The following is a 68,556-nucleotide window of genomic DNA, read 5'->3' as shown; positions in this document are numbered from 1 at the left end:
ACTTAAGTGTTTTTTTGTTCACAATTATTCTTATTTTAAACCATATTTGACAAGACTGATAAATTTGTAAGAATTAAGAATATTCATTTTTATTCTGTGTGTTAGGTAGGTACCTATAATAACTGTAATAAATTGTATTATCTCGACTGTCACGATCCGCGATAACATTTATTCGCCTGGCGATCGTAACGACAATAATGTTTTTACCGATCAGTTGTCATTCGTAGTCTCTCGAACGTTGTACTACCGTCCACCAAAATCATTATTGTGTATAGTATAATAAAACACTAACCAATTTAAAATAAAAGTATACAGTCCACTTTAAATATCGAACACTGTGTACATTTAAGATGATGTTATGTTGATGTCTCAGTGTTACTTGTTAGTATGAAGTGTAAGCCAACATATTGTACCTTATTGTAATTTATTTATTTTAGTTCTCTATGCAATAATATACATAATTAACATGTCTAAATATGATATTGATGCAAATTTAGAATGAAAAATGTAATTTTATAATGCAAACAATCTATACTCTGTCCAGCGAGAGAAACGCTGATTCTGCGCATCCCCCGCGTCACTTTGCTATCAAAACAGGTTCTCCTATGGCATGGTGTTGCGTGGGGGAACTAGTTTTGGACGGTGCGCGGCGCGTTCTCTCACTGGACAGACTATATGTATTATCTTTATGAAAATAAATGTGTTTATTTTGAAACTTAATGATTATTGATTAATTTAAGGTACTTATACAGTAAACTTTCGATTAACCGATGGAATATAGAGGCATGGTAGTATAATATAGTATATACAGATAAGCCAAACGTGGGGTTAATCCACAAATTGTATATTTTTATATTATTAAAACAATTATATTATGTAATATTAAATAATAATATTTAATAAAAATTAGATAAGTACACGTTGCATTTTTATTTATTTATTTTTATATGTTTTAGAATATTACATTCTATTACAAGTCTGATTATATTTTTATTTAAAAATGCATTTAATTTTAATATACATATCATTTACATTTATTTTTTCAAAAATTCATATTATATTGTACATTTGTACACAAACACCATGTAGATACTGTAGATAGTTCCACGGAAGACCACAGATAATCGAGAGTTTCCTGCCTTTATAAAGTAATAAATATAGTATATTTTATATTTATTTTAATAACAACAGACATTTTATTTCATTTTAATGTAGTTTAGCGCTGTGAGTTGTGAGTTTGTAACTGTACTGTTGTATCCACAACGCGATACATATGAGATATGACGATCATGGTCATAATCGTTGGTCAGATCATAAAATATATCACTGGTCAGATCGGACTAAATAAAATCATAAGTTTGACCATCCCCCCCCCCCCTTAATAATATACCCGCGGGTATTTTGGATGGTCACCATGTTCGATAAACCGTTAAATAATATTACATTTTGTTATTTGAATAGGTACTTACTGTTTTTAAACACAATGTTGGCCAGTTTGTATCTGTCTCTTAACATTCTTATACATACAATATATTGTGATACTGCTACCATTGTCAACAAACAGATCAAACTCCACAAAAATAATACAATAAAGTAATTGTTTAAAAAAAAACTTATGGCAGATACATGGTAAGTCCCAACAAGTAATACGAATACTAAGTAAAATTCTTGTGCCTTATAATTCGACGGGCAATGCATTTTTAGTGTAAATTTGTCAAATTGATAAAACGAATCAAGTATTTCAAAAAACTGTTTACTCCTACATGCTGAAAGTGTTACGTTAAGAACCGACACGATTGAGTTGACGTATGTCTCAAATAAAATAACCTGAAATTAGAGATTATGGTAGTTAATCTGTAATCATCAATTTGATATAATGTTAAGGTACATTACGAAATTAATAAAATAATTTACATATTTTAAAAGTTTCTGTGTAGATGGTATAGTACTAGTATATTCGTATATTTCAATATTGGTTATAACACAAGTGAAACCTAATAATATCCATACAATTACTGAATAGCAAAACGATAAGTTCTTGTGGTTACCGGCGAATGGAAAGAAACCGATTACTTTTCCAACATAATATGTTAGATTCAGATTACTCCACGCCGAATACGTCATAATAATTCACTGTAACACACCAAGTTCGCAGTCCGCAGGAAACTAAAGTACGTATTGTTTCCATTGTTCGTAAAGTTAACATTAAAATATTTTGACAGCAAATACTCGGCAAGTATAAGTACTCGAGTTCAACAGTTTTTGATATCAAGTATTTTGAAGTACTTTGAAATCAATTAAACTTGCTACCTGTTGTAGTGGATTGGATTAAATTATTTATTTATCTCTATGTCCACTAATAATGTATTGAATTTATAAACAAATAGTATTATATTTTAGAAGCAATTTTTTTGACAGCTCTTCAAACCGGATTTATGTCATGATGAACATTAATATTTAAGTATAATAAATTATATTATATACCGTCAATCCAGATGACTTGAAACGATTTTGACATACTTCTTAGTATTATGAGCTTAAAAGAAATCGCACTAGGCTACAAAAATTATATTTATTTCCACATACGTCTAATGAATAGAATAAAAACTTCAATTTAGTTTTTTGATAAAAACTCGCTTAAAAAAAAAATAAAAAATACGTGTTACAAGTCACCTCAATTTTTGGGTGATTTGTAACAACTATGAAAATTCAATTTAAGAACATTAGAGTTGACTTGTAACAAAATATTTATAAATGTTTACATGCTTAACATTTTAGTAAAATTAGAATTTACATATCTTACTTACTTTTAATGTTAATAAAAAAATTAAAAATAAGCAATTGAAGTTTTTTTACCATAATTTCTAAATGAAGTAAGAGGGACTTTTTTTGAAAATACTATCAAATTAAGCATGAAAAAATACACATTTAGAATAAAAAAAATTTCAAAAAATCGCTTGGAAGCTAAACTGTATTTTATGCATTGTACCTATGCGTTTTTATGATGTTACAAGTCATCCTTAGATTTTTTTTGAAAAATATATCTAAAGCTATACAATTGGGTACAATATAATATTCTTCTTTTAAAATATCCTTTAATGAATAAAAAATATACAAACCCCTAAACTCGACATCTATCACTAAAATCAGAAGCACTTTTGAAAGCAATGATAAAATCGATGTGATCATGAAAAATGTTTGGCTATTTTTTTCGGAGGTAATGATTAGACCAATCGCATGGTTGAAAATAACATTTATGGTCATAAATATGATAAACATATTTTTAATGGAGGTACAATTGAATTATATTAAATACCCTCATAGATATCTTGAAATGTTTAAACAAAAACCAAATTGTTACATCTAACCTCGTAGTTCCAAGTCACCTGGATTGACGGTAGGTAAATAGACTTATTCAATAATAATATGTTAAAATGTATATAGGTTACAATATTTACACAAAACCATAGGTATTCCATATCAGAATTTATTTGAAATAAAAATAATTTTGTGAAGGTTGAGAAGGTTACCAATACTATTGTACACCTGTCACCTATGGTGTATTCCATTTGTGCTGTAATCTTAAATTTGAATGTAACAATATATCTTGGCTTTGGATACATATATACATACATACATTCGATAAAAACAAAAGTAAGGACTACTAAATAAAAAAAATAAATTTTGTGATCATTTTTTATATTTTTTTTTTAAATTTAAATTCCTGTTCCGTAACTATAAACTCTTGGACCCGTGTGCAAGGATTTACTTTGAAGCCACAAATTAATATTATTATTGTTATTTTTAAAATATAATAAGGAAGTTAAAAGTTAAAAGTCTCCATAAGTTATTATCTAGTTTTCATTAACCATTCAAACAAATTAATATCAACGTTACCTACTCTATTAATGTAAAATTAAAATAACTGAAAAAATAGGTCATACGACTTTTTCTAGCAAAACCGTATACCTCTAGTATACCGTGTTGTTGCTATTAAAGTAACTCATTTAACATTTTAGATTCTGAGTGAAACGATGAATGTATTGATTTTACAATGATGTGTGTTTTTTTTTTTATTTTTTTTTTTATTTTATTTTTAATTTTTTTATTTTTGTGTCTGTGTACACGATAAGTAGTCGAAATAATGCTTCGATTTTCGACTTCAGTATCTTGTTCGATGGGAAAGTGAATATCGTTGGTGCATTGGGGAGGTCAAAATTTTAATTTCCCAGTAGTTTTCAAAAGCGATGTGAAAAACAAAAGAAAAATTAAGGAAAAACGGGAATTTTTACGCAAAATCGATTTTTAACAAAATCGATTTTGGTTATTGGTGTAACTCTAAAACAAATGACCGTAGATGCATGAAATTTTCACTGGTTGTTTATATTTGCATTTTCTATACACAATACAATTTTGAAAATAATTTGACTTTTTTTGAACTGTTTACGGACATTGTCAGTTTTCAGTTTTTTTAAATTTTTTTTCTATAAATATCAATAAAATTTTATTTGTTGGGTAAAAAAGCTTGAAAATTTAATAGAAGGCTCCTAGGTTATTGTTTCAAAGGCAGATGAAAAAAATTAAAAATCCTTAGTCATAGTTTTTTTTTATACACGTTTAAAGTTCAAATCTTGAAAAAATACGGAAAAATCACGAAAATTTGCAAATTATTTTGAGTTAGAAATTCATAAAAAATTTTCTTTTTAAATCTAAGATTTTAAAATCTAATACAAGATTCCTCATAAGTTTGTCTAACTTTATCAAAAAAAAAATTTCTACAAGAAAGTCAAATTAAATTTTTATGAGCGTTTTAAATTCATATTTTTACAACATTAGATATTCACTCGATTTCTCATGTACCGATTTCCTTATTTTCTTGTAATTCAAAAACGAATAACTGTAGATACATGAAAATTTCACTGAATGTTTATATTAGCATTTCCTATACACCATACAATTTTGAAAATATTTTGACACTTTTTGAGCTGTTTACGGGCATTTTCAGTTTTCAATTTTTTTAGTTTTTTTTTCTATAAACATCAATAAATTTTTATTTGTTGGGTAAAAAAGCGTGAAAATTTAATACAAGACTCCTGATATATTTTTACAATAGCAGTTGAAAAATATTGAAAATACATAGGCACAGTTTTTTTTTATAAGCATTTAAAGTTCAAATTTTGACAACATTTATCAAATTTATAATTTATTAATTATTTTGTGGTTAAAAATTTATAAAATGTTTAACTTTTATGGCTAAGGATTGAAAATTTAAAACAAGGCTCCACGTTAATAGGTTATATATAAATTACTTTATTCACAATAATATCATCAAATATACTTGGTAATATCATAGGGTGACTGACCGTTTTCGCTCAGAATCGTTTTTCTTATACAATGATATTATATCATTGAATTCAAATTTAACACCATCCATTACAGTGACCCACTTGTAACCTACTGTACAGCAGAGCGACATCCACTTATCCACCTTTTTTAATATTAGTTTTTGGTTACAATTTAAACTACAGACTACTTATGAGAAACATTGTTTTTAACTGTCAATCCATAGTTAAAAAAAAAAACGAGCATTTTATAAATTTTTAACTAGGTACAAAATAATTTGAAAATATTTTTTGATTTTGATAAGCTTTTGTCAAAATTAAACTTTAAACGCTAATAAAAAATCGTGCTTGCATAGGTAGGTATACAGGTATATTTAATACTTTTAAAATAAATTATCACGAACCTTCTATTTCATTATTAAGCTGTTTAACACGGTGAAATATTTGTATTGATATTTATAGAAAATAACAACAACATTTCAAATACATAAATAGCTCAATAAGAGTAAAAATATTTTTAAGATGCCTTAAGCTATTAAGCTTAGTTTTGAAGGTCGCTCGTAAATCCTTCCACCGCAAAATGCGAAACAAGTAAAATATGTACTAGAAAAACCTTCGACAAGTCTCCTGATATATTGTTACAAAAGCAGTTGAAAAATATTAAAAATACATAGGCACAATTGTTTTTATAAGCATTTAAAGTTCGAGTTGACGAAATTTATCAAATTGAGAATTTACGAATTATTTAGTAGTTAAACATTTATAAAATATTCATTCTTTATAGATAAGGATTAAACATTTAAAAAAAGTTTCCACGTAAATTTGTTATTCTGTAACCAAAAAATCTAAAAAATATAAAACACAGTTTTTTTATAGTTATTTTATGTTCAAATTTGGAGGAAATTACATATTAAATAACCAAGAATAACGATTTTAGTTATTTTATTGTAATTTTATAATATTAATTCAACTTACCGGCTACCGTATTAATAATAAGTAATAACAATATTAATATAATATAAAATATCCACACTGACAAAACCGTCACCACTCAGAATCGTTTTTCATCGCACGCGGCCCAGTGGACGTGATAGGTAACGGACTAGACGTCACCGCGGTTACACTAACTGTAGCCAATAGATGGCGATCATTATTAAGCAATCGCCGAGACCGGTCCGGTCTGTCGATTTTATAACAATTTAGATTTAGATTGCCTATTTGCCTACCAATAAAACGATTTTTTGCCAGCTACCTACCTATACAGAATTGGATTTCTGCCCATTCTGTATTCAGTGGCGTTCTCAGGAATTTTCTATGAAGTAGGTTCTAACAATTTACTAGAATTTAATAGTGGGAGGCCCTGCCCCCCCCCACACCCCCTATAGACATAATATTTACAAATTTAGTGTTATTATGTATTTTACCATTTTAGTAGTTAGTACTTAGTGAGCTGTATTTGGTATATCATATGAATATCAAAAGTAAAATAATGCAACCAAAAACTAAGCTTTTCAACATTTATACTTTAATAATCATTATAAAACCATAATAATTTACCAAACATTTCAAAACACAATATTTTCAAGTTTCAGTCCATGATCTCTATCTATTCTCTTTACCGTTTTACACTACTAACTACTTCTGTAACTGGTCAATTTATAGGATATTGTGCATCGCCAACAAGAATAAATCTTTTTCTTTTTAAAATTAATTTTTTATTAACCTGTACATTTTTGATTTGTATACTTGTTATACTTATAATATAAACTTATATGTACATAGGCCCGCGGCCTGCTATCACGGCCCGCGACGATTCTTTAAAATATTTGTTTAAATGACTCCATTTTGAATGAAATGTGTCACTAATAGCTAAGTTAATAGTTATCCATATTTTTATTCAAAATTTCAAACAATAGGTACGATACAATATTGTAAGAAAGTAATATTAACAGTAACCCTTATAACATTTCCATCTATAATATAGTTATATCACAGAATAATATTTTAATTATATAATATTTTCTGTGAATATGCAATATAATAACTATTATTATAAATTATTATTTACTAATTAATATATTTAATATTTCTGGTTCTTTTTTTATAAAATTAATTTTTACAAAATTGAATTTATTTTAAGCCTGTGGCTAAGGAAAAAAATTTACTTAACGTGGCAATAAAATTAATTAAGTCGTAAGTTACTGAGTAACATAAGAAAAAAAGTAACTCGTTAATTAACTTAGTTAAAAGTAACTTAACTTTAACTTATTAACTTGTTAATACCCAGCTTTGCTTTTTGGACTACAAATACAATTTTATTGATTTTTATAGAAAAAAAAACTAAAAATTTGAAATTTGAAATTGTCCGTAAACAGCTCAAAATAAATCAAAATATTTTGAAAATTTTATCATGTAAAAATAAATAAACAAAATTGGAAACCGAAAATGTCCGTAAAAAGTTCAAAATAAATCCAAATAATATTAATAATAAATTTTATCGTGTATAGAAAATGATAATATAAACAACCAATGAAAAATTCAAGTATCTACGGTCATTTGTTTTAGAGTTACACCAAAAACCAAAATCGATTTGGTCGAAAACCGATTTAGTGTAAAAATTCCCGGTTTTCCTTATTATTTTTTTCTCGACGCTTTTAAACACTAATGGGAGTATGGGATTTTGACCTCCCCAATGCACCAACTAGATTCACTTTGCCATCGAACAAGATACTGAAGTTGAAAATCGAAGCATTATTTCGACTACTTATCGTGTACAGAAACAAATAAAAAAATAAATAAATAAAAAAAAAAAAAACACATCATTGTAAATTTAATACATTCATTTATTTTTATTTATTATATTAATTTAATCACTTAATCAATTATTGTGATATTGTTGGTAAAAAAGTATTAAATTGTAATACGCATATGAAATAGTGAGAAAAAAATACGGCCGATGGGGGGGGGTATAACATCCCCCCCCCCCGTGAGTTCGCCACTGTCTGTATTGAACATAATTTCTTTGTGTGATACGCCTAATATGAAGTCCGAACTCTATAATATTAAAGCTATACTGAATCACATAAAAAAATGCCCATTCTATATGATTAATATGTTTTATTTTATAATATAACGGTTAAAATATACTAAGTCATATTATTGTTACAACAATATTCACTTTATTTTGGATCATATTAACGTATTTTAAACCAATGGCAACCAATAATTAATATAATAATAGCTTTAAAACCCATGACAACCATTTTTAAACTAAAATTTCCATCGGACATCTCAAAATCTCTGTTTGAGCACCTCCCAGGGTTGCTCCTCTCCCTTTTCAAATTAGCCTACCTTCTACCCAGTGGTCTAATCTATCTCTGTACCAAATTTGATCAACATCGGTCCAGCCGTTTAGGAATGCATAAAAGACACACAGACACACAGACAGACAGACATTTTTATATATATAAATTATTAACTTAAAGTTAAGAACATTATCGCAGTAATTGTACGATAGTCGATATTTAATTATTTAATTAATTTTGTCAAATTTATATGTAAGTTGTGACTATACAAAATATTATAACAGTTTAAAAATGCTCATGTATCGCAGAGAAATGGAAATAACGTTCAAAATACAGATAATATAATTAAAATTTAAGTTTAAAAATAACTCATTTTAATACAACTTACTAAAGCTAACAACCCAAAATTGAGTTATGCTCAACGTAAATTTGTTATGTCGCGTTATGTCATAATTATTATTAGTTAAGTAATTTTGGCTCTTATTAGTGGTTCATATTATAAGTAATCGTTAGATAAGTGTTGAATAAACAAAATATTTTTGAAATTTGTTCGTATAATATTATATTTGCAAGAATAGGAAGACGTTTTGGAGACGTTACCTATATTGCTTCAATACGTCGTGCACCCGTGCGGTAAAGATCCGGTTTTTTTTTTAATCGTAAACGGTGTTTACTAAAATTGTTTAACGTCTTCACACACAATAATAATATATGTATTTATCACTTCCTGCATTTCTCATATACGCGTAGTGTATTTTATTCATATAATATTACGCAGGCGTTCTCCAGAGCTCAATAGGTATAAATTGATTTTATTGTCCGGCAATCATACGCATATTGTTCGTCTTAATTGATGAATATTAATCTCACACCCGTAGATATAATGTTTTAATCGATTGTTCAACTTCGGTGGCTGAGCTTATAATGTCCCATGTGACGCAATTACATTGTACACACTCACACACATACACACACACTTACACACACAGGTGAAAACACGATGAGTGTCTTAAGCGCACATAATGGAAAATCGTAATTATTAATGTCCCAGAACTTTGATTATATTTTTATGAATCTATTGAATAATTATTTCTATTACTGATTATTAATTATTTCTCTGACATTATTCCGCGACGCAGTGAAAGTATTTTCAATATACTGTTCGTGTTAAATTATCAATTGAGTGTAAAAAAATATACACATGGTATACTATTACATTTGATAGCGCATAACATTATAATATGGTAACGATCGAATGAATTTATTTCAAATTTCAATGTTATAACATTCCATGGTGAATACGATCGCGTACGAGTGCCTATATGCCACGTGACCGTGTTGTATTATTTTGTTTTCTAAGAAGTAATTTGTTTGTTCACTCGATATTATTGAATTTAGACGAAAAGTAAAATCGACAATCATCTTTTATAAGATTACAATCGCAGAAAACTAGATACTCCGATTTTTTCCAAACTATTATATACTAAAATATCTATCAGATTAATAATACAAACTATTTTTTCTAATCAAGAGAACTGGGAGATGACTTAATACTATCATTAAGAAATTTTTAACACATTATGTAAGTATGGTTCCATAAATTGTTAAAAACCGAAGATTTGAGTTTAAAAAAAATATTTTTGGAATACCAAAACCACTTTCGCTATTTTATTTTACGATGCCTACTGTGTATACTCAGTAGTCACATGCCGGAATTAGACTGGAGAACTTTCTGACTAATGAAATGGGCATGGTTATCATTCAAAGAAATCTCGTTTAGGAAACACATTTTATAGATTTTTTAAACAAGTTTCACCACTAAAACATAATATCATTATACTTATACTTAACTACAGTATCTATATACTTCTAGGAATAAGCTATAGAGAAGAGTCTTTAAAAAGACATAGTATCAATCATTTAAATATTAACATTTATCATGTTTATCATTTGTCATTTATTTCAATCATTAATACAAATAATAACATAGGTACTTACTTCTGTAGTTGTATCTTTTTGTAGTAATTTATAGTAGGTAATTTATTTATTTATTTACCTATATACTAAAAAAAATTAATTCGTATTTCTCATATATGACTTCTAACATTTAATTCCACTTGAGAGGATCGTCCGTACAGACCAATATCGTGAATATTGTTTGTAAAATATATTTAAACTAAAGATTCGAAAATAAACCGTGTAGATATATGTAGAATTTCTAAATAATTTTTTGTTGTGATTCAAAAATATTATTCTTGGTTTGAAACTTTTAGTATATTACAATATTTTATTTTTATATACAATGTGACATTTTCAAAACATTTCATCGTTCTACGGCAGTCATAATAATAATAATATATAATATAAATATTAAATATTTAGGTACTATTATGATGATTAATTGTTCATAATATAATATATTTTGTTATAATAATATGTTTTCGGTAAAAATTAATTCAACTACACCGTATTACTAATGGTCATATAAATTAGTTGAATATACAAATATATTATAAAACTACTTAGTATTATAGGCTGACAGTCTTTACTCAAAATCGTTTTTTGAAATGCAATAATTTATCATTGAATTAAAATTGAACTCAAACATTATATACCTACAAAGGTTTATTTAATTACGAGTATACTTGATATCTGCTGTATAGCAGAGTGGTTTTCTATTTTCCCCTTTTTTATATGATCATAAACTAATAGTAAATATAAAAGCTCAATTCAGTTAAAAAAAAAAAATGGTAAAAATATAAAACGAAAAATAATATTGTGGTGTTCAGTGGTATGAAACTTAATACTATAACATGTTGTCACAAAAATTGATATCGCGTGTTCCTATTGGCGTTGCACTGGTCGTATATTTATTATTTTACGCTCTAATGACTTAAAATTTATATTGCATAGTCATTTTTTAATTACTATGATTTTTCTATAATCTTGCTTTCGTTTTATTGAATAATAGTTGCGTTGATCAAACTTTCGGTCAATGCAATTTTTGATTTAAATATATATAATTAAATGTCGATTTTTTATATTAAAAAGTGCGTAAGTACATCATTGTTTCCTGAAGAAGCAATAATTAATATATTATGTTATATACCATTATACAGGAGAAATAATTATGCATGCACAATTAGCTAGTTTCACCAAGAGGATCTGGATGAGTGTAAGGGTCCTTTTAATAAATTATTATGAAGCAATATACGAATATCGGTAGTCCAGTTCAAGACTGCAGCAATAAGGTTGTTATTCTAGGAAATTATAGGTTAGGTACATTCGTTTTTAATGGTGTTCATTGCCTTTCTAAATTACTTTCTGAACTAAAATATTTGTTTTTACTGTAACACTGCTGACGGAAGGAGGAACCGCTTACGCATTACTTCCCCTGAACTAAAAATATTGTGGCTGTGGGTAGTGGGTGGGTTTACTCACCAAGAATTTCCTAATCACAGGTCAATGGTTCATTAGGTTCAATGAAAAACCATTTTATTATACTTCGTACACAAATAATGGTTGTTTAATGGCAAACTAGAAAAAAAAAACTTAAACAACAAACTGAATATTACAATTTAAATATTATATTATAATTATGATTTCACATTAGTTTAATTTTGAGAAAAGTTATAATATGTAAGAACTAAGTAGGTAGGTATTTATATTTTACCAATCATTAATTTGTTCAACTAAAAAAAATATTGTGATATGTTTTTAGATTTAACTGTATTATGATCAAACAGTGAAACTCATGTTTGGACTTTTGATTAAAATATATAGTATTATGTATTTGCACAGTTTTACGATTATAACTTTTAATATTATAATTGAAATAAGGCCAATTATCGCATTCGATAAAAAAAAAAAGAGTTTAATACATTTTTTTGTAAAACATTAGATATTCATATTTTATATAGATATATTAAGATTGGAACATACACAGTACCTACCTATAGTAAAAATTGAGAAATTACTTTAAAAATGATCTCATAAGTACCTAACAAAAGAAAACATTTTTCGAATGACAATATTACTATTATAATAGAGGTGGCTAAACAATCGATAGTGAACAACTGAAACCTGATGAATTAAGAGTAAGTAATAGGTATAAACCTGTAGTTTATTAGAATTCTAGAAATAGGTTTACTAGAAATATGTACCTTCAATGTAAATTATTTAACTGTCAATATATATACTGTATCTACTTTTATTCAGTACTTATTTATTATAATTTGTTTTTAAGTCGATCTTTAAACTATGATTTATAATATCATACTTATTTTTATCATTTATTCCTTATATAGTTATAACTTATAAATAATATAACTACCCATTTTTATGCACTACATTTGAACGTTTTTGACGAGTTTATTTAACATTTTTAAGATTTTTTTCCTGGAGTTGGTCTAAATCGCCTTCATAGTTGGCTTATATCTACCCAACGGAAGAGGAGGGCACACATCATATTTCGTTTTTCCTCTTTTCCGACGAAACTTTTGAATAAATTCACATTTTTTCTCATACAGACATACAGTTGTTCCATATATCTCAACAAGAGACCCCTTTTCCCATTTTTGGTCTGTGTATGGGAGGAATAATGAGCAGAAGCCCAGACATGGTATATTGTTTTCAAACTGTCCTACGAAACTTTTAAATAATTTAACGACTTTTGTACACAGTTATTCCAAAAAGTTTTTGCCCTCCCCATGTTATATCATCAACAATTTTTCGATTTTTGGACATTTGAGGAGCGAGCACACATGTATTTCAATACATCAGTTTATCGGTGGACTATTTTAATAAATTATGTATTGTTTTAAATAATAAGTAATTTTAAACTATTTACACTTACTACACTTACTGTTTACATTTTTACTTTTAAACTAATTACCTAATTATGAGTTCCAAATTAAAAAAAAAATGTGAATGTACATTGTACTTACTTATTTATATTTTTCAACAACATATATTATATTATAATAATATGTATCTTCACTAGTTAGGATTAGTATTGCCTGCAGATTACGGAAAAACATGTTGGTTAAGACGTGTTTCACCATCTTCCCTTTTTCATCATACTCTAAGGTTGATTGTATTGAAATGGACCATATCGGCCATAAACCAAATATTTTGTTACAAAATATTTCATTTTGAACAGATTCGGATGTACTCATAGGATTGCTATACAAATAAAATCTATAACCTGAATTTTTTTCTTGTTGATAATATTAGGTAATTTTATTTATTTAAATACACGTTACTTAATATACAGTATACACTTAAGGTATTTAATATATTATGTTGATTAGTACTATTCCAACCTATCAGTGTTCTTTATAATTTTAAACTAAATTTGAACAACAATATAATATGTAATTTCTCTAAGTATATAGGTATACAGACTTGAAGGAGTATCACTGGTATAGTACCCATGCAGCTGAAGCTTCTATATGACTTCTTGTAATATATTTTTTCCTTGCAAAACATTTGCTTTTTGTTTATAAATGTTATAAAATACAGATTGTAAATTAATTCAATAAAAATAAAATATGTACTGAATAATTGATTAGGAATTGCCTAAAGCCAATTAATTATACCTACTACGTATAACATACACAATTTAATTCACATTTAAAATTAAAGAAGTTTTTACAATGATGTTTCATCCGATGCCACTCCAATAATGGTCTCCAAAAATGTTACCTTGTTCATCAAATTATTAACATTTAATACAACCATCATTTGAAAAAAAATTTAACTTTTTATAACAACAGAAAGCTGAACCATATTATGGTAAAAATATTAAAAGTATAATATGGAAAAAACTGCGTAATCGTTTTTTATGAGAAATTTCAAATGCAACCTACTTGAGAGTTGTGATTTTAATTTTATGAATCATGACTGTCCATTATTTAAGTTAATTTTATCGCAATTTTATTATATTCAACTAAACGTAGGTAATAATAACTACTTTGGACATTTTTAATATACATTTCGTAATACATTTTCTGCGGGGTATAACATTTTTAATTTTCAAATCGCTAAACGACAACCAATACGGCAACTACCGTACAATATGTTCATATAATTTATATTCTTGCACGATTACTTGCTTAATTGGCTTATTATGTTGCATAATAATATACATTTCATACTTTTTAATTAAATTGATTAAAGACAATAAATTGCATTGTACCTACTATTTATTTGTTTCTATCATAGTAAATCTTTCTTTGATATTTTGAATATCACACTTGATTGTGTAACTGAAAAACGGTAACCGTAGTTACTTGGAATTATCTCTAAAAAAGCATTTTATGTTTACGATAGAAATGTTCAAAATATTTTAAGCCTTTTTGAGTTATTTATAGATATCTGACTTCATCATCGATCTTTTTTTGTTTTTTTTTTAAATGTCAATAAAAAGAGGGATTTTTACGCACTGGTTACAAAAAAAAACCGAAAGTATACCTGTATATAGTCACGATTTTCACAAGCCACAAAAATTAATTTTCCACTAGCGTGTTGATATACGTTATTATTAACAATAATCAATAATATAATATCAAATAAAAACCAATTATATAGGTATAACATCATATCAAAATGTTTATTTGTGTACATCGTAACAGGATTTGCAGTATAACAATCATATAATCTAGGTATAACTTTTTTTTCAATTGCCGTTCGAACGGCTGCAAGCCGATTCGGTGATACCCGATCGAGAAGAGTCAATTTTTTTTCGGTTGATACATATATAAACCTAAGCGCAACAAATCAAGCTTTTCCATATTGAGCGGCGCTTGGGTTTAACCGCGGCGGTTACCGGGTCTGTCCCATCACACCGGCGGATTACAGGCTCCCGCAGCAAACTCACGTGCACTGCAGCTGCGTCTGCACTTGAGCTTACTTCGGCCATACTTTCAAACTCGGACGTCTCGATCGAAACTCACGTTTCGGGACGTTCTTGGTTTCAGCCGAAGTAAACCGCACCGCGATGTTCGCGGGTATCGAACTAGAACGGTGCCTCTGCGGATCCGCGAGATCGCGGCTTGACTGCTGCACGTCCCCTTCGACCGGCCGAATACGCAGGCGGCAACGAGACGGACGGCGTCTCGATCTTCGGTAGCGACGGGCGTCATTAATTCCGTGTTAACCATCGAAACGTAATAACTGAACTTTGGACTGGCACAATATTATTCGACACGACCATTTCGGTCGGGTCACTTAACGGCTGGACCGTTTGCATCGAGTCGCCGGCCGACGATGAATTTGATCGGTACCGGCTCCTGCAGCATCGAGTAACTCGAGTAACATCGAGTCACCCGCAGAAGTCGTCTGCACCGCGATGTTTGGCGTCATTGAACTGATGCAGTATCGCCCGGTTACAGGACCGCTGATATCACCTTGCAGACACGATTTTCCGTTGGACCGTTTCTTATAGCTCTGCGAAAACTCGGTTCATCGCTATCGATTCTTCGGACGGTGAGCGAATCTCGACATCAGACGGTGTATTCTGTACTGCATGTGCAGCGATATTCGTAATGATCATAATATTACAATAATATGTTAGTATGTTACCTACACTATATTATAATTAATATATTATTATATATAAGGAATGTGCGTTATAACTTTTATAATGTAATTAATTATTCGTATAGTGTTCGTTGTAACAATAATACAGAAATAATGTTCTACTGTGACACAGAACTGAATAATATATATTTCAAACACTATAATATAGCTGCCCATAAAAACAAGATTTAAAAAATTTTGTCTTGGGAATACACGTATTAGTTTATTAACCATTGTTGTTAAATGTTAATTTTTAATTTAAAAAAAAATTGTGCCTAGGAATAAAACAAATAAAGAAAGTTAACTCTGCGTGTGTAGTAAATTAACGGTTTCTAACCGTATTTTAAATTTTAATACAACCCATTAAGCTATAATTTCATAAACGCACAGTTAAAAAATAATTTGGTAACCTTTATATTTTGGTACTTATTACTAAGTAGGTACATAGGTATACCTTTGTATACAAACTACAAACATTCGTAACTGAGGACAATATATTATATAAATCTTAATATCACAACAATCGTATCTATTTACTGGTAACTAACGGACGAACACAACGATATTATGTTCTCTGGTTGGATCCGATATCTACTATGGAAAACACAGGAATAATGAATCGTTGTTTAAACTTTAGAAAATAATTTCTTTTGACAACGTTTACTGAATTTCATAGAGTAGATAACTAATAAGTAATAAAAATTTAACATTTCAATTAAAATTCACAATTTTGGAAGGGCTAATTTTAATATTAGGCCCTCCTCCCCGCGCATATGCACTTGAATGAAATATATATATAACTCCATTCATATTATTAAATTGTCAACTGTATTAAATTGTTATATAAACTTCTACACAATCACGACCTATGAGCATGATAAATATAAATTTTCACTAATTTTATATAGATCATAATTACTTTTTATACAGTTAAAAATACTTAATTATACATTTTAATATCAAATTAATTGTATACAACATAAGTCATGAGTTCATAACCAATACAAACAACACGTTAACATTCAATACATACCTATATTGTTATATAAGTACAATGTATTTAAAAATTATATTTTGTCAATTATTTTTAAAATTGTAATAATCGAATACAAACTACACGCAATTACATTCACCATTATCTTATGTATTATTATTAATTATTTGTATGTTTATTAATTCAATAATATCTTACAATTATTTGTGTTGTATCCCTTCCAAATGTCTATTTTTTAAAGCGTACTTATAATATTTTAAAACTCTGAAGAAAACATATTAATTAGGTATATTTAAATATTTTCATTAGGGAGTCAAATTTTAAATTATTCATTATTATTTATTACATAACCATTGTAAAAAATCTACAAGATAAACTTATAAGCTATTGAAATTCAAAAAGAGTTTTGTAGTAGGTACCTACATATATTAACTGCAATTCTGTGTACATTGCATTATATTCTGACGGTTATATTACTTATTAATTAATTTTTAGTTTAATAATTTTAAACTTTGAAATGAGGATAATTTAATTTTTACTTTACTGATTGTATAATAGCTTAATGATTATTTAAGGATTAGGTATGCGTATGCCACATATTAACAATTACCTATGTAATATTATGGCGTAGTACATGGGTATAACTCAATTTGTGCTTCATGTGTTTATCCATATTCACAATTCATATTTTATTTTTTCATCATACCGTATAATATCATAATGCATATTACACAACGGTTAAATTGGCGTGCAACAAAATAATAACATATAATCTTTTCGGTTGTATAAACTATAAACTATAAATCGTATAAATGTTAAATCAATTGTTAACCACCAGTTAACGGGAGCTTACACAATTGTCCATCAATAAAAAGTTGATAATTTTCATACAAATCTAAAGAAAACTTGTATTGTTATTTTATTGTAAAGCGTTTGACAATAATTTTACCTAATGAAATATTGTCAAATGCCTTATAATTTCCACTTTTTTCTAATCTATTAGATTATATTTATTTATTTATTTATTTATAATACATAATATATGTATATATATACGTAAAATATTAAATAAATAATTTTGTTTATAATACATATTATTATATTATTAAAATGTTTTGAATTATTACAATATTATTTCTATTTTAATTGATATAAATTTAATAATATTAATATACTTTAAGACTAAAAAAAATACCTAGATAATAGGTAATAAAAGTTAGATGGTAGATGTACATTGTACAATATAGGTATTAGGTGCAGGTTATAATAACCAATATTTGGTTGTTTATATTTAATAGTGATATCGAAATACATCGTCATAATTATTATGTTTTTGTCGTGCCTAAACATGTGATACTTTTTATTTAAGATACTAACTAAATTAAATATTAATAAAGTTAACATTACGCGTTATCAGTTATCACACTTTTAGTCAATAACTTTAGTTAAAATATATTTTTCGTAATATTATTTCGGCTGAATTATTAACTATGTATCTTTGTGATATGAATTTAAAATAAATTAATAATTATTTTTCATGTATAATAAATTACTTACATTTTTATTTCAGAACCATAAAATATACATTTTGAATCACATTATTATGTTACTTATGCATTCACTTTCGTTATTATGTTTTTATATCCATTGTCTGTAAGGTGTAATTATTAATTTTTATACAGATAATATTATTAACTTTCTTCAATACAATCGTATCACTCTATATAGCACATATTATTGTCTCCGTAAATAAATATATAATTTGGTACAAGGATGGACGCGACGTAACTTATAGTCTTAGTAAAACAGAACAAATTATTGTTAATATATAACTTGACTAGGTAGGTACCTATAACTGGTATTACCTATATGATTTTATTCTTCATTAAAATTATTATTTCGTATAGGATCGGTACTATTATTTGAATTATTAAATAATTTATAATCATATTAGTGTATTACTACTAATAACGTGTCCTAGACTAACTCAGTACCCACGTTGGATATTATATGCTCGGCCTAGGATTTAAAATCAGTAGGGAAATTTAATGTACTTCTTCACCACAAGTTACCATTGATTTTTAATAATAATAACACCTATCTACGTATACGTATGATAAATATGTGTGCGAGATTTCAAATCTAGTGGAAAAAATCATTGATTGCCACTGACGCATTCATACTGTCAAGATTTTATATGGTTTACATGTTTTTTTTTTTTTGGCGATAATTTTCCTCCGTACCTCATGGAATAATGGCAACAACAAGATCATAACCGTATCCGTGATTGACATGTCATAACATCCAAACATGTTGTAGGAAATCATCAACGATTCGATACAATATTATAACAATATTATTATACTATTATTACCGTCCTCGCGCCATTAAGGTGGTACATGTGGTAAGTGGTAGTCGTTTGAACGAATGTGATATATTTTAGGTAAGTACTTGAAAATGTGCGGACCATTTCGAGTGAGTTCCTTGGATATTGGTCGATACTCAAATAAAATAAATATTATATAATTTACGGGTTGACCGAGCATACTTTCCAGTGATATGTATTCCGGTACTCGAATTCTTTTCGTCTTCCCTGCCCCGTAAGTAGAACGATTTTTATTTACCCTGTGACTTATTCATAGAGGGGTTTCACGACAAGTTTACTTGTTCAGTTAACACCTATAGTGACCCACTGACCCATGTAAACAAAATAATTCTTACCTAATAATTTGTAACTTTTTTTTTGGCGTGGTCCATTTCATATTATTAAATATTTTCTTACTACATAAATGTGGTAACGTGGGGTGGAAATATGAAGGTGGTATATCATGGTGCAGGGTGTTCAGAAGAGAAAAGTCCAAGATAACGAGGTGAGGAAAAGTTCGCTGCAACGGTCTTCCTCAAAATAAGTATTGATTGTAATGTTAAGCTTTCAAATAACGATTGAAATGGATCACTGGAAAATAAAAATTGAAAAACAAATAATGACAGGAAACATAAGCTAAAGTTTGTTTCCTACGGATATATTTTTATCACATAAATTAATTTAATGTTAAAACTACCTACTTAAAAAACAGTTAAGCTGATCTAATATTACTTAATATTGCTATATGTTATAAGTTATAGGTAACATAATGCAAATTAATAATTATACAATCGCATCATAAAACTTTACATAAGAGTTAATATATGGATTATGGATACCATTTTATGTTAATTTCAGTACCGAAATTTTATCACCCATATACCTACGTTTAAAATGTAAATTCCTTTTTACGTTGCACATTTTATATTTGACTACAGGTTTTTGTATACACTTTAAACGGAAACATCAACTGGTTTAAACATAACATTTTTTTTCAGTGGTCTACCTATATATTCGCTAAAATGGCTTACGTCAGTCGCATTAAAAAAAAAAAGAATTTTTTTGGGAAAAAGCCAAGGCACCGGGATTCAAGGTTGGCCGACAAGGAAGATGTTGACCCCCTTTAAAAAATTGTAGTCATTTTAGTATTTTCGTTTTTCAATTATGTAAAATATTATCTTTTTTTCATTTTTAAAACGGATCTAGTCAATATGTAATAGTCCCCTCCATCAAAGTTCTTGGATCCGCATAATATCGTGGATTCGTGTTTTATTATTTATATACACTGTGCACGGTTGGGTTTGGGTGCCCACTGCCCGGTATGATGATAATAATAATAATAATAATAACAGTAATGTGTGGAGAAAGGACCTCGTGGTCGTTGTGTAAGACAATATTATTACCGTTTTCCGTGGTGGGGTCACTGGGCGGTAAGCGTCCGGGTAAAAGCCTCATGTGATGATACCGAGCGCTGTATGACGTACGGAGCTCGTGAGAGTGCAAGTGCTTCCCGCGCGCGTGATATAGTGAGAGTGCTCATTAATTTATATTATAAATTATTTCTTACCGGTGGAAATATCTTATTTTTTTTACACGGGGCCATCGATTTGGTTGTTATTGTTGTTGTTGTGGTTGTTGTTATTGTTATAAATATAAGTACTGTGCTATTGATGTTCAATTGTTAAAATGAAGGTACGTTTACACGATTTTTTTTCACTCAATATTTTTATTTTCCATACCTAACTATATTATTATGGTGGTTGTTTGGGATTGATGTAATTTAATTTCAAACAGTTACCATATATCATACAATTTGAAACAATACATATAAAATTGTATAGATACACATTAACAATCTTAATTTAGACTAAAAAAAAAAACCTATATACTTATACATACTTATTGTCAGTAGGTATTAGTAATTACTAATTTTGGTTCCTAGAATATTTTTCACAAATATATATTCTCACCAATGTTGATTGGTCATTAACTTCTACTTAAAATTGCAATAATTTATGATTAGTATTTTATTAATTTACTTTGTCTACGTAAATGTCAATATTGTTTTATTACGTATTATGTAGGTGGTACGTATTATGTATGTATAGGTGTATAACAGTATAGGGTGATACGTTGTCATATTGATAGTATATTATAAATTAATAACTATATTGACTAGTTTAACTTAATTAAAGCAATTTTACTTTCTAAGGATATCAGCCTTTTAAATTTAAATTGCCCTTAATGTAGACTTTAACGATATATTTTCAGTCAATATAATAGACCATTCATCTTAATTGTTTTTTAATTTAGCAAAATATAGTTAAGTGAAGTATATCATGTAATCAGGGTTAATTGCTGTTTATTGATGGATTCGGTTAAATTATTAGATTCGAATTAGTAGTATATTAATGCAATTATTATAATATTATCAAAACGGTGTTTAATTTATTCATATAGATATCTTATTTACATTTTTAATAATTTAATTTAATTTATAAAGTTTTTTTTTTAACAAATAATAAATTGTTTTTTTTTTAAATTCATATGTACCTACTAGATACGCATGGAAAAAAAATTTCATTAACACATTTTTAAACGTGTATACTGCATATACATATATTCTAAGGCCTCTGATATGGAATATTGATACCAAAACACGTAAATATTATTTTCATAACGAAACTTTTTTGCCAGTAAAATTTTGTATTTATACTCTAAATTATTCAGTTTTCCCGATGACCACGCGTATTGCTAGGGGTTAGTATAATTAAAAAAAAAAAGTTATTCGGTTTTGTTTCGTTCCAAGTTTTTATAAATATTATCATAGTTAATATTTATTTAAAATTAAAATATTTAATTAAGAAAAATGATATTTACCTACTAATTAGTGTTACATTAGTCTTGTATAATGCTTTCACCATTACAGTAGGTATTACTGAATAATTGATGCGACATCATCTTCATGAAATCATGAACCATTGTATATTTACTTTCGCGAATCGCGGCTATTATTAATTACACGATTTCGTTAAGAAACTTATTGTCATTTTTATTCTTGACACAAGACCTAAACGTTTGACTGTATGTGTCATATTATTATATTATGATAAATGTAATTGCACGGAATTATTTTTAAACAGTACTGCTTTGACTTAATGTCCGAATACGATACGCGTGTTAACATTGGTACTTGTTTTATAAATGTCATTATTGCGTTATGTTTATCGTTAAAATCAGTGGTCTAGTCTTGAAATCGAATCAACTAATATTGGTACGAATGTGCAACGTAATAAGAATCTATTTAAAATTGACCAATAGGTATGAACTTCAATAATATCGTAAATACAAATTAGCCGACATAATAGGTATATAGGTATGTAAAATGTCCATCCTTAATGCATTCATAATTCATACAGCCATATATTTTGCCGCCAAAACATAAACCTGCGGCAGCGTTTACGTCCGAAGGTGAAAGTCAGTTGTAACGGCAATAAACATCTCACGCGCTATATAAAAAAAATAGCATTAAAAAACTGAATACAATAGTAATAATAACGATAGCAGTGATAAAAATAATAGATACAACTGTCGAATGAGTGATTGTCTTTTCTGCATCGGCAACAGCACAAACGACGTGGATAGATACCTACGTACCTATTTAAAGTCGTTTGACGCATGAGACGGTGGTAAACGTTGTGAAAAATGTCCCAATTATTACAAATGTGACCACTTACGTGTTATAGATGAATATTATATGTTACAACTTACAGTCTCATATATCTGCTATTCTGCTCACATGCAGACGAAATAATTTCAACGTATAATAATATAAATCGAAATTTAAAAAAAAAACGTGTGTAGGTACTGCGTTTCTCTGAAATGAATTAGGAATAATATAATTATTATCATTTATCAGGTTTTTATTTTTTATTTCAATCTACTATAGTAGGCAGGTAAACTGACTGTAAACCGGTGTATTTCATTTAACTAAGGCGCTGTATTATTAATAATTACCTAGTCTATGTGAATTTGAAAGTACGATTTCTATGACGAAATTATATAGTTCAATATAATATAGTATTGAATATTTTACAATTAAGAAAAAAATGGTATATTTTTTTATAAGTTAACAGTTTACCTATATATACATACACTAAGTAGTTTGTATTATAGGTATGTAAAATCTAGTCATTTAAAAACGAATAATTATTATTACGGTGCTCTACAATAAATGTCAGATACTAATATAACGAGCGTTATAAGTGGAAATAATAATTTAATTGTCGATTAGCTTATACAGTAGATACCTATTAGGTACTCTAATTGATAATTCCACACTAGAACCACCAGGATCTACGTGCATATTTAATAACTAATGATTACAAATTAGATATGTTACTAAAAGTTACGACCTGACAGACGTATAATATGCTATCTTGACAACCAAACGATTTTGGGTGAACTTAAACAGATTTAGCTACCTACCATGACGTTATTTAAAGTGTCTATACCTACTATACAATATTCACCAAAAGATAAGACGCGTGGGGCTAAATGCAATATGTATTTGGCACAACTACTCTAGCTTAGTATGGTCACAAGTCATAACTATACCACTGTTCGTGCCATGAACATAAAATTATAGTTTGCTAAACAACAAAAATAAGCACCGGGTTTGTGTTCGGGTCAGCGAAAAACGGCCTGCAGTAGTCACTACTCGTCGAGACGGTGACAATAATAAATCATTAACCTAACCCAACCATTCCTTTGATATATACTTATCCGACGGTGGCAGATTTCACCGGGCGCGCGCTGTCATTGAAGCTCGACCGGTAGGCGATTGTTGGGTAGCGTATAATATTATAATATAGTACCATTGATTCAATACTATTATACGTCTTATTGTATCTACGATAGTGCCATACGCGCAGTTCACGCGTTTAGAAAGCATGAACGGCTCACCCGAGATATTGGCCCTACACACCACGCGGTGATAAAACGCACCTGTTGATTTTTTCGATGAGCCCGCAAACAAGTAGTTGTCAACAGTCATCATCATCGGTCTATTTATGCGTCAAAAACAATGATAGTCATTCGTGTTTTTTTACAAGTGTATAATGCCAGTTGGCGATCTTCCGGTGGAATATCGTGGAATACAAAATAAACCGTTATATTCGGCAGTATCATAGAACTTGTCCTATGCAATAGCCCCAGTGACGGCAGAAAGTTTTCTGGGGCAACTGGGCAAATAAAGTTTTCTGAGTCTTAACTATTAAGGCCTCTAACTTTAAAGGCGAGGCCCTAGAAAAATGCCCAGTATGCTCCCCTCTAGCGCCACACCACTGCATAGTCCTATAAATAAATAGACTGATAATAGAGAAAGAGAGAGAGGTCTAGGGGCTAACATTGTGAGAAAAAGGTAGTATACAACTTTGGTAACATTTATACCCATTAGTAGCAAGAGTGTGTGTGTGTGTGTGTGTGTGTGTGTGTGCTAGAGAGAGAGAGAGAGAGAGAGAGAGAGAGAGAAAGAAAGATAATAGTTCAACAACAAAGATAACAACATTTTTAGGAAAAATAGCATACTCCTTAGGCCACATTATATTACAAGGGTATTGACTATCTCTTTCTAATAATGTTGGAAACCTGGACACCTGGTTGGCATTTGATGACCTATAGTATATGGCATTGGGGATCCGCAGACCCACAGTCCATATTATATTAATAAGTCTATGGTCTATGGAACTATGGCAGTATAGTCGTAGTCACGGCCGACAGTCGATCGACTGCGATGTATAGAGATCATCGAACGATTCGACCTACGAAGGTCGTCGTCATCGAATGATTTCACGCGACTACGGCAGACGTATTTGTTACGTCTCGCATTAGATACGATAACATGCATTGTAATGTTGTAAATAATTGCCTAATAATTGTGATTTGTGATTTTAAATCCGTCCGCGCAACTGTATATTATTATCACATCGACAGAGTGTCAGAGTTAATATTTGCAGACTTGAACGCTGTGATATAATGATGTTAATTATCTATCTACTATTATCATGATTCATGACTTATATATTATGAATATTATGCTTTTCAAAAAATAACTCTATATGACTATGCGTATCTTACCTCGGTCCCCAGTGAAATTATATATTTTTATATTATTTTTTGTCTTTGTGTTATTAACCATTGTTAATGTCGGAAGAAGAACGGGAAATGTATTTATGTTTCTGTGGGATAGTACACTATGAAATGGTAGAAAATTGCCGAGTAGGACTCCAGGAAATTGGGTAATATATAGGTCATATATTGAATATTCTAATAATTCTATTACACTTAACGCTTTAAAACATATGCATTTAAATGTAACTTATATTTCACCCACCTAACCAAATCAAACCAGTTTTTGAAAAAAAAAAAAAGGAAATTGTTGGAAAAAAGAGTACTTATAAACTAATATTTTGGTTTATATTAAATCTATTTATTTTTTTTACTGATTGGAACATAATAAGTATGATGTATTAAAAACAAATATGCTAGTGGGGGGACGGAGTGGACGAGCGGACTAAGGCGACGGCTGCGACGCAGTCGACCAGAGTTCGATTCCTCGGCCATGGGCGGAAATTTTCTTCGGACAAGTCACGGTGTCCGGAGAACAAGTGCCGCCATCCCCCACCTGGGGGAAAATAATTGTGATTATAATCACTGAACTGTAAATATGGAACGCGACAAGGACCGAAAACTATCACTATAGTAACTATAGTCACACTATCCTTATTGATTCTGTTTTCATTATTCCGTATTAGACAAATTATATAGATTCATTTTGTTGATATGATTCCATTGAAAATATGTCTAATGGAATTAAGATGGTAACCTCCGATAAAGGGACTTTTCAATGCACAAGTTATATACGATGTATTTTCCATATTTACAGTTCAGTGATTATAATCACAATTATTTTGTAGGTAGCACCTACCTAATATTACTGTAATTTTCTATTATTCAATACATCTTCGAATAGGATGAATAGGTTAGGTTAACCTTTTCAAACCTATTAGTTTAAAATTTGGTTATTTGTTTTGTATATTTGCTAAAGGTAGGTACATAGTTACAACATATCATTTAAAATATAAAAACAATACTTGTCGTCCCTCATTAAAGTTCAACTTTATTTTGAACTGTTACCGATCAATAAACGAGTATATATTTTTGTTAAATATTACAATTTTTATTATTATATATTTATATGTATTAATAAATAATAATATATTATTACATTATTATGTTTAATACTTTATTAAATTTGTTGAGAAAGTGACACATTTATATATCGTTCGGGTTTGTTGAATAACATAAAATAAACTTATTAAACCATGCGATTACGATGTTCACTTAATCTAATCTACGGTAGAGTAGTAAACCAGTAAATCATCTAGGACATTTTATATATAATTCTGTTTATACTTTTTTGTCCTCTTCGTGGGAAGAGGGAACTTACTGTAAAAAATAAAAAAGTATTGTATATGTATTGTACCTTCCTACATCAAGTTAATGACATCACAATAATATGAACATTTTTTTACAATTCAGTTTTATAAATTAATATTATAATATTAAAATATATTTTACATAATAATGTAATTATTATTTTTACATTAGATTACGAGTAGGTATGTAATATTATGTATATACAGTTCACCCATACGATCTCACCTGTTGGAAGTACACAGTTGCTCACATGCTAGCTCACAACTATCGCAAAAGGTTTTTATTTCACTAATTAATAATCACTACAAAATTAATTTAAAATTTAAAATTCGGTAATGTAACTATCTACAACAATATTATTAGAGTGATTGGTCAAAACCTGTAGAATTGGCTATGGCCTGGGGTACTACTAAAAAAGTTAACTTTCTTCGAAACTCTAGAGTTTGCTTCAAGGACACATATAATTATCTAAATATCTGATCCTCCGGCTCTAATTTATAGTTACCCGTTGAGACCACGTGTGTGTATTATTTACAAATCACACTACCGTTAGGTGGTGCTTCAGTTTTTACCTAATATACAACATAAGTCCTTTTTAAGGTGCAGCAAAGGTAATCTGGTTAACTGCCTGTACAAATGTATTCGACATTTCACAATACTTGAAACTAAATAAAGGTTTCAACAATTTTTGTTGCGCAAGAAAATAGCGATGACTATGACGTATAACAATACGTTTTTAATGTGCATTAGGTACTTACAGAAATGTGTTACAATAATGAATAAAGTAATTGGCGATGTCCCAACATACACATCAGCTTATAATTTAAGGAGCTTTACGGTCGAGTAAATAAACAATGACGTAACACAAGATTTTTATGGGTTTTTTTTAAAATACATAATTTGTTTTGTGAATTAATTAGATTATTCACTCATGTTGTATACAGATATAAACATTAAATTCGAACATAATAATCACTGAACATCTGAACGTAACGAATAAATAAATTACGTTGTGTTGAGAAAAATAGAAAAAATTACGTAAAACCAGGATATTCAACTATTAAAATTCAATTCCCTATTTAAGATTTAACTAGATAAAATATTCTAATTTTTAAATCTAGATGACATAATCTCGAAACAAAAATATGTAAATATATTAGATAGTACTGTTCGTCTTATGAGGAATGACTTGAATTTATTTAAAAACATTCACACACATTATATTATAATTTAGGGTCTATATGATTACATATCATCACAGTATTCATTTGTACAATTTGTTTAATTAAAAAATGATATATTAATCCCAAGACAATATTAAATGAATTGTGTTATTTTAAACAATAATTACTATTAAAATAGAAAATCTAGAAACCTGAAAAACGTTATTAATTTCCATTAACCTTTAGAAAATAATATACTATTATTGAACCAATAAAACTATACTGTATTTGACTGGCAAACAAATATTTTACAAATAAAATGTAAAATTGTTTACATCACCGTTATTAATTGTATTAGTATTTAATTTGTGTATAGGGTACACGCCCATGTATATTATTAAATATATTTATTAAATAAATAAAAAGAATCAAACAAGTGTATTACTTTAATCTATTTTAAGAAATATTATCTTTTAGATAATTATACATACTTTATGATATTAGAATCATGATATTAGAAATTCCACGGACTCAACTAAATCAATAGTCGACTTCATAATCCCACCAAAATAATAAATACATTTGAAAACTAGTAATTGTACAAGATTTATAATTTTTTATTGTACATATTATAATATTATTATATTTCGTAAATTCCAATAATCTTTGCTGCCGATGATTTTATTAAATAATAAAAATAAGTATGGTATTAATATATTATTATAAGCAATATATGCGAGAGACCTTATTTTATAAATAAAAATAATAATCTACTACATTTACAACAATAATATCTACAAATACAAATTAAGATAAATAAAATAATTCGATAAACTCTGTCAAACAACATTCATTTAAATCGTAAGGAAGAAATTAGGTACACTAAATAGTCTCAGAAGTGGTCACACGAAGACCTCGCATGGATATCTGTTGGCAAAGACGTTCACTCCATTATGCTTAACATAGAATGTACAAATTACAGTTAAACACTTTGTCATCCTCTGTCCGAATTTCACAGAGGCTAGAAACGAATTCCACATTCCAGAAAATCTATATGAAACAATCAGACCATTTTCTGATGTAAATAAATAAATTACTTCTTTAAAAAAATGTAAATGCTTAAATTAATCTAATGTAAATACTATTTTACAAAAACAAAAACTAATGAAAATATGAATATTATAATTTATAATAAATCATACCTTTTTCAGCAATTTAAACACCTATTTTGTGAGAAAATTATCGAAATCAAGATATTCTAAATTATGTATATTAATTTATTACTACAAAGATAGTGAATATAACATAGATAATGACTGTAAAATAAAATAATTTAAATATAACTTTTCAATCATGTATTTCAATTTTATAATTTATTACATAGTTCTGTAAATTCATACTATTTGGTGCATAGCGTCCATCCTTATATTATTACGATGATGATGGAAATAGTTGATTTTTTTATAACATGACGTAAAATTACATAAGTAACGGTGTATGGATTTTTAACACCATAACTAATTAATATTTTGTTGTACTTACCTAAATAAATAGCGTGTCAAAAAAGTATATAATATATATATAATTATAATTATAATATTATTATAACATATTAAATAAGTTTTAAAGTACAAGTAAACATTTTGAATATAATTCAATGATCGAGTTCAGTGCGAAACCAACAAAAAATAAAGGGTGGTTGGCGATCGTGTTGTGTATATTGTTTTATTGTATTATAAATTGGGTTGTTGAGTAATACCTAATAAGTATTAAAGATGTGTTAGCAAAATATAGACTGTGGCAAAAGTTGTATAGGCTTCATATAGCAATAAATAACGTGTTTAATGTTTACATAACACGATAATATAATAGTTTAAATAACGAAATTTAAAACTAATGAATTTATTTCTATTTAGAAAATAATTTGTTTTATTATACGCTGTACCTCATAATAATATAGGAGCCTACTTAATATGTTGCAATCATATGTATCACCCATTCCGGAATCTGAAATGAAAGCGTTTCCCACTTCAATTCGTGACGTCAACTGCAGGAAGGAAGTATTGAATATTGTGTTATTATTACTCTTTTACTGACATGTCTCGATTACTCGAAACTCCTTATTATTTTTGGTAGTATTCGTGAACATCTTTCTCTGCAAATAAACACACAACATAATCACCCATTATATAACTGTCCATGTAGGCTTACAGCTTTTTACACCCGTGCCATCAACTATTACGGACGATATTTAAATCACAGAAAACGCTCAAACCGAAAACTGACAACTCGGGTATAAAATTCCTTAAATGTATTCTATATTGTAATAGAGATAACTGTATTTACGGTTGATTCGATTTTATTTTATTCATAAATTATAGGCTTGCGTATCTAAATTCTAAAGTACCTAGGTATATTTCGGAAACATTAACTAAATGTTTATGAGTTTTTTTTTATGAATGGCTGATTCAATTTACCACTTACTATGTATAGCAATACTTTTTTATTATATAAATTAATTAAATTCAAAACAATTTATGTCATATTTACTTTCGTTAATACAATTTCACTATAAATGACAAAATAATAAATATTTACAGTGAAACGAAGAAAGCAAGGTCTGGGTCGGTAAGGGTCAACTATATAGTATCTGCGTTACGCAACTAAAATATCAAAGCAGCTTTACTTGGAACCGGTTCCGATCACGGAATAAAAATAAACACAAACTTATATATTACTACTAGGAATCTTACTTCTAGGGAAATCTAAAAAACTACGTATACGACAAAAATCAAATACTAATATACAGCTATATCTAAATATACTTATATTAGGCTTGTATATTTTTACTTCAAGACTACGGAAATAATAAACTTTACGATAAGAACTATTTGAATTATTTAAAGGTAAAATGTAATTTATACCTTTCACTTCTACACTTCCATAAGTCCAAACTCTCTTTAATAAAAAGATCTTATTTATTATTTATTTATTTTGAAAATAATAAAGAAAAGTGTTATAATATTATGTGATATAAACATATTTTTTTTTTCCTTTCAAATAAAGATAGTTTTCCTTAGAAAAATTTATTTATCCAAAAAAATGTTAAGCTGTAATAATAATTTTGATAGAACATAAAGCCCAAAGTACATTTTCATTTAAATTTGTAAACTTGACCAGTAAGATTTAAATATTAATAAATAAATACTTTTCAATTATTTACAATTATAATATTATATTATCATAGTGTATCTTTACATAAGTATCTTAGGGTAGCAGATCAAAAATAAAAACTTAGATTATAATGTTCGATTAGTAAAGAAAACGAAATCGGAATAGGTTTTAATAATAATATTACGATTTTGCAAAATCAATAACCGTATAATTAATGTAATCAATTTTAATTGTATCTATTTGAATACAATTAGTCGCAGTACAATCTTTAATCGCCACGAAGTACCATATGTGGGAGTGCTGTCTATAATGACAATTGACAATATATAATGTACCTGTTTACTATTTGATAAGTAGCTACAGTCACTCTGCATAAAGATAACATAAATTTACAACTGTAGGTACTTTTAATAATAAATTATTAAGCTGAAATACATTTAATATGTTAATGGAGTACGCGTGCGACGAATGTTATAATAAATATCCCATAATATCATTATCATATTATACCTATGTAAGCAGTGTCTAAATGAGGTAACATATTACTTTCATTTCAAGATGACCGGAACTAGCTATATCAGGATAAACGGGTTCTGTTATAACAATATTAACCGAATCCAAACTTTCTCCTACCATACAGAATAATAATAAATATAATAATAACATTTAAAATTATCATCACATAACTTACTAATCACGCTTTAAGACATTAAAAATGTTTCGTAACTCTAAGTATGAGTCGTTTGTTGTTCTTAGGATTTTACGAAATTAGTTCTGCGATTTGATACACACACTTCGTCAATCAACTGCGTTGTTATTAAGACCTTATTTTTATTTTACAGATCTTCGCGTTGACAATTGTCATTTTAGCCCTTAACGGTTATGTAACGAGAGCCACGTCACTGGACCCTCTCGAAAACGTAGAAATTGATGAGACAAAAACCGATAGAGACGACTCGAGAACCAAGAGGTCTGGAAACATATTTTCGTCATTATTGAAGAAAAAATTCGGATTACTCAGCTCAATAACCGGCTCGTCATCGGGTAAATCCATTGGTCATTTGGACAACTTTCCAGAACATTTTGAAGAACCATTGGTACGTCATATTTGTAAACTTTATAAAGATCAAATCAGATGTACGTGTCTTACGTCAACTGATAAGATTCATTAACGATAATCGTTTATATATTATTTATAAAACCAACACGGACCTATATTGCATTTTAGTCTTATCACACAAAATCATTCAACTTATGGGGTGTTAAAAAAGCGATTATGTCGTCGGTGTTTCAAGCGGCTAAAGCGATAACGGGTGGAGTTATCGCTCTCAAGGGACAATTGATCAAGGCTAAAGGGCACGCGGTCGTGGCCAAAGGTAAGCTGATGCAGACCAAAGGTGAAGCGATTTCGAACTTTGGCAAAACCATTGCTACTCACGCGTTTGACGTCCACCATGAACCACAGCTAGACGTACATTCCTCCGTGGGCCTATTCAACCATCTGCCTGTCACGCCGAACCACCAGCCAACCAGTAAATATTTTCCACCGACAGTTTTTCCCTTCTTTATGCTGTACAGAATTTCAGAATATACACTTCCGATTTACAGGTTACGGAGCTGCTACTGCGTTTGGATATCAAGGACAAGCGTACCCGAGCAACGTGTACCAGAGCAACTCGTACCAGAGCAACGCGTACCCCAACAACGCGTACCAGAGCAACGCCTACTCTAGCAACTCGTACCAAGTCGCGGCTCCTAGTTACCAGACAGGGTTTGGGGTGCCACAAACCGGATTCGAAAGTGGCGTGGGTTACGGCGGATACGGCGGTAACAGCTTTACGGCAAAAAGAGCTATAGTGCAGAATGCACAGGAATCGACTGCCAAACAAATGCAAAATGCATGTAAGTACAAATACATATATACTTAAATACTTAAGTGTCTTTTTCGATAATTCTCAGAATATATAGCAGGGCTTCGCACCAGACACGTAATAAAACTAAGACCCATAATCCGTTTTAACTACCTATATAGTATAGTGACTATTGATAAAATAGAAACACTCATATTAATATCAACCACTAAAACAGTAAAACCAGGATAATTTATTATACTAAACCGTTACCAGAACAAGTTTTTTTTAAATAATCAAGTAACACATTTATTTATAATTATACTTCTCAACTTAATTAGAATCGATAGAAAAAATAGAACGGGGACACTGTTTTTAGTTTACCTGCAGTTGATGCAGCTCTATCTATTAACTGCTAGTTTGATTGTGATTAATGTATTTTTTTTGTATGTAAAAATAAGTTTTAATTCATTCATACCTACAAATTACGTATTAAGTAAGCATATTTTATAAAAAAAAACCACTAGGAAAAGATGTAGTATGATAATTTAATTGAATTGGCTTTAAAATTCCAACATGAATGTTGTACCTACATGACATTTATTTTTGAAAATCCGAATTAACTAGTATGAAATATAAGTTTAACTATAAACATAAATGTTAAATAACCTATATAGGTTATGTAATCCGTATTCACATCCTACAATCGAAACCCGAAACTCGAAAGTCTTGATATATAATAGGCTCGTGATGATAAATTTAAATATTGACCACTCGTCGGCCGGTTTTCAAATTGTGATGATATTAATTTAAAAATATATAAATGAGAAGTGAATATAAGCTTATGTAGTTGTTAAACAGGATTCATTGAGTAAGTAATAAAAACAGAAAAATTGAGTACATTATTATTTATTTGTATAGTTAGGTTTTTAATTTCAAAATCTTGTTTAAAATATACATTTAGTAAAATAAATCGGTACCTATGTATCATATTCAATACCCACCTACTATATCGTAATAATTTCGATGTAATGTATTATAGTAGATACCTACTTATTATCAATCGATTTTAAAATTGTTTTATAAGTGTTTTATAATTTTGATTACTTCAAATTAAAATATTTTGTAATTAGAATTCACCGTTAAAACATTTTTTGAACACGTAGTATATGTAGTAGGTTGACAACAAAGTTAAATATTACATTATTGACTATTGTGTTGTTAAAAACAAACCGAGGGCCACTTCGTATAGGCACACTTCCTCTTGTAGTAGGTAGTCACTATTATAGTCAGTGATACTTTCTACAATTTGGCCGTTTTGTACGTGATTAGTGAGTATACGACGGAGTCACGTACACGGAAAATAAACATGCTTAGATGTAAGACACCGATTCGGGTTTCGTAGACATATATATATATATATTATGATTATAAATTTATATATTGAAGACGTGGATCATCAAAAACCTGGCACGGCCGAGTCGGACGTAAAAACGATAGTTGGTTTTTGTATTATTTTCAACGCGATATAATATATTATTTATTATAATAGTTTGTATTTAACTTGTGTTTTTGCGCAGTCGACAAAGATTCAGTTCACGCAGGATTGTTGATCTTCAAACCGATCAAAATGCCTGTGCAGAACGTACCGGCGGCCGGTAATGTGGTGGCATCTCAGAGCACGGCCACTTCACAACAGGCGATCGGCCAACGGCCGTCGCAGCAATTAGGCGGTGGATTCAATCCCCCGAACTTCAAAACGCCGCAGCAAGGTTTTGGATTTCAAAAACAGTTTCCAGCCGGATTCCAAGGGGACGTGTTATCCGAGGAGTACTCGCCGGACTTGAGCCCCGGTTACCAGGTACCGGACTTTGGTTATCAGGCGCCGAACCTAGGCTACCAGGCGCAGAACCCCGTTTACCAGGCGCCGAACCCCGGTTACCAGGTCCCAAACCTCGGTCACCAGGCGCCGAACCTCGGTTACCCGTCGAACGGCGGAAGCGCCGAACAGACCTCGGGTCACAGTTACGGCGGCGGAGTGCAGAACTTTAACTTCCAGCAGTCAGCCATCAGCCAAGAGTTGGGCCAACAGCTGGCCGCGATCTCTGGCCAACAGCTGCAGCAGACGTCCTTTTCGCAGGAAAGTCTCAACGGTGACCAACACGACTTGGCTTCAGGCGTGGACGAGCGGATGGCTCAGCCGTTGTATGAACGCGCTAGTCAGGCGATCAATCCCAAGCGAGGTGGGTCAGGATCGACGGGCCCGTCGACTCCTTCAGTCACTTCGGACTTCGACGATGGCGAAGGCGCAAAAACGAAAAAACGAAGCGCCCCGCTGCCGCCGTCCCATGGTGACGTAATCGTGCCGTTGAAGTACCACGACGACTCGACGTCGGAAGACCAAGCCAGATTGAAGCAAACCGTCCAACGATTCTTCAGCATGCTACAGCAGAAACAACGATGTAAGTATAATTATCTCTGTTATTAATCCCCACGAAATAAAAAAAAAACATAGATATAGACATAGGTATAGGTAGTGATAGATTACAGTAGAAAAATGTCACAATGACATTATATTACTATGTATATTGTATAAAGGTGTTTTTCAAATATTAAATTAATATTGTAGAAACTTGCTATGTGATACCGATTGTGATTTATATAGTTTGTGTATCAAAATTTAACTCAAATTAAAACAAGGTCGTTATTTTCTTTGGGTTTTATTTTCAAGTTGTTTTTTTAGAGTACATATCATTGAAAATCTCAAAGTTATATCTAAGTTCCTACTTAAATTGCAGGTGTCTGTCGGTGACTATAGAAAGTACTTTAAAATCAAATACTTAGTTTAAAACTGATTACTAACGAATTTGTTAAGCTCGTTCCATTTCGATTTTTTATTTTTCAAACCACGTTTATATTATTGGTTTATGGTTTGGATCATGCACACTTATTTTTAACCAAATTTCGTAATCGTTTATTTTGTAAGGCTGTCAAAATATCAAAACCACATAAACCTATGCATAATCGATGCTATTATTACACTGTAATATTTGTACATAATAATTATGTAGGTTCTGTTAGTTGTTTCTAATTATTATTATCTAGGCCCAGTGTATAGGTGTGCCTATACTTGCCGGTCTTTGTTTTTCGTAATTATTACGATATCGAATATTTATATGCGTTTAATTAAAGTTCGTTTACTGTTCTATCAATAAATCACATATTTTATGATGTAATTGATTATTGAATAGGTAATAAATATTTAGATGTTCATTTAAACATAATGAGTTATAAATTAAAATTATTATCCAAGACTGTAGTGTTAAAAAATATTTACCTAGGATCTATAAACTGTTATATATGTAAGTAAAATTATACTCATCTTCATACAAAATGAGTCACTAGATACATATTAAACTATTAAAGACTAATAATAATTATGTAAAATAATCCTCTATATAAATTAACGATAAATTGCGATTTTATTCTAGGAGAGTATCTACTTATGGACTTAAAAAGTAATCTATGGAATCAGAATAACTGTGAGAAAAACCATTCACACAAACCAAGCATAGTCGGGGATCATCTACAAACGACTATGTTTACATAGCTAGTCACTTTTATGATGTATTATTTTGTATGCATGTGCAACCCATTGTTTTTATATAATTATTTTTATTACTTTATCATATTCGTATACGTCTGTGTTAAAACTTAAAACATATAAGTTGCTCAAATTTCAATAAGAAAGAACATATTTTATTAAAAAAGGTTTGTTAAGAAGTATTTAAAATTATCATAGCAGTTATTTATTAATTATAATTTGTGTTTTGTTATTCACGTTTTGATGCCAACAAAAGCAAAAATGATTTATAAACACATTAATATTTATTGTAGTAGGTACTTACTGTAAATTATTAATTGTGTATTAGTATATTATATGGTTTAGTAATCATTTTATACGTTAGATATAGTTAGTACTAAATTATGGGTTTAGTATTTTAGTAATTAATTATACATAACACGATATAGTTTAGAAGATATAGTGTAAATATGAATGTTGTCACAAATGAATACAAATATAAAACTATTAGCTGTAAACCGATTAAAATTATTGTATAAAGTAACATATAATATATTATATCCCCATAATTTTAAATTATCGAAATGTTTGTCTATTATTTTTGTTTTTAGTCTATACTTTACCTAAAATCATTGTCTTCATCTCCTATTAAGCGTTGATTGATTCCTCCAGATTGCTTGCAGGTTGGCCAATGACGTGTTTCCTTCTTCAACCATTATCGTGAAATTAAATTCCCCATTATATTGTAATAAGTTAAAATCAAAAAATAAAAAAGTGGGGAAGTCAAGTAGCTTGACGACAAATTCAAATCTGTTTTTAGAATTCTTATCACTTTTTATATAATTTTTTTAAAAAAATATTTACAAGTTATTCATTTTAAAAATCAATAAGTAGGTACTATATGCGTTGTGTTTCCTGTATCTACTTACCTATAGTCAGGAACATGGCCACTAATTTATGATTTATCAATTGCATTAAAATATAATATAATAAACAATTTAAGCTATCAAATTTACCTACATTGTCAACCAAAGCTTTTCTAAAATTTTAATTGGTATCAAACGGTAAAATTAATATAAACGACAGAGCCACTATATAGTCAAGATGATTCATTTATTTTCAAAAATGGCATCCGTAAACACGAGTTTTCGACAAAACCAACTTTCCCCGTTTTTTTTATTGAGTAGGTATAATGTACATACTTATTTATAACTATTTAACATGGTACATTTAATTACCTACCTAGTTTGAATGTATCATATTGAAAACGTATATAACTTTAAAACACATGAATAGAAAGTGTCAGTTCCTACGTCACAGTTTAGACCACATAACTTTAAGATGTTTTGTTATGAAGAAGATCAAGAAGATCTATTTGATAGATCTGCATTTCAGACCTGTTCTCATGTAATCTTTTTCATATTTGCGGTATATTTCGGAAGAGTTTTTGAGGCGGACAATAGTTGATTATGTATTACTGTATTAGGTATTGGAATTTTGTTGCATGAAATCTGTTGAATAACAATGTTGCAGATTGAAGTTTCGTAAATCGTACTTGGTTTGAGGTCAGAATGAAGAGTGATACATTTCTTACATATTTAATTTTATACTGTTTCTTATAAAATTGTAGTATTTAATTGTATTATTTTTGTTGTCAATAGCTACACACATAAATAAGACCTACAAACAATTTTTATATTGAACTTATCGAATAACACTAAAACACTATAAACCAAAATGAAGAAGACTCAAAGCTTACGTATATCAAATGGGGAAAAAAAGTCCAACTATACATTTTCCACTTATACCATACGACCAAAAACCAGCAAACGAAAAATTGATAATAACATCAAAGAAAAGTTATTTCAGGCCAAAATTCAAACTTATAAAGCTAAACAAAAAGTACTATTTGACAATATCAAAGAAGTGATCAAAATGTACAAAAAATGTATGAAAATTTCTAATCAAAGTTCTCAGCCAAAAAGCAAATATTTTGAAAATATTGAGCTAGTGGTAAGTTATTTCGTAATAAATTATCTGTGCCTAATAAAATATACTATAGTTACGAACATGAAACAGTTCCTTTGAATTCTTGTACTTGTACTTGTCTTTTGAGTCAAAATGTTTTTGTTTTAGGATTTAACGACAGGCAGACGGACATGCTTCATATTTTGTGTCTGCGACTATAATCAGCTAGGTATATTAAAATAAATTGGTTTCATGTTATGACAAAGCCAAATCTGTAGTTTTATGTTGCATATTTTGCATATATTCAGGTATTTTTTGCTTTTTGAGTCATATTTCTTCTTACCAGCTATTTTTGCATATTTCCATTTAAGTATAACGATTATAAAACAGAATACAAATACTACATTTCATACCATTTACGTGGGAGGCCTCTTTAAATAGCAGCCTCCACGCACAGTGGCTGCAACTTCAGAATCTTTTTTGGTGGGTGAATGAATCTAGTTGGTACTTTTGAGCGGTAAAAATCATTTTTTTAATAGATTATTGCACATAAATAATTTATAAAAAAAAAATCGAGATACTCTAATATTATGCATTACACCTCATTACGCATCTGATGATCATGCAGGTGGCTCGGATCGTGGACGAGGCATTTGGGTCGCGAGGCCAGGTGCACGACAGAATCGATGAGGAAACGGTTTCGATGCTCGGAGTGAGTGACATCCGGGTGTGGGACAGGCGGTCGCCAGACGACGAGGTGCTGAAATCGATTGCCGAGAGGTTGTTGATCGTGCACGGGCGGCTTCGGGCGGAGACGCGTCGGCTGGCCGCGGATAGGGAACGGCTGCGCTGGTTGATTGCGCAGTCAGCGTCCAGCGCAGAACTGGCCCGAGCGTTGGACGGTGACCTGCAGGCCACGGGTGTACTGACCGCCGTCTTGCAGAAACGCGACCTGGTCGAGATCATGACGCACGTCCGGGACGCCTTGTTGGCGAACCATGGACACAGGCCGACCGTGGCCAGAAATTCGTGTTGCGGTCGGCGTCTGCATAGCGCGATGGCAACGCAAGAGTTGCGCGAGCTCCAGTCGCGGATGGCGGTGGTCAAGGACAGGTTGAGGGCGGCTGAAAAGGACAAACGTGATCTGCTAGGTATCGTGGAGAGAAGCCGATCGGACCCTACCACGGTTGAGTCACTCCGAGCCGTACTCAGCAAAGAGAAAGAGAAGAATAATTACTTGCAATCGGTCGTCGACGACATGTTTAGCGCCGTCAGCAGAGATGCGTGAAACAGCATCAACGGTAGTCCTCTGCTTATTCAAATTTCTAATTTAGATACAGTTTAAATGTCCATTTTTTACAGCTTCAAACGTACTGCGTGAACCCAGCGAAGGCGTCCATTATTAGTACGAACATATATAATATTACAAACATTCTATACATATATACTATATACATTAGACATTATATATAAATATAAAATTATATATTATGGAACGCTTATAAGTTATAACACTGTATGGAGACAATTAGTCCCTCCTGGAATTTTACCCACTTTAAGCCCATATACCAATGCATTAAATCCTAACCCTAGTTAGTGCAGGGACTGGAACCTAACCGAAAAGAACTGATTTTGGAACCGAAACCTTTATATAAGTTAATTTAAAAACCGACACTTTACTGGAACCAATACTTTACAATTTTTTTTCATAAGTATAACAACAAAACAGGTTTTGAACCAAACCTACATTTTAGTTTTCTGGGAACCGAAACCGAAATCTACCAAGTTAAAACAAATTAAGCTGATGACCACGTAAGAATAATAGTTATGTCAAAAAAATACAAATCGCATTGGTTATCGACTATCGTGGAAAATTAGATAGTAAATTTCCATTAAATTGAGAGCATTCTACCATATTTATAATGGTAAGCTTTCTTTGTTGAGTTGATTAATTTGTTAAATACTTAAATCTAATAATTATTTTAAATTGAAATAGTTATTTTAGCTGTAAGTTTAAATATTTAATATTTTCTTTATTTCAATCCATTAATTATAACCTTATTTGTAATCTTTTCTGAAAGACTAAAATATTAAATAGGTATTCTTATAGCGGAATGCAAATATTGAATGAAACCTACAGTCTATAGAGTTGTCTCCCTCTCGAGTGTTGAGCTTGCATCCAGATTAATGACATTAACAACTCTGCCTTATTCCAAAATGTATAATAAATGACAAGTGTTATTTTAAAATGTTTAATAATGATAAATAAAATCTATTATTTATACCTGTAGTAATACAAAAAATACAAAATAACATGTAATTGACTATTGTATACAATATTTCAATATCATGTTTTTTTTTGGGGGGGAGGGGGGTTATGGCTTTAACTACTGAGGTTATTAGCTTGTGGTACTGTGGGGGAGGAAACTGTGGTTTTTGTGTGTGTTGTTTTTGACAGATTTTTTAGTGAGCACCCGTAGTTATCTGCTAATACCTATCTGCCGAAGAAAAATGCCACCAGCGGCCGGGTTTGAACCGGTGTCAGTGTGCAACGCAACACTTAATCTACTTGGTCACTCCGTCCCCCATCATATTTTTACCAATTGAGTATACTAGATTCAAATTTAAATAATTTTAAAGCATTTTTTTTTTTATATACAATATACACATTTATTCATAATGAATGTTTATAATTTATTATAATAGGTAGCTTATAATAAACTCAAATTAAAACATTTTTAATTCCAAAGAAACAAAATGTAATATGATCTTACCCCCAAGCTTGGGTTTTACAATAATGTAATACAAGACGACCATCTGTGTTGTAACAGTCATATAAATTTCTCATTGTCTGATCAGGTGGTGGTGCAAATGCTTGATTCACATATAAGAACTATAAACAGATAAATATATAAATACTAAATTAAAATATTTCATAAAACATAGGTTATCAAAGATCAAACTCTAAAGTGTATTATCATCATCAACGATTTTAAAGATCCTTAATATCTATGATCATTACCTTTTCTAATTTTATATTTTATTTTTTCCATAGACATATAATAGGTATATATCATCCGTAAAGAATATGTAATATGTATTTGTTCCATTTAAATTTTTAAAAAACAAAAACAAAAGTTTATCCATAGTATTAAAATAAAGTAAAATCATGTAAATGCATAATAGGTTTAAAAATTAAGCACATCATATAACTATGTGGCAGAAGTTAAAATCTTTTCTTTTTTTTGCAACCTATGTTAAGATCATTTTAAAGTTAAATTTTAATACTTAAAGTACAAACGTAATGACTTATTTTACAAATAATAAACATCTATGAAGAACGAAATACTATATTATGTTGCCACTTCATTAAATACCCTAACATATCAGGATGAAAAGTGACATATAACTTACAGTCATTCTACCACAGAACTATACAGCCGATTAGTGTAAATCTTAGTTAAAAAACATACGAAAGAGATATAAAGGTAATACATTATTATGTGATATACTTTTAACGAAAGACAGTTTCACTAATGTATATTATATATTAAATATATTTACCAAACTATCTGATGGATCTAGTTTTAATAGTTTCCGTAAGAATTCATGAATAGAAGCCACTGTCTTTTCTTTTTCAACCATCCATTTTTTCGTCTTGAGAATTGGTGCATTACCAGTTGCTTTTAATAGTATTTCAACTATAAAAAAAACCATGAAATATATATAAAAATAAGAAATTAAAATCTGGTATGACTTGATATTATATACTTTTTTCTTTGTTTTCAGTAACAACTCTGGAGGTACTAAATTCACTAGTAAGTTCTTCGTCCATGACAAATGTATAATACCTAGATAGTTTCTATAGTTTGAAAATTAGATATTTTTCTATCATATTCTTGTAGAAGGTAGACACATATAATATATTACAGCATATTACTAATACCTTTATATTTTGCACATCATTAGAAATAAATCCTCGTGATATTTAGTATGGTAAAAGCACAGAACTGACTATTTAGTATTTAGTAGTTAATTTTTGATTCCTCAAATAAAAATGATAAGAACTATCATGATTTAAAAATTATAATATTATATTGATAACCATGACAAAATAGATCTATTTTGTCATGTTGATAACAATAATTATGATTATTATGATTTATGAATCCTTAGATCATATAAGTAGGAATCACGATTTAAGATAATATACTATATATTAAAGTAAACTAAGTACTTACATAGTAATTTTATATGTTTAAGTATACCTTAAATAGTAGTATAAATCATACGGAATATTGAGGGTTCGGTGAAATCATAGACAATATATTATAATATATATTTTATATTATAACTTGCCATGGGGGAGACCCCCAGAACCCCCCCTGTTAGTTGTAAGTGGATACCGATTTTGGAGACACAGTTGAATTATAAAAGTGGCACTTATAATGAAGGTGATTTGGTGATAAGAATTTCTGAACTTAAGAATTTCTTTGGCGGTCTCATTTATAAGTAGGTAGGTAGGTAAATGGTAGAGTAGGTACTAGAGTATAATATTATTACGAAGTTGACTTGAGTAACGGAACCATTCAGTAGTTAAGTAGCAGCATCTCCTGGCTCCTATTATTTATTAAGATGAGTTCAGAGGGGAAACTATTTTTATTTTTTAAATAAAAGGTCTCTTAGACAGTTGGACATTTTCTTTTAAGTCTTCTCGGTGGGTTTTTACAAATAGTTATTGATGAGTGATGACATAAGGGAGATCAGTGAGTTCTAGTTTGACTGTTTAAGTAGTTTAGAATAAAATTATTTGTTAAGACGAATTTCTACTTCGTTAACTGTTAGGATTTTTAGATCGTTATTAGTTATGTAACATATTTTTAAGTGAATTATGAGCATTTTCAAAAATTAATATTTTACTTACTCATAGGTTATAACTCACTTAAAAATTAAAATATCATAAAAAACCAATGAGTACGCAGATAATGTTTTTATATAAAAGTTTGATGATAGATCAATTCACTCCAATATCTAAACTAACAGCATACTAATACACTTACCTGGCAAACGAAAATATGGTATCGTACGTGTTTAAGACGGAGACAGCACATGTGGGTAACCAAATATGTAATATGTATTTTATTATTATACTTTATTTATAATTATAATATATTATAATTTATTTATTATTATTGTACACTGTTAATAGCATAATAAATTAATTCATAAATAATTAAAAATACAAAATATTTATATTGCCCAACATGTCAAGACTCAATAATACTTAACCACTATTTTTTAAAACAGTTGATCAATATTAAGCAAGTGTAATATACTTAAATTAAATATGTACTACAGTGGTTGTTGAACTTTTATTAAACACGATACATCGTGCTCTTCAAAACATTTCACGGCACTTAGTTTTAAAACCACTGATGTATTAATTTAATTACTCAACATTCATATCACCAAATTATATTATTTTAATACTGAAAATTAAACCTGTTTAACAAAATTTAGTGACATTATTTAAAATGAAACATTAGCATAAATTAATAATTTATGTACAATAAAATTAATAGGTAGGTAATATATAAAATATAAACATTAGTAAATAATAAATATTAATTTATTGTACGATCAATTTTGTAAATTTAGCTTGTGCAATCCTAATATAAGCTTTAGTTGTATAAAGTAAATTATAATTATTGAAGTTGTAATTTAATAATATTAAGTTACTTATTTGTCTTTACCAGAGTAACAGTCTTCAAGTTTAGTCTACTCTATTAGGAATAACAATAAACCAAACAATTCTCTGTATATGAAGTTGTGATCATAGAAAAATAGGTACTCATAAGTACTTCATTATAAAGTAGTATTAACAAAAAACACATCACATTACCTTTGCCATTTAATTAGGTATTTTAGCATAACCTACTATTTTATTAAAAATACAAAATTATACTTATAGATTAATACTGCAAATGTGTCAAATATATCTTAACTTAAAAATAACAATCTGATGTGTTTAAAAATAATAAATAAATTAAATCATAGGGCACTGGAAAATATTGACAAAAAAAAATATTTTACATCTAAATTGGCTACAAACTAAACTCAGGTGCATTAGTTTATTTAAAATGTGATAAACTAAAATATTAAGTGTCGTTGTTGAATATATCTATAAGGCAAAGTAGACATGTTACATACTAGTATTTGTTTTTGAATAAAGGTAAAAATGTTTTACATAGGTTTTTTTAATATATTAATATGAACTTAACTAAGATCTATTTATATGGAATGCATGCGTTACATAAAAATGAAAAAAAAAATGGTTATACAAATATAATAACAAGGATTATTCTATAAAGGGCAGTGAAAGGTGGGTGGGTGAAAATTTGATCAAAAATATAATATAATATATTGTTCATATTAAAAATTGGATTGAGGCTTACAAAAATAAAATAAATGTATCTTTTTATATAAATATTGTCATGAAACTTAGGTCACTTTTATAGATTTATGTGATGTGAAATTATAGTATGGCTTCAATTTAAATTTGATATTGAGATCAAAAAAAAAAAAAATTTGCCATTGTTCATGAGTAATATTGATTACAAAATTATAATACATACTAAACAGTAAACATATAAAATTATTAGAGGTCTATATATAACATAACAAATATTTAAAAAGGTGTTAAATGAAGCGCAGGCGTAGCGTGCATTTTAAAATTAATATTAAATTAACAGAATTAATCACAACAACAACCAAACCATCCTAAGAATGACTGGGGCACAAAATAAAAAGTTGTAATGCCTATAATAATTGGTATGGTATAAATACAAAATTCCGATATTAATTTAAATATATTTATATATGTATGAATTAATTGTTTTAATATATTAAAAATAATACTACTTCTTCTTCTTTCCAATTGAAATTAAATGGTTAAGTTAATTAGTTTTTCTAATGTTCCTATTTTTTTTTTTTATCTTGAACTTAAAAACGTTTTTATCACAGACGAGGAATTCTAATATGAAATTAATAGACACGTTACAAAAATACAACCATTAGTTACAACAAAAGACAACAATATAGCCTGTATCTTTACAATTAAATAATTTTTAAGCGTTATTGGTCAAATAATAAATAGTAATACTGACATGAAAAGCTTTGGTTTTAGGGCAGGGAAGATTTGTTCAAAATGCATAAAAATATTTGATGTATTATCTAGGCAAATGAGTAAATGCCAAAAATATTTGTCGAAAATTATACATAAGTGGCAGCAGAGGACGAACCAGTGACAGCTTGAAGTGGAGATTGTGGTTGTGGTTGAGGTTGAGATTGCTGTTGCCGATTTTTTCTAGCTGTGCCATATTGACCAATAAAAGATCCGTCCTCGGTAAACTGAGCTGTTTAATTAAAATATAAAAACAAATATAAATAATAAGCATTTAACAAATAATAAATTTACATTTAAGGTTATGTACTCACACATTTAGACAAGTGTGGCGAAACCGGCCGAAGTGGTTTCGCCCTGTCTTTTTTTACCATACAAGCCAATGAAAGAGCCATCTTCATTCATTCCTTCTACGGGTGAAATAGAAGAGAAAACAAAACAATAACTAACATGCAAGAACTTGAAAAATATACTAAATATAAAAATGTGTGCAATGGGGTAAAATATAATTATTTAATTTAATTTAAATTGATAGTATGTTCAAACTTTGATCACATTAGGCAATGTATATCAGAAACTCACAATATTATTTGTAATGTAAAATTATTTACAAAACATATATACTTTCTAATGAGCTATATAGCATTTTTATTCTACTTGGATAATTTTTTTTTAGTGATACTCAACATGCACACAGACCAACATTTAGCAACATTTATTGACAATATTTAGCACTAAGTTTGAATTGTGAACTACATGAAAATGAACGATATGAACATTTGTACTTTTAAGTGCTATTATCAAACGGTTTAGCAACAGGTAAGTAAATGGTGTAAAAAAGGACATTTTGTAAACAAAACATAAAAATAGTAAAATTGATGCAAAAAATACTAGAAATATATTTACCTGTGTCTCCTTCTCCATACTCTGCCATTGAATCTGTATCACTTTCTGGAGACTGTTTTTCACTTCCTAATCTTTTTGCACCACCAAGTCTAATAAAAATAGGATATACAATTTTTTTAGAAAAAAATGTATTAACTTATAACGTTTGTATACATACGGTTGCGAATATTCATGAAAATGAGGTTCATCAGGATAATCATGTCGACCACGGGCTGCTTCTGATTCATGTACTACATATTTTCCTCCTCTATTACGTTTTACTATACATACAATAATTAACAGGATAATGAGGAATAACAAAGCTAACAGCATTGCAATAAACCATCCTGATGTAGCCATATTTTCGCTTCTTCTAATTATTGGATCTAAATAATAGAAGTAAATAAGTATATTATAGTTATAATACGGCTTTTGCTTTAATATCCCCTATAGAAACAACACCAGAATAGTCATTTAATGTATTATATATATTTTTTTATTAAATGAGACTAAATTTATAATTTTAAAGAGGAAGCAATTCATCCATGTATACACTATTATGTTACATAAATAAAAAATCTCCTTAATCAGTTAACATACATAAAATTAAAAATTATAAAACAAAAAATTTAGCATTAAAAATGTACCCGAGCTCGACGCTTCAATTTCAGCAATATCCGATTCTTTCATGGTATTACCATCTACAGCAACTACAACAAATTCATACAATTCCCCGGGTTTCAAACCTTTTACATCAATAAAATTCATATCAAGTTCAGGTTTAGTTTCTTCGTACAAGTTGGCACCTTTCAGCCTATAAAAATTAATTTATATAAGTAAAATAAAGAATGGAATTTTTTTAATTTTCATTTTTACTTGTATTTTACAAAGAAGTGAGATCCTGGGTTTCCATCAAGTTTAGGTGTCCATAAAATGCGAACTGTATCAAAAACATTATTAGATGCTTTATGGACATAACTGAATTCCGGCTTATCCAATTCAGTTCCTTCGGGTAAAGGAGATTTGGTTTGTTGTTCAATGAAAAATCTATTATGATTATAATTATTATAATTATCTCAAATATAAAAACTTAAAATACACAAAATCTTTACGTACGGTTCACCAACTCCAGCCTTAGTAGTTGCTTTAATATAGATTCGATAATTAGTTGATGGTTTGAGTGAAGCCAATTTAGCAGTAGTTTGTTTAGGATCGGTAATAGAAGGACGTTGTGACTTTTCTCCGACACCTTCTTGAGTCATAGCTTCATAAGAAATCTCATAACCAGTTAATACCCCATTTGCTTCTTCTGGTGGTTGCCAACTTAATAAAATTGCGGAAGAGCCCCATTGTTCAGCATCAACTCCATGAACAGGCCCGGGAACTAAACATAACATTTTATCATTATTTTAATCCTATAAATTAATTTATTATCAGATATATTTATTAATAAATAATTTTATATAGAAGAAACATTAGGTATGCTTTGAATAACTCAAATATTGAATTCAATCTTAAAATAAAGTTAATCGTAAGATCCTACGATATTTATTTACCTCCTTCAGGAGTATTAAAAATTATTGGTGGTTGACTAGGTGGTCCGTTAAAACGACTGTTGTGTGCAAGTATACGCACAAAATGTTTAGCGTTTGGCAAAAATTTCTTGATTTCTGCTGTTGTCGTATCTGAACTAACTTGTTCTTCGATCATATTGTTTTCTCCATCTCTTTCAGTCCAAAATTGAATCTATATCAAGGAATTAGTAAATATAATCCACTTACATAATATAGGTATTAAATCTAATATTATAAATAAATTTACCTTGTAGCCTTTAAAGTTTCCTTTGATAGACTCTGGCGAAACAGGATCCCAGCTTAATATTGCACTTCTACTTCCAGTAACATTCAAAACAGTTAGATTTTGAGGAGTCTCGACAGGAACTATACAAATCAAGAATTATAACCAAAATAGTAAAATTTAACAATTATTTTTAATTTACCGTCTTCGCCTGAATATCCAATGACTTCTTTTTGTTGAACATTAGATTCACCCTTTTCATTTGAAGCAACTACTTTTACTTTATAACGTTGGTAGGTTGGTTGATTGTCTATCACTAATTCTTTTATAGTATAGTCTGTTATCTCTTCTGAATTCCACACTTGGCCAGGTATATCTTGTTTCCAATAAACTCTGTATCTTAAGCCCGGAGCATTATGTTCAATTTTTGGCATTGGCTAAACATTTTTATTTAATTAATTATTTCGGTGAACAATTTCTTTAAATTAAAATATAACTTACAGTCCAGCTAATTACAAGGTTAGATGCTGTAGTGCCTGCAGCTTCAACATTTTCTGGATTTTTATAAGGTACATCAGGTTGTGTGGTACAAACACTTGAATGTAAAGATGGATTCGATCTACCAATTTTGTTCATTGCAATAACTCGAAATGTAAAATTTGCCCAAGGTGTCATTGGTACAATATATGTTTGACCAGATGCAGGTACGTTATCTGATGCAACTGACCAAGTATCAGGAGCAAAACTGGTATTGTACTCAATAGTGTAACGCAGGATAGGTGCACGATTGTCTCCTTTAGGTTGCCATTTTACTGCAGCATCTCTTTTATTACAAGTGATTCCCAATAATTGTGGTGGATTGGGTTTATCCTAAAATAATATATAAAAATAAACACTCTTCGTGATAACATGTCTACAAATAATAAGTATTTACTTGAACAATAAGCATGGCACTAGCTGTTGCTTGATCCAACTCGGTTCTAGCTAAACATGTATACATTCCAGAATCCAATTCAATAGTTTTAGTAATGGTCATAGAATAATCATTAGTTTTGACAAAACGAGGTTCAGTGTCAAAATTTATAGGTTCATCTCTAGCTAACCATTCCATGTTAAGATGCAAAGATTGATCGGAAGTTGCTGTACAATGAAATGTGGCCACTGATCCAGCAACTACCTCATAGTCTTCTGGTGCAGCAGTGATTCGCGTATGTTCTATAGATAAAATGTAATTATTTACAATATAATTGGTTCTATATATAACTATAAATGGTTCAATATATACAATTTATATTGTATACCTTTAATAGTAAGTGTCCCAGATGCATTTGCTGATCCATAGTTATTAGTAGCAATGCAAGTATAGTTTCCAGCATCAGTAAAACCAACTTCACTAAAAAAAAATTAAATATTTATTATTAACTATATTATTACTTTAAAGTTATTTAAAGACGCCATTACCAGAAGAATAAAAATTATATTGATTATTACATAACTCTACTATTAGGAGATCTTGACATTTTAATAATATATTTTATCATATCATAGCTTAAGTTTTTTTTTAAATGCCAAATACGAAAGAAAAAAAAATGTATAGCCAAAACCACGGAATTTGCTTTGATGTACCTATAGTAGTTAATAAGTATACATCATCATTGAGAAGGTCACTATAATGAATGTGTTAAATTGGAATTATAAATTGTTAAAATAACGTTATTCTGATCAGTGGGGGGGTGGGGGGGAAGGTGGATTATAATATAATATAATTGTCTCTCATCTAAAACACCTAAGTGACTGACAAAAAAATTAAGATATTTCTATACTATGTTCAAAATAAGAACAGACCTCAATGGAAGTTGGGTTCATTGGTTTGTTTATACATGAATATCTATCTAAGTATTATATATTGCCTGGTATAGAATATGTGGAAAGCTCCACCGCACCAACATTTGCACACTATATCCCCGCAATAAGATTTTATTTAATTAATTATTATTATTTATATAACCGGCCTCCCACCAATTATCCTAACAAACTATGACTGACTCTAACCTGCCCATCTCTTCTTTTTCTACCGCCTAACGTAAACACACAAGGCTATTATTATTATTATATTCAACAGCTTGTAATTTTGGGGGAAAGCAGGTGCATAAAATACCCAATTTTGTCAAAATTTGAACAAATTATAATTAGTTGAACGGTTATTACTATAGAGTAGATTTTTAGGTTCTCACACAATATATTGGTTGGGTTTAAGCACTTATAGAAGTGTAAAAAAAAATTAAATGATTTGTTGATTACATAATTTGTAGACATTTTACTTTGCATATTTTGGGGTTAGGAGAATATTAATCTTCTTTTTCATATTTTAAAATATATTGTATTATAATCAAATTAGAAGTGACTCAATAAAAAAAAGTATGTTTTACAAGTTGCTCAGAATCTAAAACACAATTTATGTTCATTTAAGCGCTAAAAAAAAAACATTGCAAATGTATTTAAATTTAATGATTATAAAAATATTTTAAATAATTACATTTATTTTATTGAAATAGGTAACCTTAAGTTTGATGAAACCAACCTTATTTGTAAATCACCAGTATCCAGTGTTGAATAACGTCCACCTGTTAATTCTATATTATTTCTTGTCCACTTAACATGTGGTTTTGGCACTCCAAAATTTTTACATCCAATATTAATAGCACGGCCATCAACAGTTTCTACTTTATTAGGTGGCTCAGTGATTTCAGGAGCCAAAGCTAATATTAGATACAAATATTTGTTAATAAACTAGGATATATATTTTAATAATTTTAATAACTAACAACATACCCAATACATTAATATAAACATCTTTGTAAACATATCCAATACTGTTGGTAGCATTGCAACCATAATTCCCAGTATCATTTTTAATCAATGACGTAATTGTAATAGTATTAGAAGTAACCGAACGTCTGGGATTTATAGATGCTTCACTTAATGGTCGACCGTTATGAATCCATTTAATTGTAGGTTCTGGATTACCACTTGCTTCACATTTAATAACTGCAGTTTCTCCTTCAGCTCCTTCTACGATTTGCGGAACCACAGTGAAAAATGGCACAGCTATTAATTAAATTGTAATAAGTTAATTTGTTTCAATATCAATCATTTATAAATTATAACTATTCACTAATGTAAACATAACATTATTGTACCCATAACATCCAGCTCAATGTTATATGATTGAGGTGATCCCACACCATTGCTAACTTCACACGTGTATTTTCCTTTATCTTCAAATTTAACTTTCTTAATTATCAAACTTTTGCCATAATTTCCTTGGCTTACCCTTTCATTGGATTGTATGGGCAAACCATCTTTGAGCCAAACAGTTTCTGGTAAAGGACTACAAGTATCAAGTAAACAATAAATGTTTAAACTTAAATAATATCATAAATAGAAATGTAAGTAAAATTTCACTTACGTTCCACCATAAATACAAAACAATTCAACTTTTTTATCCAATAACGCCACTTCGTTTCTTCTAGTTACATATTGTTGAGTGGGTGGATATTTATTTTGTAAAGCTGTTTCTGCGGTTTGAATAACATTCAAATTTACAGGGTTACCTAATTTATACTCGCTCCTAATAATTACAATTAACTTAGGTTATTCATATTTCTGTGATAAATTAATAATATAAAGATACATACATAGTCAATGATTCAGCATAACAAAAGTATGTAGAGCCGTCACTAGTATCATGCCTGGTTACATTTGAGAACCAGAGATTACCTTCTGGATCTAACGTCATTCTAGTGTTGTTAACTGTTGTTAAGCCACCATCTTTATTCTATTAGTAAATTAATATTATTAATTATAAGTGTGCTCAGTAAATTAATAATTTTTTTTTAATATTTACCCTTATAAGCCAATATACATTTGGCTTAGGCCATCCAGTTGGAGGATGACAAACAAGTCTAAATGGATCACCTTCTTGAGCTTCAACATAGACTTTTGGTTCGTCTTTAAATGAATTTAATTCAGCCTTCACAACCATCACAGATTTAGAAGTAGCTGTACCCCAAGCGTTTTCTGCAAAACATTGATATTGTCCTGTAAAAAAAAAAGTTTGATTAAATAAAATTGTAAACAAATAACTATCATTATTTAAATAACAAACATACCGAGATCTTCATCTCTGGGTTCAGTAATAGTTAATGAACCACGACCCGGTTGTTGAGCTATCCTGTCATCATATGCCTGCCAATCAAAATTCTTACCATTTTTCATCCATCGATACCTATCATATAATTTTTAAATGTTTAATATTATAAAACAAAATTGTACATAATTTAAATATGTAATTTAAATTACTTTGGAGCAGGTTCTCCTTCTGCTTCACAATCAATTACAAAAGGTCTAACATTTTGATTTTGAACAGTAGCTACTTGAAATAGTACTTCATCTGTAATAGATTCTTTTACAATTCTTGGTGGAGATTGAACTAGAATCATTTAATTAAAACAAAAATGTAAATAAACAACATAAAAATAATTTATTAATGACCTGCTAAATTATACACACACTTTTACTTTGATTTTTCATATGAATATTTATGGAATTAAAATAGGATTATAAAAAATTCTTTAAAAGAATACTGTCAAAATACCTCTACAAGAAAGTCTCTTCAATATAATATGGTACTACCATAATATGGTCATTGTTATCTTATCTTTCATATTTTACTTATAGTTTTTTGAAAAACTTTTTTTGTTGTAAGTGTAAAAAAAATATTTAAAAATATGATGTTTAAATTTCACAAGTTTATATGGAAACACTAAGAAAAAAAATGTTTGATGCTAAAACTTAAAATATTTATTATATTCAAAAATTAAGAATCGTCTAAGTGAAAAATCTTAAACATTAAAAGGGGCATCTTTTAACATATTCAATGTACCTATGCTAATACTTATTAAAATGTATTATTTTCAAATTTAGTTTGAAGTTGAAATAAAATGGCAAGACAATGCATTGCAAATATTTTTAATTTACATCACGTACCTATTCAAGTTTTAAACGTAATAATATTACATCTATACTTTCATGTTACTAATATAAATTTAGATACTTACTTATAGATGAAGTTGTTACAAGGAATAAAAATAACAATTGTACGGAGTACAGCAAATGTTGTGTAATTCTATACATTTTGATATTCTTATGTTCCAAATATATTGATTAAAAGCTAAAAAACATAGAAATTGTTATTAATATGATTATTTAAGAGGATGTGCTACCAGCATGTGTTGTCTCCATCTTACCAATGTAGAACATTGCCAAAAACAGTTTTGCACACAACAACTTTACTCTCTCTGTATTTATAGTAGAATTACCAAAATTCCACAATGCATAGGGAATATCTGTGACGTAGAATTTTATTTTTTTTTGATAACACTAACCAATCATTGTTAATAATTAAATGAAAAACACCAACAAAAAACTAATGTTTACAAATTGATAATTTTAATTGTATTTGTTATACAAAAAATAAAAGCAATAAGTCACAGACAACCTTCCCATGCGTTATGGAATTTTAGTAATTCTACTATAAATACAGAGAGTAAAGTTGTTACGAGGAAATCAGTTTTTGGCTATGTTGTACATTTGTAAGACGGAGACAACACATGCGGGTAAAATGTTTTCTTAATTGTAATACAAAGAATACAAGATAAAACTACGATTATGAAAATAACTATAATTATAGTTTAATAATTTTATAATTATGACAAATGTCAGTTTTATTATTTTCAAACAATTCAAACTTATTGATATAGATACTAATTATAAAAGGTAATTTAATTTGATAATAGTTAAAATTATTTTAAAATTTATCCATTATAATAATTGTTGTTGTTTTTATAAATTTTTTTTTATTTCATTATTTATAAATAGAAATGGATCATCTACTATGTACTTCTTATCTTAAATTGTTATGAACTCAGTATACTATTTATAGAGATAAAAGAAAGCATGACTCATTATGACTCATAAATATAACAAATTTGCTTCATTCAAAAACTGAAATAGTAGTAACCTTCTTTTAAAAATGATTTTATTAATATATAAATCCTTTTAAATCCAAAAAATAAATTTTTAGTTAGGTACACATTAAACAAAAACTAATTTAAGAATATAGGTAAAAATGATAAATATTTAATCGTATATTTAATGTTAGCAATAACCAAAAGACAAATGGTTGAGAATTTGTATCTACTGTAGGCGACGAATGTATAAAGTTTTTAATAATATTGAATACGTGCCAACTAGGAATTTCATTTAAAAATGTAATATTTGTGTTTACAAAAATATATTATCTTAAATAGAATAATAAGTATATTTTTTAAACAAATAGGTACATATATATAGTTAATTTATAATGATTTGTAATAGGTAAAGTAAAAATGTTTATACATACTAAATGTTGATTATATTTAAATTGTGACAAATTTAAGTTTAAGTAAATGCTAACATAATATTATAATTTAGTTGCTACAGATAAATATTTTTAAAATTCTTTATTTTAATACTACAATAAAGTTTGCAATGAAATAAGAATATTACTAGATTTATACCAACTAAAACTGTCACACTGTTTCTATTATCCAGTATTTTTAAGTTATAAGTCTATGTAGTAGAGTTGAGTATAGTAGGATGTAGTTTAAACATTACCTTGTAAAATATTAAGTCATATGAAAAAAAAGTCAAAAACAAAATAAATAAAATAGTTATTAGCAGCAAAATAAATAGAACAGAATGAACAGACTACAGCAATAACGGAACAACCAACATCATTATCCTAATAGGTCAATACTCAAATAGGACCTCAGCTATACGTTGGCATTTATCTTTTGTAACTTATGAGCGCAATTTAACAGTCAATTACTGTTGAAGGATACATACTTTACAGTTTATAATATCCAGTATCTCATAAATATTATGAATGAGTGACCCCTACCCCCATGACATTTTAAATCAATGTAACAATAGGTACGTGTAGATATAAAACGATTGGCTGTGGAAAAAAATTAATGTTAAGCTCGAATGGTAGTGCTCTGGTCACGTACTATATAGCATCTAATAACTACTACGTTTTATTAAAAGGTTGCGTGTGAATTAAAACGGATAGCGTGTTTAAAAAAAAAATCAATTTTATAGTCGACTCTGTTAACGCCTAGGTAAACCCGAAAAACGTATAACACCCAATAATGTCAACCATTTACTTACCTATTTTAATGTTACTGAACTTAACACAAACACCGAGTTAAACATAATTAGGTTTCGACGGCATTTAAATTTAGTACAACGTAAATTTAAATTATAAATTACATATTATAATAATATAAGAACCGACAATAATTACAAATAGAACAAACTACACCTCTCGGCTGACGGCTGCTGCTGTCACTACTGCAGTTGTAGTAAGTTACACCCACAAATAAACAAAACACAACAAATCCATGGAAAACATAAACATGCCATGGAAGATATGATTTGAGGTTAGGTGTATAATCAAACGTATTATAATTTTAAAATTATCTTACGACGACCACGATGAATGATAATAGATTGCAGCTACAACTACTGTTATCTAAGGGTTATATTTATTCATGACAAAATAAACTATTATTATTATTATATTATTATATTATTATAATTTATGAAATAATAATTTTATTGCTGTATATATATATTTTTATTTTTTTTTGTTTTTGAATAATTTTTTACGTTAAAAATCACCCATTACAAAAATTAAAGAGAATAATATTTTTGAGGGTACACTTATCGATTTGTCTAAAATGTTGTATAGTGACTGACTTAAAACAATGTATCGGGTATCCATTTAAATCGGTGGTTCTCAACCGGTGTGTCACATATTACCGTGATGTGTGTCGCCAAAAAACGGTAAACGAAAAACGCCGGTAAATAATAAATAAAATCTACCTAGTACCGATATATTTTACTTTAATATCGTTTCACAGTATATACCTACTAATAATACAGATTACAGAATACTATATTATACTATATGTTATAGAATCTATATTATTGTCATTGAAACTAGGTATATGGAAAACAGCAAGCACTAACCTTGCAATAATAATTATTTTATACTTCAAATTAAATTAATTTTAACGTAATGTATGTACCTACTTTTCTAAATTTTTTTGAAAAAGCATATAAGTTGGTTGTACAGGTTGTAGGTAACACTAAGTAGATTTTTTTAAACCGTCCTTATACCTATCAATATCTATAGGTAAGTACCCATAAAACATGAATAGGTATTTTATATATTTATTGTTGAAGCTTCAATATAGGAACTTTAAAAGAAATCAATTTGGAGCAAAGTAACTCACTTAAAAACGGTAGGTACTAAAGTTGTTAGTGGTGAACTGGTAACTGGTTAATACTGTTAAATGTTAATAGGGCAATACTACAATAGGGCAGTTACTAGTTTGGCACTTGTCACTCGAGTAATCGACAGTCAACGATTGTCAAGAAATCGTGTTTCTTGTTGTACCAAGTCCAACATAAATATAAACGATAAAGACCAGAATTCCCAACACTAAAAACGGGGATAATTTTAAAAATAGAAAAGTTTCCTTGTTTATACGGTCTACGGTTCTTACGGTATACGGTTTACCATTTTCTAAGGTTTTTATGGTATACCGTTTAACAAAATAATTTCAAAATACCAGTATACCGGTATGCACTGCATTCCGAAAATACCGTCAGCCCTAGTTCGGAACGAGAAAAAGAATTAGTTCATTCCCAGGAACGAGAAACGATTTAACAAGATGAACGTGACCGGGAACTAATTTCTTTTTTAAAGGAATTTTCCAAGCACCTGTGGCGCCGATCACCTAATTTATCTATGTCATAATATATCATAGTATATTAATTGTTAATTGGGGGGGGGGGGGCGTTGTAGGGTACTCTGGGTAGTGGGTACTGCAGGGGATCTCGCCGTGGATCCAGAATTTACGATGTCATAGTATATTTTAAACACTTCGGCGCAACTGCCAGTGTTAGGAAAGAACGTCGTTCATGAAACGATATGTGAACGTCACTCGTTTTTTGCAAATAGAACGTGAACATACAACAACATTGATATTATGATTTCCACGAATTTTTAATAAACCTAATTGGTTTATCATAATAAGTACCCTAGCATTTGCTTAATTTTATCACTAGGGAATCCTTATCAAAATGTAACTCAAATAGTCAAATAACGTGTCAGATATTAAAAATTAATTTAGATACTTAATAAATTGTATATGCTCTAAAGTATAAATTGTATTTTTATTTTTTGGTTGAGTCGTATATGTTTATGGGTTTTAATTTTTATATTGACTGCAGGCTAACGATTCATAAAAAAAAAATTAAATGAACGACCCAATGAACGCGTTCGTTTTTTTAAAATAACGTGAACGTGAACGCGTTTGTTTGAAAAAAACTCGAACGTGAGCGTGAACGAGTTACGTTTTTAAGGACTGAACGTGAACGTGGAAAAGTTCAATTTTTTAGTGAACATTCCGAACACTGGCCACTGCCAAGCACAACTGTTATGCATAGGTGGAAATCCATAGAAAAAGTTGGGGGGATACGATTCTATTCATGAACCAAACTACCAAAGCCGTCAGGGGTTTCGCGCCTACGCCCCCTCATAAATAATTCTTAACAAATGTTTAAATTAACAATCAACAATTTGTACTGAACCAAATATTTAAAGTAAAATTGCTGTCCAATTATTTTTTAGATTCTGAGCGGAGTGATTTTACAATAATATGTTTTATTTTTAATTTTAAATTTTTAAGTTTTTAAATTATTATAATATTAAATATAATAAAACATAATATAACAACATGTTTGTGTCTGTACACGGTAAGTAGTCAAAATAATGCTTCAATTTTCAACTTTAGTAAAAATTCCCAGAAGTTTTCAAATAAACTAATGCCGGGATAAAAAAATTAAGGAACAACCATAGGTATTAAATATTATTTTTTTACTCAAAATCGATTTTGCTTTTTAGTGTAAGTCTAAAAAAAATTACCGTAGATACATGCAATTTTTACTGAACGCTTATATTAGCATTTCAATAATGAATATAATATTATATCATTATATTAAATTACTTACCTATCTCGTAGCCGCCTATGGACTATTTGCTGTAGCAGGGTTAAGTGACACAAAGTAATTATAATTAGGTACCCATAGATAGGTACTCAACAATTTAAATAAACGTGATTCGAAACAATAAAACTGATATTACTGTTCATTAAAAGAAATCATGCAGCTAGAAGTCGCTGGCAGGATTGATTATTAGGAGGTTGTTACTGAGACGACTGCCTAAAAGGACGACTCAGTTATGCTGACCAGTGAGCAGTGACCAATGACTGCCAAGCGGCTTTATCAAAGGTTTTTGCTCTTTCAAGCACTAGTTTTCTCTTCGGCGATTAAGAACTTTTACGACCATCCCTTTTCTTTGGCGGCATCTACCTAAGTAAGCCCCACGCTTTACATTTTACCGTTACAATACGTGTTGATTTCTTAATCTCCGTGATCGTTACGAATACGAATCGCTCCTTTTGTAAGGTTTTATTGGGGGATGTCCGATTTCTAGGTGCGACAAACTAGCTGTTATTTAGTAATATGTTATATTTTAGTTTGGATGTGTGAAGCGTGATCATATCATTACCAACATTAAAACATATTTTGTGTGAATGCGTTTTTTCTATGTTGTGCGTGGGTCGGAAAACAAATAGTGAGCAGACATTCTCTAAACATAAAAAATGTTGCTGTAACAGAAACTGTGACAGCCGAGGTCGTAGCTCGTAAGTCGTAGGTGTCTGTTTTTTGTTTTGGTTCCAAGTCCGTACCACCAGGATAACAGCTTTATAGTATTATATTAAATACGTGGATATTTTTAAATTAGATTTTAATTTAGTCTTGAAGAAGGGGTATTCCCGTATTATTATATAATTGACTATTCCTCTAATACAGTAATACGTTATTGAATTCAAACAAAAAACAAAATCAATTTTGACAAGAACTGGTTAACGTAAAAAATCGTGTTCTCCCCAATTATTTTGAAAAGTACCTCCTACTGAGTGCTGGCTATACGTCAATACATAATACATTCAAGATGCGGAGTAATATATGTACCAGGTATTGTACCTATTGATTTTTTACAATGGTATATATTTTAGTTGTTTTTGTTATTATATCATTGAATTCAAATATAACACCATGCATTACAGTGACCCACTTGTAACCTACTGTACGGCAGAGCGACACCCACTTACCCGGTTTTTTTTAATTGTGTCTGTCATCAGTAAAAATGCTTCAATTTTCCTCAACAAAATTTTTCGGTAGGAAAATGGATCTTTGGGGGAACTCATTTCCGTTCCGTATTCCAGTTCTTTTACATTCTTTTTACGAACTGAGCAGTTGTCAATGGTGTTTTTGGAGGACAAATGTTATACAAGAAATAATCGGCTAATTTGTATATTCATTACTTTTTCTGATACTTAGTTAAATGAACCCATATTCTATAATATATTCTAGAAAATATCATTATTAAAAATAACATGTGTTTCATACTATAATTTTTTTTTCATAAATTTGAGGAACCAAAATTTTCGTTTTAAAAATACAAACTTCTTTTCGTTCCAATATTTTAAAAAGAACGAGTTCCTTCCCAACACTGCATGTAGCAGTTGAGTTTTTGGGTAGTTCAGCAAGACTGGTATCAATCATATTTAGGAGTGTTGTCCAAGGAGGGAAGATGGGAAGTTGAGATGTTATGATGTTTTTTAGGTTGATATTATTGTCATCGACGATTGCTAGTAGAGAAGTGTATGAATAAAGAAGATAGCATTTTGTCTCTGTCCAGTTTGGTAGCGAATATCATTACAATTTCTTGTCGTTTTATGTGAAGAGTAAAGGTAGTAGAGTAAAGTCCAATTAAAGGAAATTACTTTGATCACAATAATTCGTAATAATTCTGTAGGTACTAGGCGCCTTTGGGCGTTTATTTCAAAATAAATAAATAATATCATAAAATATGCCTACTTATTAATATTAAAGGCTGATCGTTTTTCGTATACAAATATACTTATATACTATGATTTTATATTATTGAATTCAAATTTAACACCATCCATTACAGCGACCCACTTGTAACCTACGACTGAACAGCACAGCGACACACACTTACCCGCTTTTCTTTTTGCGTCTGTTCTGTTCTGCATAGTATTATTATTAGGTAAATTATTATAAATACCAGGGCTTGAAAACGGAAAACATTTTTTCAGATTTCGATTTCGCTTTTGGTTTTAACCGGTATTCAAAATCGGTTTTAAGCCCTAGTCCTAGCAAAGTAGTAGAAAATTGCTTCGATTTTCAACTTTGAGAGTGGTTTTTGATAGCAAATTGGATTTAGTTTGAACTTTTGAGGTAAAAATACAAAATTTCGAGTATTTTTCAAAATTGGGGGAAAAAAATTAAGGTAATTCCAGAATTTTTATGCATAAGTAATGTACAAAATCTTTTAGTGTAAAAGAGTGCCTAACAGAAAATTACTGCATAGATATCTTCTAAAAAATACTATACTTAAAACAATTAAATCTACAATAAATTGGAAATTTGTACCATATTTATTTATTATTTTAATCACTTAAATCCAGACAAAACAAGATTACGTTAAATGTAGATGTATCGATAAGCTACAAAAGTATGCTACAAAAACGTCAGCTTATATCCAAATTCAATAATATTACCATTTTTTTTTTTTTTTAACAACAATGAATAGTAAAAAACATGTAATAAATCAAACATAACTACAGTACAAAAATATTTAAACTAATAATTAAAATGGAAGAATAGAATAGTTTGTCACAAAAAAAAGTAATAATTAATATAATTATTGGATTTCATATATTTTTTATCGACAAAAATATTTTTCCTGTCGCTGCTACTTAGGAACTTGTTCGTATTTTAGCAGAACTATAATGTTGTGTTTGTGCGATCATAAAATGTTATAAACAGTATAAGAGATCAAACACATGCGCTCACTCGTTTTTTTTTTTTTTTAACATTAAATATTTTCAATACTATGAAACTAGCATGGGAACTAGAGACAATAGAATTTATTTTATTTAAGTTAAATATATGTTATAACAATATACTATATGAATGTAATAAACAAACTATAGAAATCCATAACTTTTCATGTACTTATAAATTAAGTTATAATTTATAACACTTAATCCCTAATAAATAGTATCTAGTTTGTATTCTTCCAAATCTATATTTAAAAATTATTAAAATATCTCTAATATTTATCATCTCCTAACATGGTCCGTAAATGTCAAAAATAATCAAATTATTAATATTCACTTAGAATTTTCTTATCATAGTTTAAAGTTAATTTGAAAACTCTATACCAGAAATTAAACATTACGTCTTCTATAATATCAAACCATTTTAAATGCCATGGCGTTATAAAATTTAAAGATCTAAGATTATTGGGATATTGTAAATTAATTAAAGTCTATGTAAACATTCAAAGTATTACAAACACAAATATATCTAATTGTATATTATGTTTGGATTGTGTTCAAAGCTGAACGATTGGCGCATGATTCCACAAAGATAAATTCTCAAAATGAGCTGGCACTGTCAGTAAGGCATCATCAGTTGAACGATTGACAGAGCAGTTCTGTAATAAATTTTAATTATTAAAATAATATTGTTTAATAGAATTTAATGAATAAATGATTAGTTTTCTTAATTACGTATTAAGAAAAAAGAATAAATATAAATATTTTTTGTTTTAATTTTATTATGTATACTTTTGGTTGCATGCGGTACGTGTCCACACATTCTATGTTCAGCTTTATTACTTCCATTTTACATTTGTATCCGCTTAAAGTCAACTTGATGATGGTGTGCAAAGGTACATTAATGTACGGTAATTCTTCTACAAGATAAGTAAAATAAAAATAAGATGAATGAAGTAGTACAATACCAAATGTTTCAAACATTAAATTTAATTTTTGTTAAATAAATTAAATTACCGTGTTTTTTATTTAAGAAATATCCAAGTAAGCATCTTAGAACAGCTTGGTGACTGATTATCAACAGATTATCCATATCTCCCTCAAGTTCCAACAACACTGGTTTCAATCGTGTCATAATATCTATGTAAGACTCACCCCATGGATAGCGATACTGTAACTTATCTTGATCACGCCAAGCAAACTCTTGTGGAAATTTGCATTGCATCTCTTCATAACTCAGTCCTTCGCATACACCCTAATAAAACATTTAGCATAAGAGCTACTATAACAAAAACTAATGAAAAGTGTACTTACAGCGTATAACTCATTCAAAAAGGGCACTGGTTCTATTGGTGCTTTAATACCTTGAGCTGTCTGGTGGGTGCGTTTCAATTCACTTGTCCACACGCGTAGTCCTTCTAAACGATTCTCGTTATTAAAATAGCGTGCCAATGCTGCGGCATACGTGCGACCACGGACCGACAATTCTGCATCTCCTCCAATACGACCCAAAACATTGTTTTCACTTTCTCCATGCTATAAATAAGTTATCAAGTTGTTAAGTTAGTAAAAATAAAAAAATATTATACTGTAATAAAAGACCTACTCTTGAAAAATAAAATGTTTTTGCTAATGGTTTGAAATTCGAAACAAAGGCTAGCACCTCACTTTGCATAGGAGAATTCAAACGACAAACAGTTAGTGATTCTCCTAAATACAAATTTGAACATTAATTAAAAGAACATGTATTTTTTTTAGCTGATTGTTTTATATATTACCTGCATTTAAATATTTTATGTAGCTATAACCATCTGATTTTGGTTTCATTGGTTCATGTTGTTCCATGTAATGTTCAATTTTGTGATGAAAATCATCAAGAGCTTTCTCACTGGACATATTTCTATAGTCCTTACTGAATTGCATTACTTCTTTGACATTGAGTTCAATAAGCATTTCATCATCACAAACACACTCAATAAATAATACCTTATACCCCATGACTTTAGCAAAATGATCGTATACTGTTTGACGACGAGCTTGTGTTATATGAGTGCCATCCAAAATCTAAAACATTTAATGAACATATAATTTGTAATTCTATACAATAATTATCACTTGATACTTACAGCTACATCTCCTCCATCTTGTAACCATTTGGTGGCGTCATCTTGTGCTTCTTGAGCACTTAATTGACGAATTTCAGCCGCTTCACTGTTTTCCTTACGAAAGAGGTCATGGCTACTATACAACTCGATGTGTTTACGTCTGTATGAGCTTACAGAAAACACTAGAAATAATACATAAGAATAATTATTTATTTATTTGACACAAATTTACATAACAAACATAAACATCAAAGAGGTAATAAATGTCTAATATAAATTAGTGTTGATAAATAAAATCTGATATGAAGTATATAATTAACTCTTAATTGTTATGACTACAAATTCCGATAAGAAAACAAAAGCACAGATTTTAACTACTTATCATAATTGTATGAACATAACTTATTTACATACGCTTATATGATTACATTTTTTTATACATTATTTAGCAGTTCTTGTGCAATAAGGGAGTGTGCTGCAAAATTAACGAAAAGCTTTATTAAATGAAAATTGTCTTTTTAAACAAGGGAAAAGAAAAAAAAGAAGATACACATAGATTTCAAAGAATATTAAGCTTATTAAATTACAATAATTTTAAATTTAATATTGAAGACCTTAAGAGTCATGAGTACTGATTGGATATTTTTAACTTGGGAAATAATGATTAGGTATGTTTACACTTATAAGGTTTCAAAATAAACCAGAACATTAACAAATTAATTGATTTTGCCATTGTGTCCTTCAATTATTTAGATTTATTCCAATTACCAAAGTATTATTATACAATTCATATTTTATTTTTGCCAATAGAAAAATACTATTTCACAAACAGGGACTACGGAATACCAGGAGATTCTTGGACAATGAAGTTGTTGGCTATAATACATTTTTTGTATAAAATATTCAGTATTAATTTTTAACATTTTAATTTTGCATTGTAGAAATAAAACTAGACACTTTAATATGCCACAAATAGAGTTAAATACTGAGAATTTAAAAAAGCTTCATTGTAACTCATTGCCACAAGCGCAAATTGGGGGGGGGGCAGACTCCCCCCCCCAAAAAAAAAACCTAGGACATACAATTTTAAAATGCAATATTGCAATGGTCTGCTTGCCTTTAATATATTCAGCCACCCAAGTCAAAAGTTGAAATTGTGCTTATGTTCATTGCTATCTATTAAAAAGTAATATTGATAGGTATTGTTATAAAATGTTTAAGCTTAGTTTCTTGTTCACTTGCCCCTCTTGAATAACGTATAATATGTTAACTTAAAGATAAACACAAAAAATATGCCTTAAAGAACAAAATTGTTGGCTTTAGTTTTTAAACATTGTAAACATAATGTATAGTTATTACTTATTATTTATTACTAGGCATAATTAAATTTGAATCAAATTTTTTTTTGAAAATTTTATGCTGTATCTTAGACCTTAGTGCTTATGTATTTATTACATTTACATACCTTTAGCCTTATGATTTGTCCAGTTGAGATATTGTTGAATCTTATAGGCAAGAATGGTTTTGCCACGTGCTGGCAAACCTACCATTGTTATAACCAAAGGCACAAAATGTTGGCCGACTGAAAAATTATACATACAAATGTTAATACCGGACAATATATACAAAACTAAAACTATAGGTAATAGAAAAACATAAAAGGTACCATTTGGCCAGGTATTCTCAATAATTTATTGGCCAATGTTCAGCAAATCACTTGAAAATAGATTTTTTGGCCAGTCAACATATCATTAAATACTTAATAAATAAGACTTACTTATAAGTAGTAACCATGTTGACTTATTTTACATTTGTCTATGAAAAAAATTCATGGTTCCTTATTTTATTTTTAAATATGAATGTTTATGTTTTAATTATCTAAAACAGTTATCCCAAACATAGTATAAATGAAAATTGAAATACTATTATAAACCTTATCCATCAGATATAATTAATTGTGATCATTCAAATGCAGGCTACTTAGAGAAGAAATTATTTAGGTATATAAATTATGATACAATTTTGATATTTCCAACCATTTTATAAAATATGAGAGCGGATAAACTCAACACCAAAAATAACTATTGTTAATGTAATATTAAGATTCTTAAAACCACACGATAATAAATATTGTAATTATTGGAGTCTGGCCAAATGTAAAAGCATTTTACTTTATCAACAAAATACTTTTTTAGCCACCCACACGACCTCAAGCCCTCAGCCACATATACATAGGTACCTATTTAAAAAATATAGCATAAATGAAATAGTTTTAAAATAGACAGAAATTGTTGTTTAAATATCTAGTGCCTAGGCATTGGTAGTCTATATTAATTCAAATTAGGTACATTATATGTAGCTACATTGATGAAGTGAATCTTTGGACTTTTATATGTTTTGAACTAGGTATCTATATTATGTACTGTTAAAAGAATAGGTATGTGAAAATTTGTTTTCACCTTGGGACATTACTAGCGGTAACAAATCTTTCTTTCCAACCATGTCGTCATCTTCAGATTCGGACTGTGACTGACGTTGCCAGTCCTTTTTAATGGGCCGCATCATGATAGTTGGTGCCATGATGTTGGAGTTGTCACGGACACACCAAAAACAGGACTTGCACGCTCACACCAATTATAACTATTCTATACTGCTAGCGGTGTGTGAGACTAGAGCACGGCGATAGCGTCTAGCTCTGAAAAGTGATCTGAGGACGTGTGATAGATGAGCTTCTGCAGATCTGGCCTCATGCCACCAATGGATCTTCTACGAACGACGTAGTCCACTTTGCTGGCCAGTGTGATGGTGCAGAAGAAATTTGTCGCGTCCACTTTGACCACCGGTGTATTGAAGCGTGAACGAATGCTATTGGCTACCGGATGTCTGCGGATTCGTCCGTGAACCCTTACGCAACGTTTGCTAATCTGTGTAGCGAGCGGCGCTACGTGTGCAAATGTATAGAATGCCGAACGGGAAAAGGAACAAGCTGGTGTAGGAGTAGGAGTAAAGCAGGGGTAAACGGAGCGGCGTCGGAACCAGACCAAAGTACACCGTTAAGGCAAGTGCGTTACGATAACAGTAATAATATTATTATTCAGCCCTTGAGCTGTAGCACACGCGAAATGAGATTGACGTCGGCGGATTTCAGACGGCAACAGAAATACAAATGCATTGTCAACAGGTGCGCAAGGTAAGACGAAAAATAAGTTCTATGCACGCGTAAAACAAATTAATAATGTGTTCTTTTTTAATCACCGAAACTATAGCGAAACAATAAGAACAATAAATGATAAAAAAAAAAATAACCACTATATTCTATCCTACGTCCGCACAACACACTCGGAAGACGAACGACTGAACACTGAACACTGTCCGCAGTCCGCAGATGAGGAACGAGGATTGAGGGGGGCACTACTAAAAAGTGGCGTGACCGAGCGCCTGCGCAAAGCTATTATACGACCGAGCTAGACACACTCTCTGACTCGTGAAGTCGTGAGGTGAGACGGATCGGCGCGTGGCGAACGTTGCGGATGCGACAACGGCGACGTACTGCGGCTGACGGTGATACTGTGTTACAGCGGTCGGCGAGGTCCGAGAGAGAGAGAGAACCACAGAGTGAGTGTGTGAGCGAGAGCTTAAAACAAGACGACGTGCCTAAATTATAATTGCCTAGCCCTAGCGCGTTACTGGCAAGTAGCAACTGGCCGCAAAATCACAGTAATCGATAGCAATCCGCCCGGGTCGCGACGGAGCCGGCGCGTAACGTAATATGATGTGAAAAAAGGTCGTCCGGACCGAGTGCAGTGGGGATGGGCAGCGCCACGCGCGCGCACTGCCGCATACCCTTAACCCGTCCCAGACCGTGTGGTGAACGGTGGTAACGGAAGAGGTGAAAAGAGTCCGGCAGTAGTAGGGCTGCTGCGCAGCAGCCGCCGCGCCGTAGACCTCAAATTTCTTGCGGTGTTGTTGTTGTTGTTATTGTTGACCTGTTACCGCGTACTAGTCCAATACTACCACCACAACTGCTATAATACTACGCAGTCTCGAATATTTTATTTCTAACGCACCACGGTAGGCAGCCCTTCATCGAGGGCTAGGACGTTTTTACGTCGTAGTTTCACACTGTCGGTCAAGGTCGTGTCCCATTCATCCCCTCGCGCCGCCGCGGACATTTCATAATTTGTTATCCCCCATGGTCCATACACGTGGACCAATATATTTGTTTTATATTTTGATTGGCGGAAAGAGAGGGCTAACGACAATTCGACCACACAAATTTGAAACTACAATAATTGTATTGTATTATTATAAATTATACATACAAAAATAAAGTGCTGCAAGCTGATTTCTTCTCGCTATAGATATTTCATATTATGTATCTCCATGTATGAATATCGTATATATACGATATGCCGATATGGTATGTCTATAGAGTATAGACTATAATATTCATAATATATTTGTGAAATCTATGCAACTACTAAATACTAACTAGTAGTTACTAGTCACTACCTACCTACTCACTAGTCACTCCCTGACTCCCATTCCTAAACCAAGGATATAATACCTTATATAAGATAGTATACATATTATTATTTATTAGCGTGGGTTTATTTTTCCAATTAAACGTTAAAGACTCATATTGAATTTAT

The 68,556-nt window shown here is 29.7% G+C and overlaps 6 protein-coding genes across 10 annotated transcripts in view; 2 read left to right on the top strand and 4 right to left on the bottom strand.

The window, feature by feature from the left end:
* Window positions 1–1,698, bottom strand: part of LOC132943984 (uncharacterized) — a 5,482-nt gene extending 3,784 nt beyond the window's left edge. Inside the window, exon 1 of the mRNA XM_061013182.1 lies at window positions 1,470–1,698. Within this exon, the coding sequence (XP_060869165.1) occupies window positions 1,470–1,698 (229 nt within the window). The remainder of the gene's footprint in view (window positions 1–1,469) is intronic.
* Window positions 1,699–21,050: 19,352 nt separating this feature from the next.
* On the top strand, window positions 21,051–37,435 carry LOC132943433 (uncharacterized). The gene is made up of 6 exons (XM_061012432.1): window positions 21,051–21,279; window positions 32,267–32,521; window positions 32,653–32,956; window positions 33,033–33,326; window positions 34,855–35,736; window positions 36,766–37,435. Coding segments are annotated over exons 1-6 (1,743 nt in total). The 5' UTR covers window positions 21,051–21,273; the 3' UTR covers window positions 36,768–37,435.
* A 1,159-nt stretch (window positions 37,436–38,594) lies between these two features.
* Window positions 38,595–40,193, top strand: LOC132942867 (uncharacterized). Its single transcript, XM_061011543.1, has 2 exons — window positions 38,595–38,870; window positions 39,454–40,193. The coding sequence occupies exons 1-2, from the start codon at window positions 38,595–38,597 to the stop codon at window positions 40,111–40,113; spliced, it is 936 nt and encodes a 311-aa protein (XP_060867526.1). The 3' UTR covers window positions 40,114–40,193.
* On the bottom strand, window positions 39,334–42,884 carry LOC132942866 (ubiquitin-like protein ATG12). Of its 4 annotated transcripts, XR_009664315.1 has the most exons (6): window positions 42,772–42,884; window positions 42,597–42,687; window positions 42,390–42,526; window positions 41,600–41,718; window positions 40,063–40,259; window positions 39,334–39,949 (listed from the first exon to the last, which is right to left on the bottom strand). XR_009664315.1 is itself a non-coding variant. In XM_061011542.1 (3 exons), the coding sequence occupies exons 1-3, from the start codon at window positions 42,658–42,660 to the stop codon at window positions 41,596–41,598; spliced, it is 324 nt and encodes a 107-aa protein (XP_060867525.1). In that variant the 5' UTR covers window positions 42,661–42,880; the 3' UTR covers window positions 40,280–41,595. The 4 variants fall into 4 exon arrangements, 1 of the variants encoding a protein (XP_060867525.1); XR_009664314.1 differs by having other exon boundaries at window positions 42,597–42,882; XR_009664316.1 differs by having other exon boundaries at window positions 40,063–40,198; window positions 42,597–42,881.
* Window positions 42,885–44,436: 1,552 nt separating this feature from the next.
* Window positions 44,437–56,137, bottom strand: LOC132942685 (neuroglian). Of its 2 annotated transcripts, XM_061011290.1 has the most exons (23): window positions 55,963–56,137; window positions 53,811–53,923; window positions 53,053–53,182; window positions 52,863–52,978; window positions 52,598–52,791; window positions 52,389–52,528; window positions 52,160–52,321; window positions 51,891–52,081; window positions 51,523–51,798; window positions 51,272–51,449; window positions 49,992–50,083; window positions 49,625–49,905; window positions 49,192–49,560; window positions 48,893–49,127; window positions 48,715–48,833; window positions 48,450–48,639; window positions 48,010–48,277; window positions 47,770–47,940; window positions 47,541–47,707; window positions 47,072–47,279; window positions 46,915–47,003; window positions 46,323–46,418; window positions 46,100–46,240 (listed from the first exon to the last, which is right to left on the bottom strand). In XM_061011290.1, the coding sequence occupies exons 2-22, from the start codon at window positions 53,884–53,886 to the stop codon at window positions 46,327–46,329; spliced, it is 3,744 nt and encodes a 1,247-aa protein (XP_060867273.1). In that variant the 5' UTR covers window positions 53,887–53,923; window positions 55,963–56,137; the 3' UTR covers window positions 46,100–46,240; window positions 46,323–46,326. The 2 variants fall into 2 exon arrangements, with proteins under 2 accessions (XP_060867272.1, XP_060867273.1); XM_061011289.1 differs by lacking the exon at window positions 46,323–46,418 and having other exon boundaries at window positions 44,437–46,240.
* A 5,238-nt stretch (window positions 56,138–61,375) lies between these two features.
* On the bottom strand, window positions 61,376–67,594 carry LOC132942878 (6-phosphofructo-2-kinase/fructose-2,6-bisphosphatase-like). The gene is made up of 9 exons (XM_061011569.1): window positions 66,364–67,594; window positions 65,370–65,486; window positions 63,926–64,086; window positions 63,578–63,863; window positions 63,406–63,509; window positions 63,114–63,335; window positions 62,817–63,054; window positions 62,592–62,719; window positions 61,376–62,458 (listed from the first exon to the last, which is right to left on the bottom strand). Exons 1-9 carry the CDS (start codon window positions 66,482–66,484, stop codon window positions 62,357–62,359), a joined length of 1,479 nt encoding a protein of 492 aa, XP_060867552.1. The 5' UTR covers window positions 66,485–67,594; the 3' UTR covers window positions 61,376–62,356.
* Between the last annotated feature and the right edge of the window lie 962 nt (window positions 67,595–68,556).

Source organism: Metopolophium dirhodum, chromosome 4, assembly GCF_019925205.1.
Source record: "Metopolophium dirhodum isolate CAU chromosome 4, ASM1992520v1, whole genome shotgun sequence".
In the NCBI taxonomy this organism is placed as follows: domain Eukaryota; kingdom Metazoa; phylum Arthropoda; class Insecta; order Hemiptera; family Aphididae; genus Metopolophium; species Metopolophium dirhodum.
Note: the sequence above shows the minus strand (reverse complement) of the source record. Positions and strands in the feature narration are given on the sequence as shown.

Coding starts and splice junctions, on each gene's coding strand:
- LOC132942685 (XM_061011289.1), bottom strand. CDS start 53,886: ATGTATAGAATTACACAACATTTGCTGTACTCCGTACAATTGTTATTT. Junction 52,792..52,862: donor ACCCAGAGATGAAGATCTCG/GTATGTTTGTTA, acceptor TTTTTTTTACAG/GACAATATCAATGTTTTGCA. Junction 48,640..48,714: donor GAAACTTTAAAGGCTACAAG/GTAAATTTATTT, acceptor TCCTTGATATAG/ATTCAATTTTGGACTGAAAG.
- LOC132943433 (XM_061012432.1), top strand. Junction 32,522..32,652: donor AACATTTTGAAGAACCATTG/GTACGTCATATT, acceptor ATTGCATTTTAG/TCTTATCACACAAAATCATT. Junction 32,957..33,032: donor GCCGAACCACCAGCCAACCA/GTAAATATTTTC, acceptor TCCGATTTACAG/GTTACGGAGCTGCTACTGCG.
- LOC132942866 (XM_061011542.1), bottom strand. CDS start 42,660: ATGGACGAAGAACTTACTAGTGAATTTAGTACCTCCAGAGTTGTTACT. Junction 42,527..42,596: donor TACTGAAAACAAAGAAAAAA/GTATATAATATC, acceptor TTTTTTTTATAG/TTGAAATACTATTAAAAGCA. Junction 41,719..42,389: donor TAGATCCATCAGATAGTTTG/GTAAATATATTT, acceptor ATCTGTTTATAG/TTCTTATATGTGAATCAAGC.
- LOC132942867 (XM_061011543.1), top strand. CDS start 38,595: ATGAAGAAGACTCAAAGCTTACGTATATCAAATGGGGAAAAAAAGTCC. Junction 38,871..39,453: donor TTGAAAATATTGAGCTAGTG/GTAAGTTATTTC, acceptor ATGATCATGCAG/GTGGCTCGGATCGTGGACGA.
- LOC132942878 (XM_061011569.1), bottom strand. CDS start 66,484: ATGGCACCAACTATCATGATGCGGCCCATTAAAAAGGACTGGCAACGT. Junction 65,487..66,363: donor ACCGCTAGTAATGTCCCAAG/GTGAAAACAAAT, acceptor ATAATTTTTCAG/TCGGCCAACATTTTGTGCCT. Junction 63,510..63,577: donor CATAAAATATTTAAATGCAG/GTAATATATAAA, acceptor ATTTGTATTTAG/GAGAATCACTAACTGTTTGT.